We start from the raw sequence: 70297 nt of genomic DNA, 5'->3' as shown, positions 1-70297 counted from the left end.
TAATTTTTGTATTTTTAGTAGAGATGGGGTTTCACCATGTTGGCCAGGATGGTCTTGAACTCCTGACCTCAAGTGATCCACCTGCCTCAGCCTCCCAAAGTGCTGGGATTACAGATGTGAGCCACCGCACCTGGCCTATGGAGAGGTATTTAAAACCTGGGTCCTTTAACTTCTAGTCCACCTTTCTTTTCTGTGCCATCATGATGCCACCCACATTTCACAGTAGAGGAAATGGAGATCCAGAGAGGTCAGGTAATTTACCTAAGGTCATGCAGCAGTTAGAAGCAGAGCCTGGCCATTTCATCTACACTCCTAGGTCTCAGCAGCCTTCTCATCACCAAGGGCTGGGGGTATTACTGAGAAGGCTAGAAGGACTACCAGTGCATTGCGGAGGCTCACAGCCACAACAGAGGCCCAGAGCCAGACCTCCTCAGGTCCCTGGGACAGGCTCTGGATCTGCTGTCCTCCTGCCCCTGAACACTGTCAACTCCAATCTCCCCTCCAGCCTCAGAGTGAGAGTGACAGACAGGCTGGCCCTGGCCAGCCCATTAAACCTGACACCTTCTCTTCCAGATCTGGCTCTGGGCCTCCCTTAGCCTGAGCACCATGCTGCAGCAGCTCTGACTGGCACTGAGGTGGGGTGGCGGGGCTGGCATTCCTCTACTATCTCCTCCCCATCTGAGCTCTGAGGTGGTGAGCTTGGGGATCCAGTCATCTTGCTCTCCTTGTCCTTTTCCGGTCTCAGACCTTAGTTTCCTGCGGTGGGGGGGAGAAAAAAGTAGCTCTACCTTGACCCCACTAACAGTTAGTGAAAAAAGGAAGAGAGAGTAAAAATTGTGCCCAGGCTCCACATTGTCCACAAGCCCCTCCCCCAGGAAGCCTTCTTGGACTCATCCCACCCATTTCCGCTCCCTCTGAACCCTCTGCACCATTTCTCCTATCTCAAAGCTATGTGTCTGGCTCTAATCTGAGTCACGATGATGATAATTGTGGTGATGGTGGTTATGGCAGTGGTGATGGTGGTAATGGCAGTGGTGATGGAACTGGTGGTATTGGTTGTGGTAATGGTGGTGGTATTGGTTGTGGTGATGGAGGTGGTGGTATTGGTTGTGGTGATGGTGGTGGTGGTATTGGTTGTGGTGATGGTGGTAGTGGTGGTATTGGTTATGGTGATGGTGGTAATATTGGTTGTAGTGATGGTGGTGGTGGTGATAGTAGTAATGGTAGAGGTGGTAGTGGTACTGATACGGAAAGAAAATGCTGGGAAGGGAAGAGGGTGGTCCCTTTAAATGATACAGAGGCAGTTAAGGAAAGTGCTGGGTAGAGAAGGGCGTAGTTTCTGGCTAGGGCTCCCCCTCCATGGATCTAGGTGAGGACAGATATTCCTGTCCAAATGTTGCATTTCCCAAGACCACCCTGGCCTGCCATGCTCCCACCCTGTGCCTATAAAAACCCCAAAATCCTAGCAGGCACACACATAGGTGGCTGGACATCAAGAGGAGCATGTCAGAGGAGGAGCACACGGGTGGCTGGATGTTGAGAGGAATGCACTGACAGGCCCTGGCACGATGGCAGGTCATAGACCATCGGCCAGATGAACTAGGCAGAGTTTGGCTGAGGCAAAGTTTGGCTGGGAAATCAGAGGGAAGTGGCCCAACTGCAGGGGAAAACCATTTCCCTTCTGGCTCCCCCATCTGCTGAGGGCTACTTCCACTCAATGAAACCTTGCACTCCTTCTCCAAGCCCATGTGTGATCTGATTCTTCCAGTACACCAAGGAAAGAACCCTGGGATACACAAAGCCCTCTGTCCTTGCGACAAGGTAGAGGGTCTAATTGAGCTGGTTAACACAAGTCATCTATAGACGGCAAAACTAAAAGAGCACATGGTAACACACGCCCACTAGGGCTTCAGGAACTGTAAGCATTCATCCCTAGACACTGCCATGGGGTCGAAGCCCGTCTGTATGTTCCCCTAGAGGTTTGAGTAGCGGGGCAGGGCACTGCCAATCCCCCTGTCACTCCCTGTGAGGGAGACAAGGGAACTTTTCCCGTTTCAGTACTCTGGGATGGTCAGAGTTGGATAGGAACTCCTGGATGGAGGGGAGTTTGACGGGTTACTACCTTCCTGTATGTCTCCCCACCAACTCTTTGTTTTTGTTTTGTTTTGCTTTGTTTTGAGACAGGGTCTCGCTCTGTCACCCAGGCTGGAGTGCAGTGGCATGATGATAACTCACTGTAGCCTTGAACTCTTGGGCTCAGGTGATCATCCCACCTCAACATCCCAAGTAGCTAGGACTGTAGGCACACACCACCATGCCTGGCTAATGTTTTAATTTTTTGTAGAGATAGGGTCTTGCTGGTTACTCAGGCTGGTATCAAACTCCTGGGCTCAAGTGATCTTCCCACCTCAGCCTCCCAAATTGCTGGGATTACAGGTGTGAGTCACCATGCCTGTCTCCTGACCCCAACTCTTTAATAAAAGCTATTTATTGAGCATCACCCATAAAATAGGTACATGCTAAGCACCTTCCATGTAATAACTCATTTAATCCTTCCAACAATCATGAGATAGGTACTAATATTTTAGAGATGAGATAGCAGAGCCACAGAGAGGTTGAATAATGTGCCCAAGGTCATACAGCTCACAAAATAGCAGAGCCTTGGCCAGGCACCGTGGCTCACACCTGTAATCCCAGCACTTTGGGAGGCTGAGGTGGGAAGATTGCTTGAGCCCTGGAGTTTGAGACCATCCTGGGCAACATAGCAAGAACACATCTCTATTTTAAAAAAATTAAAAACTGGCTGGGCACAGTGGCTCAGCCTATAATCCCAGCACTTTGGGAGGCTGGGGCGGGTGGATCACGAGGTCAGGAGATCAAGACTGTCCTGGCCAACATGGTGAAACCCCATCTCTACTAAAAATACAAAAGTTAGCTGGGTGTGGTGGCACATGCCTATAATCCCAGTTACTCAGGAGGCTAAGGCAGGAGAATCGCTTGAATCTGGGAGGCAGAGATTGCAGTGAGCCAAGATCGCGCCACTGTACTCCAGCCTGGTGACAGAGCAAGACTCCCTCTCCAAAAAAAAAAAAAAAAAAAAAAAAAAAAAAAAAAAAAAAAAAAAAAAATTAAAAATTAGGAGAGCCTAGACTCAGCCACAGCCCAACATCAGAGTCTCAGCTCCATCCCTGCTCTCTCTTCCTGTCTCCTGAGCAGAGCTCCCTCCATGGGGCAGAGCTGGTGGGTAAGTTGGGTGGGAGACTTTCAGGGGCTCCACTGTCTTGGGGTTTCCAGGGCTTGGCAGAGCCATTCTATCTTCCTGCCTCCATACAGGCCTCCATCCCTTAGCAGCTCTGACCAGGGGAGGTGGGATGGTGGATTGAGGGGGATGTTAGGCTCCTAGTGGCGCTAGTAGCAGTGGGGCGGGGCTCCGCCTGGCCCAGTGGGGCATCTCACTCCAGCTCCTCGCTGGGGCTCCCGCCCTTGGGAGCTCCATCCTGCCGGCCTCCCTCCCTCCCAGGATCTCATTATATCCCTAAGAGAAACTGACAGCCTCAATATCTTACTTTGCAAATATAGTTTATTCCTTCAATAAAGCCGCCTTCGCAGGGGAATGTTTAAGACCCGCTCTCCCCCGAGAGCCTCATTTGAATTTCTAAAGTCTTCAGTCGGCTTCTCCAATGGGGCAGCTGGGTGAGGAGAACGCAGCAGCCGCTTAGAGGGGATTCATTTCCTGTCTGGGTCTCCGCCGCCGCCGCCAATGGGGGAGCTGAACTGACAGGGAGGGCTGCTGGCTGCCTGGATGCTGGTGGGCAGAGGACAGGGAGGCCTTGGCCTGAGTTTGTCCCCTGGTTGGGGCGAGGGGGTGCAGGCCTGGCTCATGCTCACGTGGGTGAATCTGTGCATTCACTTGGGGGCCTCCAGCCTCCATTCCTGTAGCCCAGGTTCTTCCTCGAGGGCTCAGATCAGCGGCTCCTCCACGGGACCTCTCAGCCCAGGAGCTACTCTATGGGGTCCCCCTGCCCAGGGACCCCTCCGCTGTGTCTCTATACCGAGGGGCCCCCAGACAGTATCTCTCAGAGGCCCAGGCCACCGATCCCTGGGGATGGGGCCTCCTCCCTGACTGAACCCCCTCACTCCAGGGCAGCCCCCATCCCAGGCCCCCGTGGAAGTCTCTAATTAAAGGGCCGGCACGCCCCTTGGGGACTCATTAGGCCCGCTGTGCAGAGAACATTTAATCATTGCTCAGAGCATCGATTGGAAAATCAATTTCTTTGTCTCTCCGCACGCGGCGCTGGAGAAGTGGGGGGAGCGCTGACCTCCTTCTGCTGCCATGTAAAGTGCTGCACATTTAATCAGGGAACAGAAATCAATTAGCCACTTACGAGGCTGGCTTTAGTTACCGAGTCGGCAGGGCCTGCGCTGCAGTTTGACGCTGACAGAAGCGAATCTCAACGCGCTGGGCTGGTCAGCACCGGTCCGTCCCCACAGCTATCCAGGGCCCTCGGCTTCTCTTTCTCACGCACCAGCACCTGCCATCTAGACAGGCCCCCTAGACCCGCCCCACAGAACCCCTGGGAAGGCTCCCAACCCTCCAGCCTCCCTCACTAACCTCCTTTCCGGTGCTCAGTTCTGTCAACCCTGAGAAGCCACCTGGAAACTCAGATGCAAATCTCAGCTGTGCTGCAGAACGCCGAGACGGGTGCCTGTAATCCCAGCACTTTGGGAGGCCAAGCCTGGGGGATTGCTTGAGGTTAGGAGTTCGAGACCAGCCTTGCCAACATGGTGGAACCCCTCTACAAAAAAAAAAAATACAAAAATTAGTCGAGTGTGGTGATGCACACTTGTAATCTCAGCGACTTGGGAAGCTGAGGCACAAGAATCGCTTGAGCCCAGGAGGTGAGGTTGCGGTGGGCCGGGATCGCGCCATTGCATTCCAGCCTGGGTGACAGAGCAGGACTCTGTCTCAAAAAAAAAAAAAAAAAAAAAAATTGTATGGACATGGTGTTGCATACCTGTTGTCCCAGATACTGGGGGAGGGGAGATTGCTGAGCCCAGGAGGTCCAGACCGCAATGAGCCATTATTGAGCCACTGCACTCCAGTCTAGGCACCAAAGCAAAACCCTGTCTCAAAAATAAATAAATAAATAAATTAAATTAAATTAATTGTACAAAATAAACACAAACCTCAGCTTTTCTTCCTACTGACTTCCATGATATCAGTGAAGTTTTGAACTGGACTCTCAAGCACACTTTGCTCATCAGATGGGAATAGTAATATTTACCTACCTCACCAGCGTGTTCTGGAAATTCAATGTGATCATCTTTATTAAGCTCCTACCAAATCAAGCTCAATTGAAGAGAACTTTGAACTCACATCAGCAGGATCATGCCCTTCCCACCCCACAGTCAGCCAGGGCAGACGAGGGGACGGTGTGCATGTGAGTGGGAAGGGGGACCTCTGGCTACTGTTCCCCTTCAGCACAAGGACAGGTGGGCCCAGTGTCCCCATTTGCCCACTTTCATTTCCCCACTGCCTCCTGGGGGTTGAGCCGGAAGCCCCTTTGCACCTACTCTCCACCTCCTATTTGTGCACCTCCTATAGCCACACATGCTGGCTGCTCCCTCACCTGTGACTGTGCCCCACTTCAGGCTTTCCAGTGATGTCTCACGCACCCAGAGTTACATACACCCAATTACACAGAGTTGGACGCGGTCTGCACGGCCCATTACACACAGTTTCGCAGTTTCTCCCACAGTTGCAGTCCCAGCCTCCTGGTGCTCACATGCAGCTGCGCACACAAGCACCCTCACCCAGTGCCACCCGCATGGGCTCACCTGTGGGCCCCCACCCCAGAGTTGCACACTGGTGGCACACACGCATGCACACACACACACTCACACTGGTTCTGTAATAATATTAGACATGCCATTTCTTTTTCATGACAGTTCCAGTGGAGATGCTCAGAGCTGTCACTTGGATGAAAAATAATGCATAATCCTCGTCTTCCTTCCTTCCCTTCCTTTTCTTTCTTCCCTGTTTAATGAGCTCCTAAAAATATTCCTTGCCGTCTCGCTGAGGCTGTGGGCTAAGTATGAGTCGGGCCTCCCCCCCTCAACTGTCACCATCCTTGTTGTTTCCCTCAGCCCCCTGAGTGGGATGGGGGATGAAGGGGTACAGTGAGTCCTGGTAGTTGGCCCAGTGGAGGTCAGGCCAAGAGGCTCTCATCCAGGCCTCCCGAAGATCTCGGAGTCCCACTTGTCCCCTCGCCTGGCTAGCCCACTTGAGGTGGGGATGAGAGAAACAGAGACATGGGGGAAGAAAGATAGGCAGGAACCTCCTTTCGGTACCTGACCACCGTCGGCCACTCCCTCTGCAGCGCCTGACCAACTGCACAAGACCAACCTTACCTATCACCCCCTCTACCTCAAGAGGAAAAAGTCCCTCTCCACCCCCTTGCACACCTGGTTCATCCTCCCTCCCAGAACCCGAAGTGAAGGGGAATGGGAGGGACAGTCAGAGCCCCTCTGAACCCCCAGCTTCTCCCAGCACCTTATCGTGGCTCTGTTGGGAAAATTGCAATGCTCAGTTTCCTCCAGTTCATCCTTTAAGCCCTAGATCAAAGTCACCTCCTCCCTGAAGCCTTCCTGATTCACATAGGAGATATTTGTTCACTGCAGGTATCAACACACTTTAATAATAATAAAATTTATCAGCCAGGCATGGTGGCTTATGCCTGTAATCCCAGCACTTTGGGAGGCCAAGAGGGGGGATCATCTGAGGTCAGGAGTTCAAGACCAGCCTGGCCAAGATGGTGAAACCCCCGTCTCTACTAAAAATACAAGAGTAACCGGGAGTGGTGGTACATGCCTGCAGTCTCAGCTACTCGGGAGTTGGAGATAGAGGCAGGAGAGTTGCTTGAACCCGGGAGGCAGAGGTTGCAGTGAGCCAAGATAGTGCCACTGCACTCCAGCCTGGGTGACAGAGCAAGACTCCATCTCTAAATAAATAAACAAATTAATTAATTAATTTACCAAGGAAAGCTATTGTGTGTGGTACCTGGTGGGAACTCTCTTTATGGGACTCTCACCCCTGTGTGTCATTTCCTTATTTACGTGGGTCACTCTCACTGGATCTGAGTCCCTCCAGGCTGGGGACCTTACTAGCCCACCCAGCTCTGGCTGAGTGAGAACTTGTATGCCCCGAGCTGTTGAAGGGACAGAGTCAGGGGCCTGAATGTTCATCCAGTTCCTGCCAACATTCACTGAGTCTTGGGAAAGGCAAAGCTCTCTCTAGGCCTTGGTTTCTCCATCTGTAATATGAGAGAGCTGGGTCAGGTGGTGCCTAAGAGCTCGGAGGTCTCTTGCAGCTCGGGTAATCTTCATTCTATGATTCTCTACAGTGTCAAGCACAGTAAGGCTTTCTAATGCTTTTCACATCCCACCTTACTGGGTGCAAGGGGCTGGGTGGTATGACAAACAGGACAAGAAGCTCTCTGCACAGCTATCTGGAGCTTTGTTTTCCCAGCCTTTCCTCTGTCTCTCACTTCTTCCATGCCTATTTTTTTTGTTCTAGTCTCCTTAATTCCACTTGTATGACTTCCTTTCATTCTGTTCCTTTTCTTGCTTTTTCTGGGCCCACATCCTACCCATTAGAGGCTCATAGCGAGCAACCCCCTCCACCTCCTTTCCTCTGCCTCCCTCCACCAGCTCCACCTGCTTCAGAAGCCCCTCCCCGTGGCCTCCCCATCTCATCCCAGCAGCTCCAGTCCCGAAAGGTTAAGCTAATAGCAACTCCTTCCCCATCAGCTGCTCTTGTTTGCTCTACATAATTGCAGGAGATGGGGGCTGAGATGGGAGGGCCCTCTCAGTGGTTACGAGGTATAGGGAGGGGACTGTGCAGCTTTGTCCCTGGGAAGCGGGGCTGGGGGAAGGTGGTACTTACAGAAATGGGGTAGTGGGCTGTGTGGGAGCTGATCCAATGGGACAAGAATTGGGCAGGAGGCATAGATGCCTACAGAAGGGGGAGTGGAGTCCAGAGAGGGGCTACAAAAGAGGAAAATAATCATAACAGTGGCCATAGGTGGCATTTATCAAGCACGTACTATTTACCAGGCACTGTGTCAAGCACTTTACTGGCTTTTGTCTCACTGAATCTTCCCAACAGTCCCAGGAGGCAGTTTCAGCTTTTGGGAACATTATTTTTTTTTCTTGTGCCCATTTTACAGGAAACTGAAGCTCCAGGAGGCTAAATCATTGCCAGAAGTCATGTGTTGCTAAATGGCAGAGCCTCAAGCAGAGACTGCTGTTAATCGCTCCTGCTCAGAAGGGCTCAGTGCTTGCAGGGACCTGGGAGGCCATTGGGCCTAACCCATTCATTGTCCAGAGGGACAGAGGGAAATAGACTTCTCTAAATCCACACAGCAAGTTGTTGGCACAACTACGCAGAGAATTCAAGCCTGATACAGAAGGAGCTTGGATCATCTTCTGAGCCTAAGTCCCCCTGGAGACTTCCTGTGGATGGGTGCTTGGGTGAAGGGTGGCAATGTAGATAAGGCCAGCCCCAACTGGAGGAGGCCATGGTGTGTGTGGTGTGTGTGTTATGTGCACAGTAGAGGGGAGGCCCACCTGGAGAGCTCCACCTGTCTGCCAGGGAGCAGCAGCCCTGGCCTTCTGCTGGTTTGAGTATCTCCAGTAATTCATCAAGAGCCTAGGGGAGCCCAGAGCAGCACACATAGAAGGTGGGGCAGGCTGTGTCACAGCCAGTGGGAGTGAATTTAGATCAACCCTGAGAATTTGGATCTGGAAGTCAGCATGCCTGGGTCTCAGTCCATCTCAGCTGCAGACTTGGGGCTGTGTTGGCCTCCACATTCCTGCCTCCCATCTCAGGTCCTGTCTCACTGGCACATCTGCTTCAATCAGGACAGCCTGCCTCTTGTTTTCCTCCAAGCAATGGACACACTCTCAAGGCAAGTACTGCCTCCCACTTTAGATTTGAGGGCTTCCCAAAGCAAGAACTCTTATCACATTAGAGCTTCCAGGACAGTGATTGAGTCTCCTCCATCAGAGTAAACATTCACCTAAGGCTGAGATTGTGTCTCCCCCATCGGAGGCCCCCTCCAGCCTCTACCCCTGTGATCTGATGGTCACAGCAGCTCCAGCATTGGCTCCATCCTGAAACATCCCCCCAACCCCCACTCCATCCCCATCTCACAGCAATGAGTTATCCTCACGGCTCCTGCCTGGGGACCCATGAGACTTCCCTTGCAGTGATGTGCTATTGGATGGGTTCAGCTCTGCCCAAGTGGCCCCCTTCCCTCTGCCTGGCCCCTTAGCAATGGTTGTCAGAGCAGCTACCCTCTGTCCTTTCGTAGTGAGCATCCATAGGCCCCTGGCTGGGTATGACCCTTTCCCACCACTCACACCACCAATGGGACCCTCATGACAATATAGTGGCAGGGCTGGGGGAGAGGGGTGCCTCAAAGGCGATCTTTCTTGAGAGGGGGTCTTCTAGGCTCTGCTGGGACACACTGCCTCTTGAAGTAGGGAAGCTCTCTCTTGTGGAGAACGACCTGCTCCTGGAGAAACTGTCCTCAGAGGAAGCCAAAATCCATCTCCCTGTGACTGTCCCATGGAAACCCAATGCTCCCGCTCATCTGTCTGCAACTCTGCTACTTGCCCAGTGCTGGGGTACTCCCACATCTGCAGCTCACCGCATGCCCGGGTGCAGGCCCCCAGCTCCGACCAGCCCTACAGGGGGCAGCTGTGAAGGGCCTGGCAGACGAGCAGGCGATCTCATTTGTATTCTGAGTGGCCAGGCTGGGCCATGGCTTTCTCCAAGATAACCCTATCCTCTCCCTCAGCTCCGTCTTTCAAAACTTCTCCAAGCAGCATCAATAATGGGAATCGATTCATCAATGAGCATCCTGGCCTCGCAGGCCGCATCCCCGCTGCGGAGCTTTGCTGCATCCCTAAGTACTTCAGCTTCTTGCCCACTCCATCCCCCATGTCCCATGCAGCACTTCTAGGGACCTGGCCCTGCCTTCCAGCCTGCCAGGATCCCAGGAGACCAAGCCTCCACCTCTGCCTCCGGACAGCTTTACTTTAGCTGAGCAAGGAGGATAGCCTGAGCCTGGAGGAAGACATGAGGGCAGGGAACCTGGGGCTGAGCTCAGAGCTGCTTGAGCCCTTCAGGCCCCATTCAGAGTGGGAGAGGGGGTGTCATGCCTTAGAGATGTGGGGACTGACCCCCTTATCCCAGCCTCCAAACACTGACGACCCAACATCAACCTCTTAACACTGCCTAGCCAAGACTGATCATCTGCCAAAGTACTGACTACACACTGACCCAACCCAACCTCCTAACAATGATGTCCCAGGCCCAGCCAACAGTGTAATGTCTCCCCAACCATCCACTGATCAGCTTGATAGCCCAACAGTAGTACGGAAGGACAACCAGAACCAACTGCCTGGCATGACCACCCATCACCGAGGTCGCTACAACCAACATCCAATAATGACCTTCCCAACAGACCTCCCCTAATGGACCACCCCAGATTACCTGTCCCTAACCATTCTCCACTGCCCATCTATCCAACAAGGATCCCCCAATCACTGATCATCATGTCACTTCCTGCTGGACCCTTGTGTGTCACCAGCAGCTCTTCAGTTGGCTGCTGGCTACAGCTAGATTTCCTTGGCACTGGATGGAACTAATCTGAACCTCCTCCAGCTCCTAGGACTTGTCCAGTTGGCCAGTGGTTGAGCTGTTGGGTGTCTAGACCTGTCCCTCTCCTTCTCACCAGACCCTATCGACTCCTACCAGCCAGTACTGCCCAGCTGCACTAGAGTTGGGATGGGAAGAATTTTCTTCACTTCAGAGGAAGAAGGAGAGAGGGGAGGCAGAGGAAGCCTGGAAGGGCAGAGACGAGGCAGAGGCTGGGAGCAAGAGGAGGAGGAAAGAAGGAGTTAAGAAATGGCCAGGGCAGGTCAGGCACGGTGGCTCATGCCTGTAATCCCAGCACTTTGGGAGGCCGAGGTGGGAGGATCACTTGAGGTCGGAGTTCGAGACCACCCTGGCCAACCTGGTAAAACCCTGTCTCTACTAAAAACACAAAAATTAGCTGGGCGTGGTGGCAGATGCCTGTAATTCCAGCTACTCGGGAAGCTGAGGCTGGAGAATTGCTGGAACCTGGGAGGTGGAGGTTGCAGTGATCCGAGATCACGGCATTGCGCTCCAGCCTGGGCGACAAGAGCAAAACTCCATCTCAAAAAAAAAAAAAAAAAAAGAGAGAGAGAGAGAAAGAAAGAAATGGCCAGGGCAGAAAGGAGGCTGAGAGGTGGGAAGGGGGTGCAATTCTCAGCATGTTGGCCCTGCGTGCTGCCTCGGCCCCTCCTGACCCCTCCTGGCTGCCCCTACTTAATGGAAAGCTCCACAGAGACTCAGAGACTCAAGCAGAGCAACGGCTCCTGATCCCCCTTCATCAAGGACCGAGGACCAGGGCCATTTATTAGACGAGGGAGCAGCTGCTCTGAGCCCAGGGGCCGAGTGGCAGGAAATCACTCCGTCTCTGGAAGCTGTGGCTTGGCCCCGGCCTCCTGGGTTGGGAGGCTGTCTGTCCACCCTTGTGCTCTGTGGGGTCCACCTGGGGATCTGCATGTGCTAACTGTAATCCCTGCCTGCTGCCAACCTTGGAGCCAGGCCCAGGAGATTCCACATGCTCAGGGAGAAACCGGCTCCTGGACTGACTCTGACTTGCCATGGTCAAGTCATGTCCCTTCCCCAGGCCTCAGCTTCCCCATCATTCAATGAGGAGGCTCAGTTTTTTCTCTGAGGAAGGACGCTGTTTCCGGCTGCCCTGAGGGGTGATCTCTGGGCTCTCTTTGTCCTCTGTCCATAGGCCCCCTGGACTTGTCTGGAGTTGAAACAAGGCTGAGCCCAGTGGCAATGACTTCTGGATTCTGGGTCCTTTATCTGCTCTCTAGCCCTGCTTTGGGAACCCAGGGAGAGTCACCATCTGTTCGGGTGCTGGACTCACATCACTGGCTGCAGCCAGGGGGCTCAGAAGCTGGAAGGCTGCTCAGGGCTGCTGGCTCAAGACAGAGGGCGAATGTGGGAAGCACGAAGGGCTTGGGGAGCTGAGTAAATTGGAGATGGGGCAGATGGAAGGCAGGCCAGATGTCAAGACGCTCACCCCACTTCCACCGGCCACCTCCAGACGATAGGGCAGAAACTCATAGAGTGATGCAAGGACTGTCCTCTTTCATGAGAACGTTCCGAGTTGGTGGGAAGGAGATGAGATGTCCCAGTGGTTCCTCCCAGCTGCCGGAGTCTCTGAGACTTGGAGTCTAATGCTGACCAGGCAGCAGCTGCCTGCTCTGCTGTTTCCTGCAGGGGTGGGGACAAGGGAGATGGATAAGATGTGGCTCCTGATGGATGGGTCCTTTCTCTCCAGTGGAGGAGATGGGACTGTTGTCCAAGAAATCACAAGAGTACAGCATTCATTGAGCCTCTATGTGTAGATACATACACACAGACACAGACACACACACACACACAAACACAAACACACACACACTCAAAGACGGCAGGAGTGAGGTTGCTTGGTATAGACCACAGGAGTTTAAGGAAGGAAGAACTCAGGAGGCTTCAGACAGCTCGGAAGTCTTCAGCAGGAGTCAGGAGTTAGTCTGGGTCTTCAGGACTCCCGGGACATGGCTTCATGGAGAGGAGGGAAGGCATTCCAGGCAGAGGGAACAGCCCGTGTGAAGGCACAGAAAGGGGATGGTGGGAACATAGGCAATAGAACCAGCTCCAGGAGCCAAGGGTGCAGGCAGGATATGGAAGAAGTTGAGGAGGAGTGGTGGCTAGGGGACTTCTCAAATGCCCTTTTATTTTATTTTTATGTTTTAATTTTTTGAGACAGAGTCTCCCTTTGTCACCCAGGCTGGAGTGCAGTGGCGCAATCTTGGCTCACTGCAGCCTCCACCTCCTGGGTTCAGGCGATTCTCCTGACTCAGCCTCCCGAGTAGCTGGGACTACCAGCGTGCACCACTATGCCTGGCTAATTTTTGTATTTTTGGTAGAGACGGGGTTTCACCATGTTACTCAGGCTGATCTCGAACTCCTGACCTCAAATGATCCACCCGCCTTGGCCTCCCAAAGTGCTGGGATTACAGGCATGAGTCACTGCGCCTGGCCTCAAATGCCCTTTTAAGGCACAAAGATTATTTTCTGATCCCCACATATGAGCATATGGTATGATTGGTTGTGTGTGCTTAAGGGAGAAATGGGCAAGATGTTTGAAATGTGGGCCATTTTGGAAAAGCGGGCAATTTTGGCAGTGGAACCTTTTTCTTTTGCATTTTCCCAGCCCTTCCTAACTTGCAGGTCATACCGGGTGGAGCTGGGGGCCATCTTCCAGGAACCTGCATCCCCAGAGGTGGATAGAGGAAGGGTACCATTTCCAGAGGACACAGTCAAGGACCTCGTACCTACATGAGGTGCAGGGCCCTGGGTGTCCTGCTTCCTGACTTTGCCTGCCTGCCCTAAACTAAGCTGCCCTTCCCACTTTAGTTCAAAACCAGTCCTGTTCCTGCTGGTCCCAGGCCTCTGAACAGGATGGAAATCAATGAACAATTTGCTGCTGTTTGTAGATCTCATTTCCCTGCTGGTCCCTCAACCCTAGCTGGTCCTGACCAAGTTCAGCCCTGCCCACCCTACTCAGTCAGATGCACTGGCACTGTGCCCATCCACTCGGAGCCTAGTGCTCAGTACTGAGGCTCAGTACCAGGGGAGCCGCAGCCCAGAGGCCCCTGCAGGGGGCAGGGCTTATCCTTTAGCTGGGACTAGAGGGTATGGATCCCTGAGAGCCTAGAGGAGATAAAGACAAAGCACAGACTCAGGAATCTGAATTGTTTTTTTTTTAAAAAAAAAAAAAAAAAAAACCCTCCAAGGGATTCAAGGGAAGCTGGTGCAAGAATTGCTGGGAAATGAACAGCATTCCCACCTGCCAGCTGTGTGACTTTACTTACCTTCTCTGTGCCTCAGCATCCTCATCTGTGAAATGACGGCACCAAGAGCTCTGGCCTCAAGCCTCTGCCTGGAGGGTTAACAGAGGAAAAGTAGGCATAGGTCTTAACTGAAAGCCGAGCACTTAACAGGCATTCGTCAATGATTGATAGCAGCAAGTGAGACCAAGGGCCAGGAGCACCAGCACACTGGCCTTCTGCCTGGCCAGCCAGCCCCTCCTGGACATGCTTGGGGTCCCTGGGTGGGTAACCTGTCCCAGAGCAGTGTGCCCATGCTGCACTCGAGGTCCACATTAGTCTCCTGGGTGATGAGTGGGAGAGGCTCCCAGGAGGACGAGCAGGGGTAGGCTGGGCCTGGTGGAGGGAAACAAAACTTTGACTCCCTAGGAGCTCCTGATCTGCCAGTCAGGATGATGCTGTTTGAGGAAGCTGTAAGGTGTCGCCTTTAGGAGGGGTAAGGGAGGAGTCCCAGCAGGAGGCTAGACACTTCCAGGGGTGGTCAGTCCCTCAGGTCAAAGGGAAAGCCATAGAGAGCCTGGGGCAGTGGGGCCAGTAAGGCAGAGGAGAGCTGGATGCTTCCTTCCCACCTGGGGCAGGTAGTTAATTCCAAATAACCACAATCTTTTCTATTCTTTGGTATATCTCTCTCTGTGTTTCCTTGCCTGTATGCATGGTAAAGCTTTCTCTTCTTCAAAGGGGCCCCAGGTGCCCAAGACTCCCTTCCCACTACCTTGAGACACACAGGGCATAACAGTTACAGATGTGATCGAGTTCAGCTCAGCTTGCTTGGTTTCTTTTTTCAACTTTATTGAAGTATAATTTACATACAATACAATGTACACGTTGTAAGTGTTCAGTTTGATGAGTTTTGACAAATTTATAGACACATAACTACCACTACAATGAAGATATACAGCATTTGCATCATCCCAAAAAGCTCCCCTGTGCCTCTTCCCAGTAGTTCCCCACCCTTCCCCCAGCCCCCGGCAACCACTGATCTGCTTTCTGTCACTATAGATTAGATTTGTCTTTTCTGGATTTTCATATAAATGGAATTATGTAATATGCACGCTTGGTTTCTGGCTGCTTTAACTGAGCAGGATGTTGATGAGATTCATCCTTGTTTTTATGGCGGTAGTTTACTCTTTTGTTGCTCATAAGTATCCCATTGTTTGCACTAACAATCTGGCCACTTGCTGATGGACATTTGTCTTATTTCCAGGGTTTCAGTTGTTGTGAATAAAGCTACCATGAGCATGTGTGCACATACAAGTCTGAGTAAACATATATTTTCATTTTTCTTGGTTAAATACTTAAAAGTGGGATAACCAAATCTTGTGGTTATTGTATGCTTAACTTTTCAAGAAACTGACAAACTGTTTTCTGAAGTAGTTGCACCACTGTACACTTCTATTATCAGCGTGTGAGAGTTCCAGTTGCTCCACAGCCTCATCGACACTTACCATAGTCAGTCTTCCAATGGCTGTGCAGTGTATCTAATTGTGGTTTTAATTTGCATTTCCCTGATAATGAATAATATTGAATATTTTTTCATGCACACACTGGCCATTCTATCTCTTCTTTTGACCCTTTTACAATGGGATTGTTTGTCTCCTTCCTATTGAATTGTAAGAGTTTGCTGGATACAAGTTCTTTGTCAGATATATGTATTGCAAATATTTTCTCCCAGGATAGGGCTTGCCTTATTTTCTTAGTTGTTTAAATCTTGATTCTAGGCTGGGCACAGTGGCTCATGTCTGTAAACCCAGCACTTATGGAGGCCAAGGCTGGTGGATCACCTGAGGTCAGGAGGTTGAGACCAGCCTGGCCAACATGGCGAAACCCCATCTCTACTAAAAATACAAAAATTAGCTGACTGTGGTGGCACATGCCTGTAATCCCAGCTACTCAGGAGGCTGAGGAGTAGAACCACTTGAGCCCGGGAGGCAGAGTTAGCAGTGAGCCAAGATTGCGCCACTGCACTCCAGCCTGGGCAACAAGAGTGAGACTCTGTCTCAAAAAAAAAAAAAAGAAAAAAAGAAAAAAAGAATCTTGATTATATTAGTTCCATGTTGTGCATTCTTCAGCAAGTTACTTAGTCTTTCTGACCCTTCGTTTCCTTATCAATAAAATGGGGCTAAAAGTACCTAGCATATAGAAGTGCTATGACATTTAACTCAATTAATATATGTAAAATACCTAAGCCCAGAGGAGGTCCTCAACTCGTAGTGGTTATTACTGCTATTATTAGGCTGGTGCAAAAGTAATTTGCTATTAGTTTCAATGACAAAAACTGCAATAACTTTTGCAACAACCTAATATTTTCAGGCAGTTAATGGCCTCTCTTTCCTGTCTCCTGGATCTGGCCCTGATGGGGTGATATCTCTTTTCTGTCCATCTAGCTCCTGAGGATCCCATGGGCAGGCAAGGCAGGGGCAAGATGGGAATAGGATGATGACCTAAGTCATCCTGTGCCCATTCTGCCCAGACACACAAATTTGGGAACCACAGAGTACTGAGCCCAGGGGCCCACCAACCTGGAGCCTCAGAGAGAAGGAAAATGTCTCTGGGACCCCATACCTTCTACTTGTGGACCCATGCACATTCACAATTCCTTAGTCACAAAATCTACACAAACATATGTATGCCACCCCATCACACTCTGCCTGGCACCTGCACAAACTCAGACACTTACATGGGAAGAGAAATGCAGTGATCACTCTACTCCCCAACCCCCACTGCCACTGGTCCGGAAGAGCCGGCTTACTGGCCAGACCATGTATAATTCAGAGGTTTGGCCCAAAATAGTTCTAGTCAGGCCCAGCTTCTCCAGTGGGGGTTAGGGAAGAAGCAGGAGCAGCAAAGGGAGTGGGGAGAGGCATCTCAACTTGGAGAAGATCCTAGAGTCTGCCTCCCGCCCTGGGTTCCTGGGCAGAGCCTAGGGGCCAGGGGGCTTCAGAGCAGCCTAAAGCACTCACTTCCCAAATTCCCTCTCCCCCACACACATCCCCAAATCCTCCCACCCTGGGGAGACAGGGTCACCTGCAGGCAGCTGGGAGTACCAACAGCTGGCCATTCACATCTGCTGGGGCCTGGAGTCCCCACCTGTGTGTGTCAGGCTCCCCAACACCTCCCTAGAGCCCAGGCTGAGAGGGACACTGCTGAGTTCTCAGGCATCTTCGTCCCGGGTTTCCTGTCTTCACTTCACCAATCAATCAGTTGATAAGTCCACAAATATTTACTGAGCACACGTCCGGGCAAAGCTGGGTCCTAGGACATCAGAGGGCACCTGGCTGTGCATGGAGAGGCTCAGAACTTGCTGAGGAGGCAGGAAATTCACAGAAAGGACAAAGACTGGGTCAGAGAGGGACAGGCCATGGAGCTAGGGATGAGGGCAGGGAAAGGCTTCCAGCTGAAAGCCTGACTTGAGCTGGGCCTGCCCAGGTGAAGGCCTGGATTCAGGGAGATGGAAAGGCATGTGGGAGGGACAGGGTTGGCTGGATGGGGGCGGAGGGTCTGAGGCTATCTGGATGTTAGTAAGAAGATTGGCTGATGGAACTGGAGTCACGTGAGGAAGACATGGGGCAGGCCTGGCATGGCCTACAACCTTTGGTAGTTCAACGAGGATGGGGACTACACCCTATACAACCCCCAGGGGTTTCCCAAGATTCTCCAACATGGTGTTAAGTGCTTTGCTTTGGAGTCAGCCTACTGGGATTCAAATCCCAAAATCACTATGTCATTGCCCCATGACTTTGGGCAAGTGACTTAAGGTGTGTTTCCTCATGTGTTAAATGGGGGTAATAACAGTCTGTACCAGCTGGGTGCTGTGGCTCACATCTGTAATCCCAGCACTTTGGGAGGCTAAGGCGGGTAGATCACTTGAGGTCAGAAGTTCAAGACCACCCTGGTCAACATGGTGAAACCCCTTCTCTATTAAAAATACAAAAATTAGCCAGGTGTCACTGCACACCAACCTGGGTGACAAAGCTAGACTCCATCTCAAAAAAAAAAAAAAAAAAGGGTCTGTATCTCTTGCCTTGTTGAAGAGATTAAGTAAGAAGTGAACATATGCTGGGAGACCGAGGTGGGCAGATTACCAGAGATCAAGAGTTCGAGCCAACATGGAGAAACCCTGTCTCTACTAAAAATATAAAAGCATTTGCTGGGCGTGGTGGCAGATGCTTGTAATCTCAGCTACTCCTGTCTCTACTAAAAATATAAAAGCATTTGCTGGGCGTGGTGGCAGATGCTTGTAATCTCAGCTACTCAGGAGGCTGAGGCAGGAGAATCGCTTGAACCCCGGAGGTGGAGGTTGCGGTGAGTCGAGATCTTGCCACTGCACTTTGGCCTAGGCGAAAGAGTGACAATCCGTCTCAAAAAATATACAAAAAGAAGTGCACAAATGGTGCTCAGCCTAGCCTCCCACGTTCTTCCCACCTGCGTGGAGAGAGACACAGCAGCACAGAGTGTCTTCAGGACCTGGGTGACTGACCAGGAAAGAGTGTTACTGCCCAACAGTGAAGAGATGGTGTTGGTGAGCCGGGCGCAGTGGCTCACGCCTGTAATCCCAGCACTTTGGGAGGCTGAGGGTGGATCATTTGAGATCAAGAGTTTGAGATTAGCCTGGCCAACATGGCAAAACCCTGTCTTTACCTAAAAATACAAAAATTAGCCAGGTTTGGTGGCACGCACCTGTAGTCCCAGCTACTCAGGAGGCTGAGGCACAGGAATTGCTTGATCCCATGAGGCAGAGGTTGCAGTGAGCTGAGATCACGCCACTGCCCTCCAGCCTGGGTGACAGAATGAGACTCCATCTTAAAAAAAAAAAAAAAAAAAGGCTGGGCGCGGTGGCTCACACCTGTAATCCCAGCACTTTGGGAGGCCAAGACAGGCAGATCACGAGGTCAGGAGATCGAGACCATCCTGGCTAACACGGTGAAACCCTGTCTCTACTAAAAATACAAAAAAATTAGCTGGGCGCGGTGGCGGGCGCCTGTAGTCCTAGCTACTCGGGAGGCTGAGGCAGGAGAATGGCGTGAACCTGGGAGGTGGAGCTTGCAGTAAGCCGAGATTGAGCCACTGCACTCCAACCTGGGCGACACAGCAAAACTCCATCTCAAATAAATAAATAAATAAATAAATAAATAAATAAATAAATAAATAAAATAAATAAGAGAGATGGTGCTGGTGGACAGAAAGCAAGAGGGCTTCCTGACAGAGGAGGTCTTTGAGCTGTGATTTCAGACAAGGTGCCTGATCCAGAACTCCTAGAGACAATGTGAACTGGTGGGCCCAGGGATAGGGGGGCCATGTTATCCATGGAGCACCACACTTCCCATGACACCCTGGGAGTCACAGGAGGGTTTTGGTTTTGCTTTCCTGTGTTTTTTCCCTGCAGAGTCTGCACGAGGGTTGCTTTGACTCTAAGTTCTGAAAGGCTCCTTTCCTCCTCTCCAGTTCGGGCTCCATCCATCTCTTTGGGCCTCTGGCTCAGTCTCTCCATCACTCTGCCTCCACCTCTTTTGGTCTCCCTAATTTTGTCTTTCCCTGAGCCCCTTTCTCCCTCTCTTCCTTGTTCCAAGCCTCTACAGGCTCTGATTCCATCTTCCCCACCTCTCCTTTGCTCTCTCTGTCTCTCTCTCTCTCTCTCTCGCTTTCTCTCATCTCTCCAGGGACCTTTGTAAAACTCTGCACTCTCTTCCTGGAGACTGGGGGCAGCTGGGGAGTGGGGACCAGAGTCCCCACCTCTAGGGGACCCACGCCCCAGGCCCAGCTCTGTTGATTAGGGCTTTTCTTCAGAGGGCTAGAGACATCAATGACTGTTACAAGCCTCACCAATGCTGCTAATATTAGCCCAGGAAGGCAGCTCACTGATGGATTAGGAGAAATTAAGAATTCAAATTCTGTAATTTGAATTGGAGGGCTGCTGCTTGCTGACAGCTAATACTTCCCCAGAAATTAATGAGTGAAGGAGGGATGGCAGCACTGGTTTTCTTCTTTGACAATACAATTTCCCCCCCACCCCGCCCCCGTGATCCACGCCTTTGAAACCCCCATCTCCAGGCAGGCACCTGCCTGAAGGACTGGGGTCCTGTTTGTCTCAGATCTTATGTGTGGATCCCAGAAACTCTTGGGAACTGGCCTCTCATTCCCAGCTGAGCCCTCTGCATCTGCCTGCTGGTGCCTCAGCATGAGGCCAGCTGGCTCTGGGAGAGGCGAGGTGAAGCTGGAGAAAGGATGGGGTCAGGGCACCGGCAGAGCTTGCTTTCAGTTCCCTCCTGGCTGCGTGTGACCCTGACAAAGGTCTGAACCTGTCTGTAAAATGGAAATTGTAATTCCCCGCGTTAGGGGAGGTTGGAGGCTCAGAGGCAAGCATCTCATGGCCACCTTCCTCTCTCGCTGCTTCCCTTTCTCCCTGGGCATTTCTGCTGTTTGGTCCTTCAGAATTCCCACCAACCTCCTCTCAGCCAAACCACACTGAGACCTCCTTGGAACTGCCTCCTCCAGGAAGTCTCCCTGGGCTTTGTTCTATTGGGATTGACTGACTGCTGAGTGCTCACGGCCTCGTTTCTGAACCATCTCTCCTGCTGTCCCAGAGTTTTAGATGATTTCTAAGAAGAGGGTGTCCTGTCTCCCAAACCAGATTGTTATTCTCCTGGAGGTGGCATTGGCCCTGTGCCTCAAACCCAACAGGTGCTCAATACCTGGCAAAGAAATTGAACCAACACCTTCTGTCCTCTTTGCGCCTGCCTCACTGTCCTTCCACTCGTGCCCAGTGATGCTTGTTGATGGCGGGTGAGTGCTGGTGCTGGGGTCTGGCCAGTCTTCCCTGCAGTCCCAGTGCCCATGTCTTGGGTGTGTGGAGGGGAGGGGCGGTGGGGAAGACACATTCCTGCTGTGAGTAGCACATTCTCCAAAATGGTACCTTCAAGGCATTATGTATATGTATGTGTGTGTGTATATATATACACATACACACACACATACATATATACACATTTATATATATTTGCCCAGGCTGGAGTATAGTGGTGCCATCACAGCTCATTGCAGCCTTGACCTCCCAGGCTCAAGTGATCCTCCTACTTTAGCCTCTAGCTGAGACTATAGGCATGGCTGTACCCAACTAAATTTTTTTTTTTTTTGAGATGGAGTCTTGCTCTGTCACCCAGGATGGAGTGCAATGGTGAGATCTCGGCTCATTGCAACCTCTGCCTCCCAGGTTCGAGAGATTCTTCTGCCTCAGCCTCATGAGTAGCTGGGACTACAGGCACGCACCACCACACCCAGCTAATTTTTGTATTTTTAGTAGAGATGGGGTTTCACCATATTAGCCAGGCTGGTCTCGAACTCCTGACCTTGTGATCTGCCCACCTCGGCCTCCCAAAGTGCTGGGATTGCAGGCATGAGCCACCGTGCCCGGCCACCCAGCTAAATTTTTAAATTTTTTAACTTTTTGTAGAGACTAGGTCTCCTAACATTGCCCAGGCTGATCTCAAACTCCTGGGCTCAAGTGATCCATCAGCCTCAGCCCCCCAAAGTGCTGAGATTACAGGCATAAGCCACCTAAGTGATTTTTTTAAAAAAGTGTTGACTGAGGCAGGAGGATCACTTAAGCCCAGGAGTTCGAAGTTACAGTGAGCAATGACTGGGCTACTGCACTCCAGCCTGGGTGACAGAGCAAGACTCTATCTCTAAAAAAATAAGAAATATTTAAAAAGTGTTGACTGGGCACTGTGGCTTATACTTGTAATCTCAGCATTTTGGAAGGTTAAGGTGGGAGGATTGCTTGAGCTCAGGAGGTTGAGACTAGCCTGACCAACATAGTAAGACCCCATTTCTTTTTCTTTCCTTTTTTTTTTTTTGTGAGATGGAGTCTCCCTCTTTCATCCAGGCTGTAGTGCAGTGGCGAGATCTCGGCTCACTGCAAGCTCTGACTCCTGTGTTCACACCATTCTCCTGCCTCAGCCTCCCGAGTAGCTGGGACTACAGGCGCCTGCCACCACACCTGGCTAATTTTTTTGTATTTTTAGTAGAGACGGGGTTTCAGCGTGTTAGCCAGGATGGTCTCAAACTCCTGGCCTCGTGATCCGCCCGTCTTGGCCTTCCAAAGTGCTGGGATTGCAGGCGTGAGCCACCGCGCCCGGCCAGTAAGTCCCCATTTCTACAAAAAATTTAAAAATATTAACCAGGAACGGTGGTGTGCACCTGTAGTCTCAGCTTCTCATGAGGCTGAAGCAGGAGAATTGCTTGAGCCTGGGAGGTAGAGGCTGCAGTGAACTGTGATGGAGCCAATGCACTCCAGCCTGGGTAACAGAGCAAGACCTCATTTCTAAACAAAATAAACAATATTTTAAAAAGTGTTGACATGCTGTCTGTTAAGGTGTTGAGAAAAGGAGTTATAGAGAGCCCTGAGAAAGCCAGACCTCAAGACAATGAAGATGCGTCCTTCCTCCTGGCCCCTCAACCTTTCAGGCATACCTCACCCCTCCCCTCCTGCCCCAATCCCAGGCCCACTCTCACTCCTGGCACCTGGCTGAGCTCTGGCTCGGGGTGGTGAGGGACATCCTTAGCTGCCAGGCAGATGGGCTCTACAAGGCTCGGTGCCTACAAGCCCTTGCAGAATTGGCCACCAAAAAGTTGGTGCTGGACTTCTCTAGCCTCATGGAGAGCCAGGGCACAAGGAGAACCAGCGCAAATGGCTTCCTTTGTTCCTGGGAGGGGTCTTGGGGGTCACCTAGGACCCTCTCTTTGACAGATGGGTAAACTAAAGCTCAGAAAGGTTAGCATATGTTCAAACAAACACCAGTCATCTGTCTAGCAGGGAGAAAGGGTGATCCCAGGAGCAGATAAATCCAAATCCCTTTCGAAGGCCCTCCTGGATCCTGGAAAATCAAATGTTCTTTCCAACTCTGCTTCCTCAGGCTAGCGTTTGAGCAAAAGTCTACTCCGGGTGGGCTGGGGGTGGGGTCAGAGAAGGGAAGGAGATTGGCAGAAAAGTAGTTTTCTACGTGGCTGAGGGGTGCTTTGGGCAGGAGACAGGCTTCTAGGAACCTGTCCCCTCCAACCGCCTCCACAACCCACTTGCCTGGGAAGCCTTTCCCCCCACACCCATTTTCTCTTTCCGACTGAGGCTTACCCTGGATGTAGGATGAACGTGGGGGGCCTGGGGAGAGGCAGGGGGCTGGGAAGCAGTCCTGTCTGCCTTTCGAACCTCAGGGGCGGGTGGGGGTCCTGCCTGACATTCCCATGCTGCTCCCGCCCCCGCGTGGCTCCTCTGATGCCCAAATCGCCTTTTCCCAGATCCAATTAAAACAGCATTTGGAGCAAGGTTGAAATAATCACATAATCATTTTCTCCAGTAAAGTTACTGGCTGGAGCCCGATTTGAAAGCTGAGCTGGTAATTGAATCTGAGGGGCAGCGACAGAAGAGGAGCTGGCGGGGAGCGATGAGGACTCTGTGGGGCCCAGAGGCTCCTGGCTATGATTACCCCTCCCACCGCTGGTAATAGAAGGTGTTGAAACTCCCTCCTACTGTCCATTCCCACCTCACTCCCTCCATCTAGCCACAGACGTCTCCTGGGGCTATAGAACTCCCAGACTTCAACAGGACAACAGGCCCAGAGCCCATGCCATCACACTTTTTCAGTTCACAGGCCAGACTGGGGAGGCCACCTGCCCATAGTCACCCAGAGAGGTCAAGCAAAGCCAGGAATCCAACCCAGGTCTCGGATTCTCCAGCCACTGCTTTTTTTTTTTTTTTTTTCTACAGAATTTTGCTCTGTCCTCCAGGCTGGAATGCAATGGCACGATCTTGGCTCACTGCAACCTCTGCCTCCCGGGTTCAAGCGATTCTCCTGCCTCAGCTTCCCGAGTAGTTGGAATTACAGGCGTGTGCCACCATACCTGGCTAATTTTTGTATTTTAGTAGAGACGGGGTTCCACCATGTTGGCCAGGCTGGTTTCGAACTCCTGATCTCAGGTGATCCACCCGCCTCAGCCTCCCAAAGTGCTGGGATTACAGGAGTGAGCCACCGTGCCCGGCCCAGCCACTGCTCTGATCTCCACTTCAGGTTTCCTGACTCCTGGGCCCTCCACACCCTCTCCTGCTCTGCCCATCTTCCTCCACCATCTCCCAGGATTTCCTGGTCCCACCCTATCCTCTCTGTAGCGGGGAGGGGAAGGGACTATCTGCATGATATCTGGGCCAGCGGGCTGTGCAGCAGAGGCTCCCTGCACATCAACAGCTGACATGCCCAAACTGCGAAGCCCTGCTTGATCCTCCACCATGTCCTTCCTCTCAGCATTCGACTCGGGGCTCAGACTATGCCATGTGTGGCTCATTCATTTCTTCCCTCCTTCCTTTCTTTCCTCCACTCTAAATACTCTTTATGTCCCTACTGCCTGTGAGGCCCTGAGCAGGGTCCTCCCACAATCGGGAGGTATAGATGGAGCGGCCGCTGCGCTCACAGGCCCCTGGCAGATATGAGCAAGTTAACACAACAAGAGGGGGCTGTCACCTGCAGCTGGGGGATGGGGCATCCTGGCTGAAGTGACCTCTAAGTTGACATTTCAAAGCTGAAGAGGCGTGCATGACTCAAGACAAATGCAAAGGCTTGAAGCAGGAAATGCCCGGGTGTGATCCTGGGCAAGTTGAGGTCTCAGTTTCCTCATCTCTAGAATGAACTCCTGGCTCAGTTTGCCTTGTGAGATTCTGGGGAAGAACAAACATGGAGGTGTCTGTAAGATGGAAAATCCCACTTAACAGATGATTGTTTTTTGTTTTTTTTTTGAGACAAGATTCCACCTTTGTTGAGGCTGGAGTGCAGTGGTATAATCACAGCTCACTGCAGCCTCAAACTCCTGGGCTCAAGCAATCCTCCTGCCTCAGCTTCCCCAGTAGCTGGGATTACAGACGTGAGCAACCTTGCCTGGCTAATTTTCTTTCTTAAAATTTTGTGTAGAGACAGGGGTCCTGCTGTGTTGCCTGGGCTGGTCTCGAACTGGCCTCAAGTGATCCTCCCACCTCAGCCTCCCAAGGTCGAGGATTAAGGCGTGACTAGGTGCTGGAATTACAGGCGTGACCCATTGTGCCCAGCCAATGATTGTTGCTAATGGAGGGCATCTGTCCCCTATCCCAGACAAGGGACAGGGTCTGGGGGTGGGGCGGGTCAGTGGTCAGGGTGGTGAGGGAGGCTGGAGGTGGGAGGAATGAGAATTGAGGACTTGCTCTGCAGAGTCCTTGCGGCTATTCAAGATTGGAAGCCAGCAGCTGGATGGGGGTATTGTCTCACCATATGGCTGGGAGTTGTGGGAATGGAAGAAACCATAGGGTTTGGCCGGGTGCGGTGGTTCACACCTGTAATCCTAGCAATTTGGGAGGCCGAGGCAGGCGGATCACCTGAGGTCAGGAGTTCAAGACCAGCCTGGCCAACATGGTGAAACCCTGTCTCTACTAAAAGTAAAAACTAGCTGGGGGTGGTGGTGCGTGCCTGTAATCCCAGCTACTCAGGAGGCTGAGGCAGGAGGATCACTTGAACCTGGGAGATAGAGGTTGCAGTGAGCCGAGATCGCACCATTGCACTCCAGGGTGGGTGGCAGAGCAAAGAAACCACAGGGTTAGTGGCTGCTGGCAGGGCTAAATCTGGTTCCTCTGGCCAGTGCCCAGCTTCCCCACACTCACTACCCTCTGGGCCTGGGGCACTCTAAGTCCCAGGAGTCAATGTGGGACTCTGAAGGAATCTAGTCCCCTCCCTGCACCTCTCAGCCAATCAATATCTACTCTGCCCTCCCTGCCTTCAGCAGGGTCCGTGCCAGATGTGCCATCCTGGAACTGCCTGATTAGTTGAGGGAGCAACCCCTCTGCCCCCCTCACCATGGAGGGTCTTGGAGAGACCTAGACATGGGCAAGCTTTGTGCCCTGCAAATGGCTCAGTGGCACCAACCACTGAGCTACGTGCCCTTGGGCCCTCATAAGACCATGCCTGCAGCCCCAGAGGCCTTCTGGGCACAGCTGGCCTCCTGGTCAGCAGCTGTAGGGGTGAACCACGGTTCTCATTAGAGCTTAATTAATCAATTGAGTTAATCAGACAGCTGTGATGTGCTGTGGTTGCAGATGGGGGTGGGAGAGGGAGAGAGTTGGAGTGCGAGGGACTGGTAAGGTGAGCTGGGGCTGGCAGGGCCTGGGGTGGCAGCAGAGCCTGGTGGATTGGCAAGGGAAGAGGGCACTGGAAAGGAGGATGAATGATCCTGACAAAGGCCTGTGACGGGTTGCTCTGAAAGGTGACCTTGGCAAGGTGCCAGTGACCGAGCCTTGGGGAGGAGGAAGTAGGACCTCTCCCACCTCCAGCTTCCTCTCTCATTTTTTATCTTGTCACGTGTGTCTCCAAAGCTTTTTGAAATCCTCCACTGAATGGAATGGGAAAAGGAGACAAAGACAAAAAAAAGGTAGGTCCTCACATTCCCAGTGATCCCAGTCTGAGCAGGGAGGCCAGAGGTCTACTGGCAGCACAGATAGAGACTCAGACTAAGAGATGGAGACAGAGACACAGTGTCTCTCCAGGTGAGCTGCTCAGGCTTGGACATCTGGACTGGGTGGATGATGGGCAGGAGCCAGAGGGACCAGAGCCAAGGGTGGGCGGGAGTCCAGTAAGAATATTCGGAGGAGGGGAGCGCCTGAGTGGGGTTTACAATATGATGTGCAAAATCTTGTTTCATCTATTTTTTTCTCACGTCCGACCTTGGTGTTACCTTGGGGTGGGGAGTGAGCAGGACCGGAAGTACAATGGTGGGAAGTGGATTCTGAGAGGACTCACAGAGGCCCGGATAGCTCTGCCCTCCAGGGGCTTCCATTTCCAGAGGCTTACCGGGAGGCTGAGGCTGTGAGAGAGAAAGATCCAGGGCCTGGGACATGCAAGGGGCTACGGGAGATGGATCAGAGGAGGGCAGGCATTTCTGATGAGGCTACCTGGCAAGGGTTCCCAGAAGCGGTGGCATTTGAGCCAGGCCTTGCAGAATGGATGGATTTCAATCAGCAGAATTGGGTGTGGAGAGGAAGAAGGATGTTGCAGGAGAAACGGCCCAGGCAAAGGCAGGGAGGCTGGACAGCCTTAGGCAGGGCCAGTTGGCACAGTAAGTTGGGTTGGAAACAAGGTTGCTTCTTGTGTCAGGTGGAAAGAGTTTGATGGTGAAGGGCTCCTAGAATGCCAAACCAAGAAGTTTGAAAGGGAATTTGGTAGACACTAGGAATCACTGTAAGTCTCTAACTGGGAAGAATAGGCTGAAAGTAGTTGTAAAGAGAGGATGTCTACGGAAATAGTTCTTTGTAGAATGGAAACAAGAAGGAAGAAACCTGAAACAAGAGGAGAGAAAGGCCAGGTGTGGTGGCTCATGCCTGTCATCCCAGCACTTTGGGAGGCCGAGGCAGGCAGATCACAACGTCAGGAGTTCAAGACCAACCTGGCCAACATAGTGAAACCCCCTCTCTACTAAAAATACAAAAATTAGCCGGGCATGGCGGTGCATGCCTGTAGTCCCAGCTACTGAAGAGGCCGAGGCAGGAGAATTGCTTGAACCCAGGAAGCAGAGGTTGTGGTGAGCCGAGATTATGCCACTGCACTCTAGCCTGCGTAACACAGCGAGACTCCATCTCAAAAAAAAAAAAAAAAAAAAAAATCCGGGCGCGGTGGTTCAAGCCTGTAATCCCAGCACTTTGGGAAGCTGAGATGGGCGGATCACGAGATCAGGAGATCGAGACCATCCTGGCTAACACGGTGAAACCCTGTCTCTACTATAAAACACACACACAAAAAAAAAAAAAAAAGAAGAAGAAGAAGAAGAAAGAAGAAAGAAAGGCCGGCCGGGCACGGTGGCTCACGTCTGTAATCCCAGCATTTTGGGAGGCCGAGGCGGGTGGATCACTCAAGGTCGGGAGTTCGAGACCACCCTGACCAACATGGAGAAATGCTCTCTCTACTAAAAAATACAAAATTAGCAGACCATGGTGCTGCATGTCTATAATACCTGCTACTTGGGGGGTTGAGATAGGAGAATCGCTTGAACCTGGGATGGGGAGGTTGCAGTGAGCTGAGATTGTGCCATTGCACTGTAGCCTAGGCAACAAGAGCAAAACTTAGTCTCAAAAAAAAAAAAAAAAAAAGAAAAGAAAAGAAAAGAAAGGCCAAGTGCAGAGGCTCATGCCTGTCATCCCAACACCTCGGGAGGCAGGGGTGGGAGAACTACTTGAGGCCAGGAGTCCGAGTCAGCCTGGGCAACATTGCAAGGCCCCATCTGCACAAAAAAAGAAAAAAAATTAGCTGGGTGTGGTGGCATGCAGCTGTAGTCCTAGTTACCTTCGAGGCTGAGGAGGGAGGATCACTTGAGCCCAGCAGTTATAGACTGCAGTGAGCTATGATCATGCCACCACACTCCAACCTGGGTGACAGAGCAAGATGCGGGGTAAAAATAAATAAATAAACAAACAAATAAATAAATAAATAAGAGGCTGGGCCAGGTGGCTTACACCTATAATCCCAGCACTTTGGGAGGCCAAGGCAGGTAGATCATCTGAGCCCAGGAATTTGAGACCAGCCTGGGTAATGTGGCGAAATCTGGTCGCTACCAAAAATACAAAAAATTAGCTGGATGTGGTGTTGCATGCCTAGGGTCCCAGCTACTTGGAAGGCTGAGGTGGAAGGATCTCTTGAGCCCAGGAGGTTGAGGCTGCAGTGAGCCATGTTTGTGCCGCTGCACTCCAGCATTGGTGACTGAGGGAGATCCCGTAAAAAAAAAAAAAAAAAAAAAAAAAAAAGTTAAATCCCAGATCTATTCCTTAGTTGCAGAGTCTGCAGAAGAAATAACTGAGGGGCTGGGCACCTCAAAGTGTAATCCCAGCACTTTTGGAGGCTGAGGCAGGTGGATCACCTGAGGTCAGGAGTTCAAGACCACCCTGGCCAACACGGTGAAACCCCGTCTCTACTAAAAATACAAAAATTAGCCGGGTATGGTGGCAGTGCCTATAATCCAACTACTCGGAGACTGAAGCAGGAGAATCACTTGAACTTGGGGGGTGGAGGTTGCAGTGAGCCGAGATTGCGCCACTTCACTCCAGCCTGGAAAGAGTGAAACTCAAAAAACAAAACAAAAAAAGATATAACTGAGGGCTCACTGTGGCTCTCGGGACCTGGCAGGTGGGCTGGGGGCTTGGTCCTGGGGTAGCCTGGTGCTTCTCTCCACATTCCTTCCCAGGCAGGGCAATTGTGCAGCTCGGACAGGGAAGACCAGTGGGAAGTAGGGGCTGTGACCACTTGGGCACAAGATCAGCTGGCCCAGGTGTGAGAGATTCAGGTTTCCAGGTCCCCTTCTCTGGCTCCCAGCATCAGTAGAAAATGTCAGACTAGACCCACAAGGGCCTCCCTGCCAGCACTTGGCTGCCTTCGCATTGCCCCGAAATAGCCCTGTCCACTCCTTCCCACAAACTCTCACGCCTAGAGCAGCTGAGAAGGAGGGCCTGGGTATCCTGGCCCCAACCCAGCGTGTCCAGTGCACTCACTGCTGGATGTGCTGTGTGGCTCTCAGAAAATCACACCCTTTCTGGGCGTCCCATCCTACCCTCTTTCTCCAGCCTCCCCCTGAAGTTGGAGGGCCCCTGCAGACTGGGAGCACAGCCAGCAATAGCCAACCAAGGGAGAGGCGGCTTTGAAAGGGGCTCCCTCCCTCTCTCTCTCCCTCCTCACTTTCTCTTTTCCTCTCGCACGCACGTTTGTGGCTTATAAGCATGCTGTCTTTGTGCAGGAAACCTTTTTACAGCCTTAAAGCAGGGTTGATCACAGCTATTCCCATTTGAGTGATGGTGCAGCTCCGAGAGGGGACTTACCTTAGATGCTACAGCCAGACTAGACACTGACTGGGAATGAGAAGTTCCCAAGCCCAGCTGTCAGGCTCTTCCCTGCAAACCAGCTGCTCTAGTTGCCAGGGAACTCCGGAAAGGGGAGCTCAGTGTCTGCCCCAGTGCAGCCCCTATCCTGGCGAACTGGCCATTAGTCAGTCGGCGGCCTCCCCCAGAGAGTCCCTGCTGGGGCACTGTAATGCCTCAGAAGCCAGAAAGTTGCTCCCACCCCCAGCAAAAGGGGGGCTCTGCTTGTATTTCTCAGGGATTCACTTCACCTTCTGCCTCCAGAGGTCCCTCCTCACTATCATGGGGGGCAGGGGTCGGGGCAGAAGCTCCTATCCTGCGGGCTTCTCATTCCAGATCTGTGCTGGCCCATTGTGATAGCTCCCGCCACATGTGGCTTCAGGGCACCTGGAATGTGGCTAGTGCTACGTGCTGAAATGATATTTTAGATATATTGGGTTAAGTTAAAAAATATTAAATTGAGGCCGGGTACAGTGGCTCACACCTGTAATCTCAGCACTTTGGGAGGCCGAGGTGGGTGGATCACCTGAGGTCAGAAGTTTGAGACCAGCCTGACTAACACGAAGAAACTCCATCTCTACTAAAAATACAAAATTAGCCGGGTGTGGTGGTGCATGCCAGCAATCCCAGCTACTCAGGAAGCTGAGGCAGTAGAATCGCTTGAACCTGGGAGGTGGAGGTTGCAGTGAGCCGAAGTTGCGCCACTGCACTCCAGACTGGGCAACAAGAATGAAACTCCGTCTCAAAAAAAAAAAAAAAGAATTATATATAATATATATATATTTAATTTGAAGTGTTTCTTTTTACTTTTTACTTTTTTTTTTTTTTTTTTTTTAGACAGGGTCTCACTCTGTTGCCCAGAGTGCAGTGGTGCAGTCACAGCTCACTGCAGCTTCAACCTCCTGGGCTCAAGTGATCCTCTCAGCTCAGCCTCTCATGTAGCTGAGACTACAGCTATGTGCCACCACTCCTGGCTAATATTTCTATAGATGCGACGTATCCCTCTGTTGCCCAGGCTGGTCTTGAACTGATCCTCCTGCCTCAGCCTCCCAAAGTGTTGGGATTACAGGCATGAACACCATACCTGGCCTGTTTTTACCTTTTAAAATGTGACTATTAGAACATTTAACAGTACATTGGCCAGGCGCGGTGGCTCATGCCCGTATCCCAGCACTTTGGGAGGCCAAGGCAGGCAGATCACCTGAGGTTGGGAGTTCGAGACCAGCCTGACCAATATGGGGAAACTCCATCTCTACAAAAATTACAAAATTAGCCGGGCATGGTGGCACATGCCTGTGATCCCAGCTACCCGGGAGGCTGACGCAGAACAATTACTTGAACCCAGGAGGCGGAGGTTGTAGTGAGCAGAGATTGCGCCATTGCACTCCAGCCTGGGCAACAAGAGCGAAACTCCATCTCCAAAAAAAAAAAAAGAACATTTAACAGTACATATATGGGCTGGGTGCAGTGGCTCATTCCTGTAATCTCACTTTGGGAGACTGAGGTGGGAGGATCACCTGAGGCCAGGAATTTGAAACCAGTTCAGGCAACATAGCGAGACTCCCATCTCTACAAAAAATACAAACAAATAAACTAACAAAAAATCCCCCAAAACTAGCCAGGTGCTCAGGAGGCTAAGGTGAGAGGATCACTTGAGCCCAGGAGGTTGAGGCCGTAATGAGCCGTGATTGTGCCACTGCACTGCAGCCTGGGCCACAGAGGGAGACCTTGTCTCTAAAACAAATTAATTAAAAAAATTTTTTGTTAAGTGCATAGGTGGCTCTCAGTATATTTCTACTGGGCAGGGCTCCCCAGATAGCAACAGCCCCTTAGCCCTGTCCAGTGTTTTGTATAATCTCATTTTAAAACTCTGAGACCAGTGGGATGGGGGACACCTGCCTCTATTTTACAGACAAGGAAGGTGATACTCTATGAGGTCAGATGACTTGGTCAAGGTCATATAGCCAGGAAGGGGTGGAGGCCCAGGTTTTCCTGACTCTAGATCTGAGACAATCCAGAGAGATGTACCTGCTTCCCATGGGCATTGACCCACACTGGATCACTCACTACCCCCAGCCCCTGCTGCAGCCACTGCCCCCTCCCCACACTCTAGGAATCTTCCACTAGAAACAGCCCCCTGACAAATTCCATTAAGACGAATGCCTCTTGGGCCTCTGTTGAAGCTGGAGTCTTGATTTGAGTTAGACTCTGTGGCTTACGATTCCCCGTCAAAGCTGGTGCCTTTGCCCTGCAACTAAAGGCACGGCTCCTTTGTACCTGCTGCCACTCACACACATCAGGGTAGAAGAAGCAATGGCCACTGCTCCCTGGAACATGCCCATTTCTCTCCCACCCATGCTCCTCCACCTGGGTTCCGCCTTATCTAGCTACTCCTTGAAGATGGGCATATTCAGTGATGCTAGGGGACTGTTTCTTTAATTTCCCCCCGTCTGTCCCTGGAACGTGATAAAAATACCCAGCATTGATCTTTTTTTCTTCCCTTTCTGCCAGGGTAATGTTTACCCAGGTGTCAATCAGGAGAAGAATTTGGCTTCCTAATTTCTCTTCTCCTCCCTGGGGGCCGCACATCTCCCCGCCTCGCATGGACACTGAGCTGGAATCAAGGTTACTAATAATCCCCTAGCACACACAGACACCGAGAGCACATATATTAAAGTCACATATTGATTTATATTTTCGGGTCCCTCTGCCTTTCTGCCCAGCCTCAGCCTTTCTCTCTGCCAAGGAGAAAAAAGAATTACACAGCTATATTTATCGCCAAGATGTTTAGTGTAAAGAGCATTGTGTCCGAAGGTAATTCCCGTCCCCCCACCCTCTTTGGGGGTATTTTAAAAAAATAGTGTGACATTGCCTTTCCATAAATATTTATCTTTTTGCTGTTTGTTCTTTCAATTTTCCCTGAGGGAACCAATGAGAGATTTAAGGTAGACTGTCAGAAGGACTTCCTGGCTTGACAAATGGTGGGCTGCCATCCCCAAAGAGGCTGGTGGGGTTGTTTTGCCAGCAGAGATAATCATGTTGCAGGTAGGGGTGGGGTGGGTAAGAGTGAGTGTAGAAGGCAGGGCAATGGATTCAGCAGTCTCTAGAGTTCACCCCAGGCTGGGTGTGGTGGCTCATGCCTATAATCCCAGCATTTTGAGAGGCTGAGGCGGGAGCATCACTTGAGGCCAGGAGTTTGAAACCAGCCTGGGCAACATGGTAAGACCCTAAAAGAAAAAGAAAAAATTAGCCATGCATTATGATGGTGCACATCTGTAGTCTTAGCTATTCAGGAGGGTCACTTGGGCCTAGAAGTTCAAGGTTACAGTGAGCTATGATGGCTCTGCTGCACTCTCATTTGGGCGACAGAATGCGATCCTGTCTCTAAAAAAATAAAAATAATAATAAAAGTTCGGACACCATGGCTCACACCTGTAATCCCAGCATTTTCGGAGGTCGAGGCAGGCAGATCACGAGGTCAGGAGCTCAAGACCATCTTGGCCAACATGGTGAAACCCTGTCTCTACTAAAATACAAAAAATTAGCCGGGCATGGTGGCACGCGCCTGTAGTCCCAGCTACTCTGGAGGCTGAGGCAGGGGAATTGCTTGAACCCGGGAGGCAGAGGTTACAGTGAGCCGAGATCATGCCACTGCACTCCAGTCTGGCGACAGGGCAAGACTCCACCTCAAAATAACTAACTAACTAAATAAATAATAAAAGAGATTACACAACAGTTCAAATAGCACCTCATAATTACTGGCTGTGGTCCCATTTCACAGGTGGGAAAATCAAGGAGTGAGTTTGCTTCCCATTGGCAGGGAGCTCGGGCTCTGGGTTCCATGTCAACCTTGCCTTTCCACCTGGACTCAGGATTTGATGGGAAAATAACTTTCCTCCAGGTGGGGCTGACTCCTGCACTGAGAGCCTGGGGGAGGGATAGCTGGGGGGTAGTGCTGGCGGGGGAGGAGCCTCATTCTTTTAAAATGGCTCTCAAAGAACTAAGCCTGAGGCTCACAGTCTTCCCCTAACCTCTCCTCCCACCCAGAGGCCCTGTCACTCTGGCAGAGCAGACATTTAAAAATGCCAGGCTAGGCATTTGACTCCAGTTCCCCCGGGGGCTCTTGGGATGGGAGCAGTATTGAGTATGGGAAAGGAGACTCCCCCGACAAACTTGGCCCCATCTTCTTCATGCCGGTTGTGCGTTTCCTCCCCTCTCCCATACTTCACTGACTCCTCACAAATGCTCTGGGAGGTAGAGGGTGTCAGCCGCATTTTATACATGGAAAACTGAGGTTAAGTACTTGACTAGCAACATGCAGCCAGGAGAAGGCAAAACCTCAACTACAGCCCAGCTGTCCTGATTCCCCCCTGCCACAGGGCTGGCCTCCTGGTACTTAGCTTGGCAAGGGTCAGGAGCCCTTGGTGACCTTCTTCAGATCCCTCCCGCCTGCTTGCCTGGCTGCGGCCTTGGGATCATGGTTCTCTCACTCTCCACCCCTGGTACTGGAAAAGCCGCTTCTCTTTTGGTTGTGCCCAGATGCACTCAGGCTGGAGGTCAGGACTTTCCCTGATGGAGCTTGACCAGGGTCCTGGGGCATGTCCAGCCCGTCAGGCACTCTGGGGATGCTGACTGCTGCTTTTCCTTTGGTATTTTTCAGTGGCTTGGTTGAGTCACCTGGAACTCACTGTCCCTCACTTCATTCTAGAGCCTATTTTACCCCATAGCGGGTGAGAACTAATATCTGTGGAAAGTCACTGTGTGCCAGCCCTGGGCAGGGTGCTGTCCCTCCATGCTGTTGACCCCACAAGGTGAAGTTTGAGCCCGCATGTTATGGGGGGACTCCGAGGATCAGGGAGCATAAGTAACTTCCCCAAGGTCACCCAGCGGGTAAGGGGAGTTCCTAGGATAGGGCCTGGTCTTCCTGACCCTAAGTCCTTGCTTTGGAGCTCACTCCACCCATCTGCTGTCTCCATCAGACAAGCCAGGTGGGGACAGGGGCCAGACAGCACAGGGCGCGGCGGGAATCAGCAACGAGGACCCTCCTGGGGAACTTTTCCCATTGAAAATCTGTTCCCTCGCGGCCACGGGTGATATATGGCTGGAGCTGATGAAAAACGTGCAGCGGAATGGAGGAGGGCGGCGCGGGCGGCCCAGGCGGGGGCAGAGTGGCATTGAGATTCCGCGGGGTGCGGGGGGCGGCGCGGGCCCTGACACCGGCCGGGTAATTGATCTGGAGGTGCCAATTTGCAGCAACTAAATATTTAGTTTCTGCCTTTGCCCGCTCCGCGCTCTGCTCAAACAAACTTCAATTAAAAGCGAAAAGCGAGGGGTGGGAAGGCGACTCGCCCGGGTCCCTGCGGTCCGATCGATGGCGCGGAGCCCGCGGGCTGGCGAGCGCGGCGCTCCGGGCGGGGACACGGCGGACGTGGGCCGGGCGGGCGCCCTCTTCCGGATCGCTGAGCACCGGGCGCCCGGCCCGCGGGAGGCAGCGCCCGAGGGAGGGATGGCGGAGGCTGCGCCAGGAGCCCGGGAGCCGCGGCTTCAGCTCAGTTCATCTGAGTGGAGGGGCGGCCATCGTGTTCCAAGCGGGGGTCACACACAGGGCCGACCCCAACACCTCCACCGCGGAGTGTGAGCCTGTGTACTAGGCTAAAGAACCTGGGGAAGGAGGGGTCACTGGGCCCTGACCCTGCTCTCCCCAAGCACCTCTCTAAATAAACTTTGAAGATTGCCTTGCTGTTCCGTGCAATCACTCAGGTCTTTCCTGAGCGCCACTGGATGCTGGGTGCACTGGGCTCCAAAGCCCGTCTGCTCTCCCACATCTGTCCACCCTTCTGCTCTTGGGTTGGCCAAAGAGCTGCCAGTGAATCCATCCCAGGACCCACTTGGAGGGGTCTGAAGGGGAGGGCTGGGAATTGGGAGAAGCGCAGTGAGATCCTGAGGGGTTGGAGAAGGCCCGGGAGGTGGCCACAGCTTGAAGCAGAGGAGGAGATTATTGGGTCACAGTTGCCTTTTTGGGGGTTCAAAACAAACAGCAACAATAGTCATTCACTGGGTGAAGTTAGCCCACGGGGAAGTTTCTCTTCCTCAAGGATCTTCCAGTCCTTTGAGGGTAGAGGGGAAGGGCTGGGAAGAAAAGCTCACCATTGTGCGCAAGGCAGAGCATCTCTGGTCAGCGGGGTAGGGCAGCCTGGGGCACAGGAACAGTTCTGGTAGAGATGTGATGGGAGGAGGTGGGGCTGGCAAAGAGGCATCCAGGTCAGCATAGAGGGCAGAGGTAGATTCAGACCCAAGGAAAGAGGAAGGGAGCTGGGGTCCTTTCGTCTGAGTGAAATTTTCTTGAGAGTCAGAGGCGGGAGCTGAGGCGGAGGAGCTGGGACAGTGAGGGCGGGGGCCCTTGGCCTCTCCCACATTTCTGTACCCTACCTTCTGGGGTGGAAGACTTACTTCTTCACCAGATGAGGCTGCTGCTAGTTCACTCAGCTGCGGGCTGTAGCCCCTTTCCTCCCCCCTCCCTGTCAACCCCTTCCCCTGTCCTCCTAGGTACCCCCTTGGCCCACAGCAGGCTGTGAGAGCACAGGTCTTACTTGTGTGGACCCCAGCCTCCAGGCCATCAGACGCCCACTCCTCGGTGCACAGGGCTCTGGGAGAGGGTGGTCCCGCTATTTCAGCTTCTATCCCTTTTGACACTAAGATGTCTCGCTTTCCGGACCCTCATCCACACTCAGCTCCCAGCTCAGTCTCTCTTAGTGGCTAGGGCCACCAATCTCCCCATCACACAGAAGTTGGATCCAGAGCTCCACATAAGGCTGAGGATGAGCCTAGGGCTGGACTGCCCCCCAGGAGCCTCTCCACCCTCCACCCCTCAGGGGTAGGGGGCTGCAGTACTCCCAGCTTTCTGCCTGAAGCCCGTTCCCAGCCTGCAAACTGGGCGCCTGCTCCCTTGAAATCCCTCCCTCTCTCTCCCTCCCTGAGCACTGAGCTGTGGAGCAGAATGATTTCCTGTAATTGGCCAGCAATCCGGCCGCCTGACTTGTTCTATCGACATGCTGGTTAGCTGGAAATTGTATTGGAATCTGAGTGACTGGGAGGGGAAGGGAAGGTGGGGAGCAAAGAGAGGTGGTTTGAGTCCCAGCTGGGTGCAGCCTCAGCTCTGCAGGTGGGATGAGGAACCACCAGCCACGTCTCTCCTGGAGGGAGCAGGAAAGCAACCTATAGCACCACATCACCTCTTTCCTTTTGCTCCTTCTCTTCCACCATGTCCGGAGGTCTCCCTGCCCACTCCTGTATGCCCCCATGGCCTGAAGTCATCACTGCCATCGCATTCCCCCTTCTGCTCTGAGACTGTTTCCTTCTGACCTAAAGTGCCTTTGCAAGAACTAGGGGTGCTCCGCAGCACGCCTATCCTGCTCCCATTCAATTTCTAGCCATGGAATCTCATCATGGAATGCTCCAAACCTTCCCCTGCCTCTGCCCTGCCCCCTATGAGGAGAGAGAGAGAATGAACATTTGAAGAGTTGCCAATTACTAAATAGCCAAAGTGTATAACGGGGGCAGTGCAGATAGCCAGACGAGCACTGTACTGGGAGTCCAGAAGCTTGGTGGTTATACCTGTTGGCTACTTGGGCCCCTTGGCTCAACCTCTGAGCCTCTGTAAAATTCTGGACCTGTCTCCCTCACACAGCTGGGAGATTTCAAGGGGATAACCGGAACGTGCTTTGTAAACTGTGAAACTGCGAATGACCCTCGGACCAGCTGGGCCTGAGGGTGGGGGTGTTTTAGAGGACTGCCTGTGCCCTTTGTCCCCCGCCAGAAGGTGTGTGCGTCTGCACCCTCGCTGGTGTCCTGATTGCTCCGCGCCAGGTGCTAAGGCCCAAAGTGAGGGAACGGAACGCGGAGGCTGCAGCGTCCCGTGGCCTTCGCGGTGGGTGGGCAGAGGGGACACATTCTTTGGTACCCGGGGCCCGCGGCCCAGGCTCAGAGGACTTGGGGGAACAACTCAGCTTTTAAGTTAGCGCCTGCAGTCAGGCAGAGCCTCCGCGCCCACCCGGCCCGCGCTCCCGCGGCAGCAGCTCGGCAGGAGTCTGAGGCCGCCCGCGGCCCGGGAGGACGACAGTTAGGTGGTTCGGCGAGGGCCCGCCGCGGAGGCCCGGCCCAGCCTGGGAGCGTGCTGCCACCTGCCGGCCGAACGGCAGGCCGCCGACTCGGGCGCGGGCCTGGGTACCGGTGGCCCGACCTCTGAGGTTGCTGAGCCGCTTCAACCTCAAGTCCCCTTCGCAGAAAGTAGGCCTTCTTTTAAGGCCGCCTTGGACCCCCAAGGCCAGCAAGGGGAGCCCGAGGCAGGGAGGCAAGAGGAGCTGGAGAGGGAGCTGTGGTGAGGCCCGGACAGGGCAGGGTCGAATCAGAGGTTTCTCCACACCTGCCATGCTCTGACATTCCTGCTTCAAGCTCAGCTCACTGGGTCAGGGAAGAAGTTAATTCTCTGGAACTTTACAGTTTGCTAAGGGTTTTCAGTGTCCTCCACTATGAAGCCTTATGATGTATGAGTAGAAACTAAAGGCGGGGCCGGGTGCGGTGGCTCACGCCTGTAATCCCAGCAGTTTGTGAGGCCAAGGCGGGCGCATTACGAGATCAGGAGATCAAGACCATCCTGGCTAACAAGGTGAAACCCCTCTCTACTAAAAAAATACACACACACACACACAAAATTGGCCGGGCGTGGTGGCAGGCGCCTATAGTCCCAGCTACTCGGGAGGCTGAGGCAGGAGAACGGCATGAACCCGGGAGGCAGAGCTTGCAGTGAGCAGAGATGGCGCCACTGCACTCCAGCCTGGGCGACAGGGCGAGACTCCATCTCAACAACAAAAAAAAACCTAAAGGCAGGAGGTCACATGGCAAGCAGAGCCAGAACCCCAGCCCGAGCCCCAACCCCAGGCTCCAGCTCCTCCTGACAAGAGGCTCAGGGCACAGAAGAGAGTTCAGAAGCCTGGCTCTGCAACCTGGACCAAATCCAGCTTTCTGAACCTGGGATGGAAATAATCAGTGTTATGTTAACCATAGGGCCTTACACATCCAGCAGTGCCTGGCATACTGTGGATACAAGGAAGTGCCATTTCCTCAATTATTGGGGTGACAGGGCACTGTGGGGGTCCATACCTTCCCTCTCCTTTCCCCCTCCTGTAGGATCGCACCAAACCGAGGGAGCGGCAGGCTCCTGCCACCCGCATCCTGCCTGGCCACCCATCCGGCAGCCCACCACTGCCTTACCTGGCCCTTCTTTGCCCCTTAGGGGTTTGCAGTAAGTTAATGAGCTAGACTCAGCACAAGCAGCTCTGGGAAAGGGGGCACTAAGTATGGCCACCACAGCATTCGCATCCGTCACACTCATTTCTAGACTTAATAGGCTTCTGGCTGCAGGATCAACACGTCAGCAGGTCTGCAGGCCCTGGCAGGGAAGGCTGATGTCTGCGCTGGTCTAATTGGGTTGGGGAAGGCAGATGGGAAGGCAGGGCAAGAAGGTGTGAAGCTGCCCCAGCCCCTCTATCCACCTCTCACAAAGGTACCTTGGGCCTGGCTGCAGTCCTACTGGGACCCAGGGAGAAGCCTGATGGTGAGTGTACCTCCTGGGGCCCTCCCTCCTGCTGGGCTCTGGGAGGACTCCAGTCCGGTGTGGGAAGAAGCCAAGTCTGGGAACCTTAGTTGGTCTGGGGCATTTCAGATCAACACACTTTATTAAACACCAACAGCGGGCCAGGCTCTGCACTAAGAACACAGAGATGAGTAAGACACTGTCCCTGTCCCCTGAGGGCTTACAGCCTAGTAGGAAAAACCAGGCAAGTTTTAGCTAATTACTGTACTGTTGGATTAAGGTGAAACGTTGAGGGGGAGTTGGTATCCTAGACCACCTAACCCAGCCTGGGGCTTCAAACAGTGCCTGAACTGAGAGTTAGTTGTATGTTTAAAAAAAAAAAAAAAAAAAAAAAAAGAGAGAGAGAAAAAAAAATAAAGAAAATAAAAGGTATCCCAGACCAGGAGCAGCAGGTTGAAGGCACAGAGGCAAGAAATAGCAAGCATGGTGCACATGGAATACCAAGAGGTCCAGGTGAGGAGTAGGGGTGGGAGGCAATGAGCAGGATGAGAGAGCACTGCACAAACCCTACATGGGGAGAGGGGTCTCCCAGAAGAGGCTGGCCCTGCCTGCTACAGCGTTACCCACGAGAGAATCCTTGCTGCGTGCTGGCCGGGAGCTCAACCTAGGGGAGGGCCTTGTTGACTCTGTTTGAACATGGAAACCCTTGGTCCAACATGATTTTCCGTGGTCCACTGAGGAGGTTTAAGCCATAATGGGGTAGGTGCTGAGAGAGGGTTCCAGCCCAGTGAACCCTTTGCCTCCCAGCTCTGAGGAGGGCCACAGAGCCAGTACTCCCTACCCCCGCCTACAGAAATGTATAGCAGTCTCTGACTGCTGCTTTCACATACCATCACAGCTGCTGTTCTGTAGGTGGTGCTTGGGGAAGGTGGAAAGGAGAGCAGGCTGTTTCTTGACCTCAAACAGGATACACTGCAGAGAAGGGATGGCCTGGTGCAGAGGCCCAGCCCCAATTCAGAGAGTCCGTCCGTGTGTGTGTGTGTGTGTGTGTGTGTGTGTGTGGGTGTGGGTGTGGAGGGGGCTGGGAGGAAACAGGATGTGTTACCTGGCTTCAGCCTCCAAGGAGACAGAGAGAGGCCTGGGGCTCCCTGCCTTGAGTGCCTTGCTAGGCGTAAGGCAGAAGGTAGCGGGTGAGCAGGTAGAGGAGGCTGGCAATGGCAGCGAGCCCTGTGAGGACCCCGAGCCTCAGAGGCAGGTATTCCAGGGAGCGTTCCAACTCAGCGTGCAAGAGGATGACCTGGCGTTTGGTGACGCTCCACTCGCCCGAGTTGTCTAGGACATGGCGGGCCATGCGGGCCTTGTCTGTCAGGGGCAGCTGGGCATTGATGCGGGCCTCTGCGTCCTTGCGGTTCAGGCTGTTCCGCCGCATCAGCCGCGCCAGCTGTGTGTCCCGGTCACTAAGGACAGGGCAAAAGGGCACTGTAGGTCCTGCCTCCCTCTCACCCCAAGTTACAGGGGTAGGCAGCCCTGCCAGGCCCAGCCTGGAGAAGAGAGTATGGGGACGGGATCTTCCCTCCAGCCCTACCCTGCTCTGGGCTACTCAGGGTCCCACAGCCAGGGAGGGAGGCCTGGAAGCTCACTGGCTGCCACCCACCCCACTCCACTGACAGCGAGGACTCCAGAGCTCTATGGGCTACCAAAACCCCTTAATACAAACCAGGAGGGGAACTCTGGCCCCAGGTTGTTTTGTTTTTGTTTTTGTTTTGCCATCTGCGGTCTCTTTGCTTTGCTACTAGACCTGAGATTCCCCAGTCATAAAGTGGGAAGATTTCATCATCTGGAACCGGCTACATCCTGGATCCCTGGATGGGTGACCTTTACTGAAAGGCCTATGCCTGTGAGCTAGACGCTTCCTGCGGTTCCCCTGGGGGCCTGGGCCTGCAGTATCAAAAATATCTCCTTGGGCCATCACAAAGACCCCTCTCCTTGCTGCTACACCCCTCCCTGAACATTTAGAGTAAAAGGACTGTGCTGAGATGGTATCTGTTGTGCTTAATGCCACTGATCATATGGGACAGACAAGCCCAAGGTGCTTCAAAGAGGATCAAGGACATGAGAATTAGTCCCCTTAGTTGTGGGACAGGATTCAGCACTGCAGATTAGGTTGAACAATACCAAGTCTCCCAACTCCAAGAGAAATTTAAAGAATACGTCCTTCACCCACCCTGAGGTCACCATCTGGGTCCTTCCTCAGGAAACTCCCTCTCTTGCCTTGGGCTACAGTCAGTCCTCCCAGCGGGGTTATCTCTAACACCCCTCTAGCTCTAAGAGCTACTTAAGCCCCTCAATGAGGACAAGAGCAGAAAGGGTTGCAGCAGCTGTTTTCTACCATTTGGGGTCTTTCTGCCGTGTCACTAGGCCTGAGTTTTCCCAGTTATAAAATGGAAGGGTTTGATCACTACAGTTTGGTTCCTTCTTTTTTTTTTTTTTTTTTCCTGAGACAGAATCTCACTCTGTCACCCACGCTGGAGTGTAGTGGCATGATCTTGGCTCACTGCAACCTCTACCCTCTGGGTTCAAATGATTCTCCTGCCTCAGCCTCCTGAGTAGCAGGGATTACCAGCATGTGCCACCACGCCCAGCTAATTTTTGTATTTTGTTTTTTTGTTTTTGAGATGGAGTCTCGCTTGCCCAGGCTGGAGTGCAGTGGCACAGTCTCTGCTCACTGAAGCCTCTGCCTCCTGGGTTCAAGAGATCTTCCTGGCTCAGCCTCCCAAGTAGCTGGGATTACATGCATACAATACCATGCCTGGCTAATTTTTGCATTTTTAGTAGAGATGGGGTTTCACCATGTTGGCCATCCTGACCTCAGGTGATCCGCCTGCATCGGCCTCCCAAAGTGCTGGGATTACAGGCGTGAGCCACTGCGCGTGGTGTTTGTTTGTTTGTTTGTTTGTTTTTTAAATAAATATAGAGACAACGTCTTGCTGTGTTGCCTACACTGGTCTCAAACTCCTGGGCTCAAGCGATCCTCCCACCTCAGCAGTTTGGTCCCTTCTTAGGGATTCTGGGAAGCAGACCAAGTGAGGCCAGAAACAAGTGCAGCCACTCGCCATGAAAATGAACTACACAAGCTATAGATTTCCTCTGTTATGGGTTCAGTGTACTGTTGCCATTGTGGTGCCAATACCTGCCTGGCTGAGAACAACTAAATCCAGCCTTCATCAGGGAGACCACGTATCTGTGGGTTGGAGAATCTAGTGTGAGAATGGAGATGGCCTGGGGCTCCCAGTAGGTGTACATCCTCCTGAAGGTGTGGCCCAGACCACAGAGCCTCCTGGATGTGGGGCAGCACCTCCAACAGCCCTTCCTGGGGCTCAGAAATGGTCCCATCCTAGTTAGTCTAAGGCTTGGTACAATTTGTGGTAATAGGATTTTTACCCACTTATTCCACAATCGACAAATTTTTCAAAAACATGAAATTGGCTGGGCACAGTGGCTCATGCCTATAATCTCAGCACTTTGGGAGGCCAAGGAGGAGGATCACTGAACCCAGGAGCTTGAGACCAGCCTGGGTCACACAGCAAGACCCAATCTCTACAAAAAATAAAAAATTAGTCAAGTGTGATGATGCATGCTTGCAATCCCAGCTACTCAAGAGGCTGAGGTGGGAGGACTTCTTGAGCCCAGGAGGTTGAGGCTGTAGTAAGCTGTGGTCATGCCACTGCACTCCAGCCTGAGTGACAAAGTGACACTCTGTCTTAAAAAAAAAGAAAACAGCATGAAATAATGTTTTGGTACAATCACACTTTGGGAGATGTCCTAAGTAACTTCAAATGCATCAGGGGTAGTCTTTCAGTTGAAGAAATCCACAAGGGAGTCCTTATTTTTGTAAAGCCTAGATCCCTCTGGTGAAAAGCATCACCACCTCTCTGGCATCTCTCGAGTTATACACCCATACCCACTGAAAGCAGGGCATGAGTGGCACCCAGGACCCTGGCAAAGGCTCCTCTGGCTGGTGAGTGGGGCTGAAGGTTTCCTGGAGAGCACACATGATCAACAAAGCCCCACTCACCCACCAAAACTGATGGCCACCTCTGCTCTTGGCAAATAGACCAACCTCAAAGAAAAGCACAGGAAGGGCCGGGCACAGTGGCTTATGCCTGTAATCCCAGCACTTTGGGAGGCTGAGGCAGGAGGATCACGAGGACAGGAGTTCAAGACCAGCCTGACCAACATGGTGAAACCCCGTCTCTACTAAAAATACAAAACTTAGCCAGGCATGGTGGCGTGTGCCTGTAGTCCCAGCTACTCAGGAGGCTGAGGCAGGAGAATCACTTGAACCTGGGAGGCAGAGATTGCAGTGAGCTGAGATCACGCCACTGCACTCCAGCCTGGGTGACAGAGTGAGACTCCAACTCAAAAAAAAAAAAAAGCAAAGCACAGGAAGGACAAACAGCCAGAGGTGGGCGCAGGGTCATCTGGCAACTGCACATGCAGGTGTCGGCCCCTGCTCTGTATGTCTTCTCCTCTACACTCTAAGATCCTTTTTCTTTTATTTTTTTGAGATGGAGTCTCGCTCTGTCGCCCAGACTGGAGTGCAGTGGTGCAATCTCAGCTCACTGCAAGCTCTGCCTCCAGGGTTCACGTCATTCTCCTGCCTCATCCTCCCGAATAGCTGGGACTACAGGCACCCGCCACCATGCTCAGCTAATTTTTTTTTGTATTTTTAGTAGAGATGGGGTTTCACTGTGTTAGCCAGGATGGTCATGATCTCCTGACCTCATGATCCACCTACCTTGGCCTCCCAAAGTGCTGGGATTACAGGTGTGAGCCACCGCCTTTGTGTTTTTTTCCTTTTTTTTTTTTTTGAGACAGGGTTTCATTCTTGTTGCCCAGGCTGGAGTGCAATGGCGCGATCTTGGCTCACTGCAACCTCCATCTCCTGGGTTCAAGCGATTCTCCTACCTCAGCCTCCCGAATAGCTGGGATTACAGGCACGCACCACCATGCCTGGCTAATTTTTGTATTTTTAGTAGAGACGGGGTTTCTCCATGTTGGTCAGGCTGGTCTTGAACTCCTGACCTCAGGTGATCCACCCGCCTTGGCCTCCCAAAGTGCTGGGATTACAGGTGTGAGCCACTGCACCCAGCCTTTTTTTTGAGATGGAGTTTTGCTTGCTTTTGTCGTGCAGGCTGGAGTGTAATGGTGCAATCTCTGTTCACTGCAACCTCCGCCTCCTGGGTTCAAGCGATTCTCTGGCCTCAGCCTCCTAAGCAGCTGGGATTACAGGTACCTGCCACAACGTCTGGCTAGTTTTTGTATTTTTAGTAGAGACGGGGTTTCACCATGTTGGCCAGGCTGGTCTCGAACTCTTGACCTCAGGTGATTCACCCACATCGGCCTCCCAAAGTGGTGGGATTACAGTCGTGAGCCACTGCACCCGGCCTCTAAGATCCTTTAAAAAAAAATGTTTTTATCCCTAGGTACAAAGTTCCAGTTGTGCTACTAAGGCGAAGAGAATTTCAGGTCTTCGTGGGGTCTGCCTGACCTTAGTTGACAGCCTCACAAACAGGGAATGAAGAACCCAAAGAGGCTGCGGGTTTACTCACGTGAGGCAGCACGGCCCGGTAGGGGAGCTGAGAGGATGCCTGCGTCCCTGCATTGGGCTCAAGGGATTCAGACTGGGCTTTCAATGAGAGCCCATGGGGACCCAGGGGGAATGGCAAGGGAATTTTCAGGGCACTGAGTACTCCAGGCTACGCCTCCAGTGTGCTGGGAGCCTCCTATGCCTTAAGCTCTTGAGAGTCAACCTATGCCCAAAATACCGCCAGAGCCAAGTGCCCACCTGTGTGTCTCCTGTCCTTGTGGGTGGCATCCGGAAGTTTCTGGGTGGCAGAGATAACCTGCGGACTCATCTCCTCTCTCACCCCACTGGGACAGGGACTTATTTTCCCCCACAGGTTGATCCTCCTCTGTTTGTCAAACCTGGATTCTGGTTGGCTCCATGTCCTGGGGAATTCTGAGAACAAAGCTCCTTCCTTAGCTGGGCTGTGACAGTCCCTTCCACGAAACCTTCTGCTCATAACAGGTGTTGCCAAAGGGTAACCCTGGACACATTCCGTAACTACCCCCTCTCTAATTTTATCTTCAGTAACTCAGGAATATCAACACCTGTCCTGACCACCTCCCACTGACAGGCAAACTGTGCAAAGTAATAAAAGTGCTACAGGAGGAAGAAGGAGCCACTGAGTAACAGTGGCCCAGGGCGAGGCGAGGCATCTGGGCTGAAGTACCTGCAATGGCCAGCAGGAGGAGCGCTCCCCAAACACTAGAGAAGCCCAGGGGCCATCCCTTTCCATACCTGCCCCCAGGATTATCTGCATGAGGCACAAAGATTGGTTTCTACAGACCCTGGGCACTGCTGCCCAAACCCCCATGCCTCCTGGTCGCCCCAGGGGGAAAGGGCAAAGTGCAAAATGATGTGGGCTGTTTCCCAGATACCCCAGTGGTCACTCACCAGTATACTACCACGGTGTGCTTCATGTACTTGAGCAACTTCTTGGTCTCAAACAGCAGGGGGATATCCAGAATCACGTAGCGATATCCTGGGGAGAGGTTGGAAAACCCCCAAGTTCAATTCTGCAAGCACATGCTGGGTATTGATGATATGCTGGGCCCTACCATCCAAGAGGCCTTCCAAGGACACACATACCCTGCACACTAGCCGGTTCCAATGCCCTGCAGAGCAGAAGGCTGCAAAAAATCATTTCTGGATGGCTGATCAGGGAAGACCTTGTAGAAGGGCTGTCATTTGTGCTGGCCTTGAAAAGAGGGGGGCAGGTCTTTTGACACTTGAAAATGAGAAGGTGAAGATGAGGATTCCACGAATGAGGACCAGCACAGCACAAGAAGACGGAGATTCTACTGTGCGGGCTGAAGCAGAGGCCTCAGGCCGTGTGAGGCAAGGAGGCGATCAGGGAAGGCACTAAGGGTTTAGTTCACCTTGATCTTAAATCTCAAGTTGTTATTTCTCAGAAAAAACAAACAAACAAACAAAACACCCAAAAGATAGGTTCTCCCCCAAAAAGCCGGTTGCAGGCCCAGCTCTGCTGACAAGAGCCAAGGTGGGCTGTCTCTACCAACTCTCCATGAGAGGCTCACATGGGGGCAGCACCAGCAGAAGGAAGCTGCTTCTCCCATCAGAGGCAGACCTACAGCCAGGGTAAGGCCTGGATCTGGAGGCAGAGGGGGCAGTTATGACTAATACTGTATAACACTCCTGCAGGGTAAAAGGCACTGGCTGGACCTCCTACCATAAGCCAAGGCCAGTCAAGGGAGGCACCCTCACCCACTGTGAATGAGCACATCCCTAGGCTGCTGTGGGCTACACGCTCCTCGTTCTTTTTAGGTCAGTGACCCCTGTGCATGGGTACAAAGCTGGGAGGGCTCCAGGATAGCAAGGAGGGTAATGGACAGGGAAATGCTTCTCTGCCCAGAGACCCCTGGCCTGGCTGGGGCAGGAGACTGCACCCTTGGAGCATCCCACTCCAAACACTTCCAAGCACAGAACCAGACACACATCACACCAATTCCAGGGGTGTCACAAAGTGATGCAAGGACAATAGGGGTAGGGGGTGGCAATCTCAGCTGCTTGGTTTCCTGTTCCCCAGGACCTGCTGCTCAGTAAGCCCAAGAGAAACCCACAGTTGAACAAGGGGCTTAAAACCATGGGCTCTGATGATACACCCTGGTTGGTAGTCCCCCGCTTCCCCACCATGTGACCTTGGGCCCCCTTCTATATAAACCTCATCTGTGTAAATGAGTAAAAAGAATACTTACTTCACAGGATGATAGTAAAGATGAAATGAGCCTTGAATACATGTGAACCACGCAGCACCCTTCACCAGTTCCTCGCTAGGTGCCCCAAAATGATAGTTACTGCTGCAGGGGGAGGCCAGCAGTGCGGTGCGCCCCCCAACTTGGAGCAGAAGCCAAGACCAGATCCTCTCTGGGCCTCTTATCTCCCTCTCCTGCTTAGCTCCCATCACTTCCTCTCCCCTCACCGTCCTTTCTCCGGCCCCTCTGGGGAGTACATGGTCAGCTCTTTGGTTCACCAGCAAAGGGCTATTCAGCTGTCACATCCCTCCTGCTTGATAAGCTCTGCAAACCATCCTGACTCTATTAAGACATCCGTCTGCCTACACAGAGAAGTCCCCAACAGCTGGTGATCTTATCTGACGTTTGATTATACCAACTTTGACAGTTGTATTTGTTATACTCATCAGGGAAAAACTGGGACTGTGGAAGCCACAGCTGTCGTCCCCATTTTTCACCTTATCGAGCTGAAAAGGGCTCTCTGGCTTTTATTTAAGTGGTGGTGGCTGGGGAGGCGGGAGGCTGGGTGGATGACACAGTGAAAGAGCTTTGGAGCGGGTGACATTATCCGATGTTTAATTTCAGAAGGGGAGAGCCAGTGCTGCCCGGAAGCCCTGCAGATGCACCGGTAACTGGCCTGGGAGAGAATGCAGAAAGGGCAGGAATGAAAGGCAGACGACTTCACTCTGGGTGGGGGACAGGAAGGATACTGGTGCAGCATAGGAGGCAGCACAAAGAGTCCAGAGGGAGGACTCTCCTTGAGGGAGGCAGGGAGGAGGCCTGTGGCGCAGTGCTGAGAAGGAGCATACACATTGGTTCAGCAGGCAAGATGTGGGAGCCAGCTCCAGCCCGGCCGGGAGGGGGTTGGGGTCAGCATCATGGATGTCTGTTGAGTCATCCCGCATTTGGAGGCAGGTATTGGCCAGAGGGCGATGAGGGTGGGGGAGGTTGCCCACTCAAGGCATGACAGAATAAGGGGCTTGGCCATGGTCACAGTGTAAAAAGCTCCCCCAGCCAGGAACAGTGGCTCAAGCTTATAATCCCAGAACTTTGGGAGGGCGAGGCAGGTAGATCATGAGGTCAGGAGTTTGAGACCAGCCTGGCCAATAGAGTGAAATCCCATCTCTACTAAAAATACAAAAATTAACCAGGTGTGGCAGTATGTGCCTGTAGTCCCAGCCACTCGGGAGGCTGGGGGCAGAAGAATCGCTTGAACCTGGGAAGGGAGGTTGCAGTGAGCTGAGATCGCGCCACTGCACTCCAGCCTGAGTGACAAAGCGAGACTCCATCTCAAAAAATAAAAATTAAAAAAAAAACCTCCCCCTTCCTCTTGTGGAAGTAAAGTCTCAGTGTAATGACTGAGAGTGGGGAGACAGGCAGCCAGGCCTTCAACTCGGAGGACCAGGCTGGAGGCCACATGTGCCAAAGGCTGGCAGGCAAATCTCCAGCAGCCCTAGGCCAGCCTTTTGCCAGTTTCCAAGCCACCACCCTCTGTCCTCCCTCCCACTTCTCCTGGTGATTGACCCCATCCTGGAAAGTAAGCATCAGGCCACCCCTGTGCAATGCTGTCCTGAAGAACACGGCTTAGGCCAGGTGCTGTGGCTCATGCCCGTAATCCCAGCACTTTGGGAGGACAAGGTGGGAAGATTGCTTGAGGCCAGGAGTTTGAGACCACTCTGGCCAGCATAGTGAGACCCCATCTCTAAAAATAAAATAAAATAAAATAAAAAAGAACAGGGCTTGAACCGTGGCATAGAGCTTGGAAGAAGGTTCTTGCCAACTGGCCCCAGGCCCCTCCTTTTCAAATACTCCCCTCTTTTCCATCTGGGCACTGCCTGGCTGTCCCCACACCTGCACCTAACTCTCCATGGAGCCCAAGCTGCAGAGGATAGTCCCCACTTAGCACCCTTTCCCCACCCGCCCTGGCCATCTTGGTCCCTCCCCAATTTCCAGTCTACAAACTTGCTTTCCCAGATGGCTCAGCCAGACCCAAACCTGCCCCTGACTGCAGTTTACACGTGTGATAACTGACAGTTACTGACCTGGACCCTCAGTCTTCCTAACATGCTCATGTTGGAATTTTTCTTTTTCTTTTCTTTTTTTTTTTTTTTTTTTGAGATGGAGTCTTGCTATGTTGCCCAGACAGTCTGAGTACAGGGTGCAATCTCGGTTCACTGCAACCTCCACCTCTCAGGTTAAAGCGCTTCTCCTGCCTCAACCTCCCAAGTAGCTGGGATTACAGGTGCACACCACCATGCCCAGCTAATTTTTGTATTTTTAGTAGAGACAGGGTTTCACCACGTTGGCCAGGCTGGTCTTGAACTCCTGACTGCAAGTGATCTGCCTACCTCAGCCTCCCAAAGTGCTGGGATTACAGGCACGAGCCACTGTGCCCAGCCTCATGTTAGATTATTATCCCCGCTGCATGGATGAAAAAGTGAGCTGAGGGCTAGATCACTCAATGAGGTTACACAGCTAGAAACTGTCAGGGTTGGGATTTGAACTCAGATCTATGGCTCCATTATTCACCAGCTCTTATTACTCCCATCCCTACTGGAAAAACCAACTTACTTCCTGGGCTCATGGCTCGAAAGCCTCATGTGTCTCTTCTCTTTAAACTGTCAGCCTCCTTAAGAGCTGAGGGCACGTGCTTCTTTCCTCTGGGGCTGGTACGGGGCTCTGCGTGGAGGGGGTGCCAGTAAGCAGTATGAACTCATCAGCTGGGATAACCAGCTCCCCTACCCTGGCCAAACTTTCTGCAGAGGAGAAGGGCCCTGGCCCTGGAAGGAGAAGGTGTTGCCCCCAACCCTGCCCCAGGCCCCGGCACTCACCCCGGAGGAAGTACTTGAAGGTCTCCTTCATCATCTCCTTGCGGATCTCAGGGTGGGTGATGGCGTTGAGCAGCTGCCGCCGGTCAGGTTGGTTAAAGATCAGATCCCCCAGGACCTTGCGATTTATGTCGCCGTTCTCCAGCAAGACTTCAGTGCCGAAGGCCTCTACGATGCGCCGGTGGGCAGGGTATCCTGGCTGCACAACTGTGGCAGGAGGAAAAAGCTGGGTCACTCCCTGGAGCCTCAGGGCCAGCCAGAGGACCTCAGTGACCAGGGGCAAAATGATAGGGGAACTGGGGTGCTTCTTTCAGGTGGAGCAAAAGCAAAATGAGGGGAGAGAAAGCAGTGAAGGAAGAGCAGAGTGTACACGATCCCTTGTGCTGGTAATGGGGCAGAGCTGGGGGGTTTCTAAAAAGGGAAAATAGAAGAGCAGAGATGGCAAGCATGGGGCAGGGACAGAAGTCAGACCAGGGTCGACAGGAGCCTTCCCCTCCTCTGAGACTTATAAAAAGGGAGGTGTGGCAGAAGGCCGGAAGCACAGGGAGCTGCTGTGCATGGACCCCCAACCTGCCCCTTCAACTCACCATGCCGGGCCATGACGTCCACGTCAATCACTGCACAGCCCAGCTGCTGGAACACCTGGATCACTGAGCTCTTGCCTGAGGCAATGCCCCCTGTCAGGCCCACCAGGAACATCTTCCCAGGAAAGATAGCTGTCCGCGAGACTACAGAGCCAGGAGCCACAGAATCACTGGAGAGCAGGGCAAGCGTGGCCGATGGGGGCGGTCCACCAGAGGAGTGCCAGAAGAACCTGCCTGGAAGAGGCCAGTGGCCCTGATCAGTTTGGGCCAAAATAATTGGGAGAGAGGAGGCAAAGGAAGTAAAGGGAGACAGCTTGGCTGGGCAGGGACATGCCCTGAGCGTGGGGTGCTCTGGAGCCATCTGGAGAGGAGAAACTCTCCAGGAAAGGTCTCCAGTATTCTTTAAAAAACACTCACAAAGAAGGCAAATCCCAGCACTTTGGGAGGCCGAGGTGGGTGGATCGCCTGAGGTCAGGAGTTTGAGACCAGCCTGGCCAACATGGTGAAACCCCATCTCTACTAAAAATACAAAAATTTACAAAAAAAATTAGCGGCCTGGCGTGGCGACTCAAGCCTGTAATCCCAGCACTTTGGGAGGCTAAGACGGGTGGATCACGAGGTCAGGAGATCAAGACCATCCTGGCTAACATGGTGAAACCCGGTCTCTACTAAAAAACACAAAAAACTGGCCGGGCGAGGTGGCGGGCGCCTGTAGTCCCAGCTACTCAGGAGGCTGAGGCAGGAGAATGGTGTAAACCCAGGAGGCAGAGCTTGCAGTGAGCTGAGATCGGGCCACTGCACTCCAGACTGGGCAACAGAGCGAGACTCTGTCTCAAAAAAAATTATTTTTATTAATAAATTAGCTGGGCATAGTGGCAGGCACCTGTAGTCCCAGCTACTTGGGAGGCTGAGTCAGGAGAATGGTGTGAACCCAGGAGGCGGAGCTTGCAGTGAGCTGAGATTGAGCCACTGCACTCCAGCCTGGGCGACTGAGCGAGACTCCACCTCAAAAAACCCAAAAAATACAAAAATACAAAACTTAGCTGGGTGTGGTGGCATGCACCTAAAATTCATTACTCAGAAGGCTGAGGCAAGAGGATCGCTTGAACCTCGGAGGTGGAGGTTGCAGTAAGCTGAGTTCCTGCCACTGCACTCCAGCCTGGATGACAGAGCCAGATTCCTTATCAAAAAAAAAAAAAAAAAAAGGGCCGGGCACGGTGGCTCAAGCCTGTAATCCCAGCACTTTGGGAGGCCGAGACGAGCGGATCACGAGGTCAGGAGATCGAGACCATCCTGGCTAACACGGTGAAACCCCGTCTCTACTAAAAAATACAAAAAATTAGCCGGGCGAGGTGGCGGTCGCCTGTAGTCCTAGCTACTCGGGAGGCTGAGGCAGGAGAATGGCGTAAACCCAGGAGGCGGAGCTTGCAGTGAGCTGAGATCCGGCCACAGCACTCCAGCCTGGGCGACAGAGCGAGACTCCGTCTCAAAAAAAAAAAAAAAAAAAAAAAAAAAAGGCAAACGAACAGTATAAATTCAGCAATCAAAATGCTGAACAGGCAGGGCAAGTTCGGATGCTGTTAGGCAGCATACTTTCTGGACAAGGCAGGAACTCGTTGGAGGCCAACTTCCTAGAGGAAGGAGACACCTGTCTCTCTCTGCGATGGACCCATGGCACTCTTCAGATACCCACAGGTCCCCCTGACCTTTACTTTCTAGTCTACGAGACTGAGGCTCAAAGGGAAGAAATGGCCTGCCTGCAGCCATCCACAGAAGTTGCAGGAGAGACCACAAAAGAGTCCAGGTGCTTGGGCCCTCTTTTGCTCCAAAGCCTCCTCCCCACAGAAGGTCCCATGGATCACTTCCCCTTCAATGCCAGCACAAGGACTGCCTGGGTGGCTGGTCTAGGTGGAGATGCACAATCCTCTTCTTCAACCAAGAAGTGGCCCAGATGGGGAACTGAGCCGCAAGTAGTGGCTCGGCAGCCACTAAGACTGAGGTTTAGAAAAGTACCAGTCTTGCCAAGAAGGAATGTGAGGGAAAGTCCAGGAGGCTGGGTGATGCTGGGGGTGTGACTTTGAGCTGGCGTCGTGGTTTGTGGCTCCCTCAAACCAAGAAGCAGCAGCACAGCACAAAGGTTGGGGCATGGCTTCTTCTTTATACCCAGCTCCTCCACTCACATGTGCTGCAACCCCAGGCAAGCCGCTTGCCTCCCTGAACCTCAGTTTTCTCATCCATAAAATGAGGTTTTATGGATCATAAGACTGCCTTGGCTGGGCGCGGTGGCTCACGCCTGTAATCCCAGCACTTCAGGAGGCTGAGGCAGGCAGATCACGAGGTCAGGAGATGGAGACCATCCTGGCTAACATGGTGAAATCCCGTCTCTACTAAAAATACAAAAAGTCAACCGGGCATGGTGGCACGCGCCTGTAGTCCCAGCTACTCGGGAGGCTGACACAGGAGAATCGCTTGAACCCAGGAGGTGGAAGTTGCAGTAAGCCGAGATTGCGCCATTGCACTCCAGCCTGGGCAACAGAGCAAGACTCCATCTCAAAAAAAAAAAAAAAAAAAAGAAACATAGAAAAAAAACCAGGCACAGTGGCTCAAGCCTGTAATCCCAACACTTTGGGAGGCCGAGATGGGCGATTGCTTGAGCTCAGGAGTTTGAGACCAGGCTGGGTAACGTGGTGAAACCTCATCTCTACTAAACATAGAAAAATTAGCTGGGTGTAGTGGCAGGTGCCTGTAATCCCAGCTACTCGAGAGGCTGAGGCAGGAGAACTGCTTGAACCCAGGAGGCAGAGGTTGCAGTAAGCGGAGATCTCGCCCTTGCACTCAAGCCTGGGTGACAGAGCGAGACTCTGTCAAAAAAAAAAAAAAAAAAAAAAATGGCTCGGAGTAGTAGCTCAGTCTATAATCCCAGCACTTTGGGAGGCCAAGGCGGGCAGATTACCTGAGGTCAGGAGTTTGAGACCAGCCTGGCCAACATGGCGAAACCCCATCTCTACTAAAAATACAAAAATTAGCTGACTGTGGTGGCACGCACCTGTAATCCCAGCTACTTGGGAGGCTGAGGCAGGAGAATCACTTGAACCTGGGAGGCGGAGGTTGCAGTGAGCCGACATCACTCCCCTGCACCCCAGCCTGGGTGACAGAGACTCTGTCTCAAAAAAAATAAAGACTGCCTCATAGGGTTGTTGTGCAGACTGAATGAGAAAATGCATATGCAGGCCGGGCACGGTGGCTCACGCCTGTAATCTCAGCACTTTGGGAGGCCACAGTGGGTGGATCACCTGAGATCAGGAGTTTAAGACCAGCCTGGCCAAGATGGTGAAACCCCATCTCTACTAAAAATACAAAAATTAGCTGGGCATGGTAGCGGGTGCCTGGAATCCCAGCTACTCAAGAGCCTGAGGCACGAGAATCGCTTGAACCTGGGAGGTGGAGGTTGCAGTGAGCCGAGATCACGCCCCTGCGCTCCAGCCTGGGTGACATTGCGAGACTCTGTCTCAGAGAAAAAAAAAAGAAAAAGAAAATGCATCTGCAGTCCATGGAATGTTGCTTGATAAATGCTAAATGTTCCAAAAATGGAAGTGAGGATAGTGATACAGGGTGAAAAGTAGGAGTTACAGTTCCATTGCAAGGCATAGAAAGAAAAAAAAAAAGACTTTCATGAAATCATGTCCCTATTCCTCCAGCCTCAGACTACCACACCGTAGACTTTTAAAAAGTCATGGTGCATTTTCTGGAGTAAATGAGGTTACCATGTTGTGGACTTTGTTCCCAGGCTGGAAGCAATTAAATCAAAGGGCAGGTCTCTCCCACCCTTCCTTCAGCCTCAAGTCACTTCTCCAGGACTGTGAAATCTGTCTTAGGACTTTTTTTGTTGCTGTTAAGCAGCAGATTTACTGTCCTAATTACACTTTGCTTGAGCTTACACTAAAATGAGTTTGCCTCCCGTGAGGACGCACCAAATGACAGGGGAGGCAGCTGCTTGGATGTGGCTGAGTTGGTGCTTGGCTTGGGGCAGCAGGGGACCAACCTAGAAATTGAAATCTGCCACTGCTCATTCTCACCCCGGAAAGCCAGAGGTGGAAAGAGGAAACTATCCACCACAGAGTCATCATCCAAATGGACAGACCTAGCTACATTATTCAACTATTTAACAATCATTTCTAGGCCACGCACGGTGCTCACGCCTGTAATCCCAGTGCTTTGGGAGGCTGAGGCAGGAGGATTGCTTGAGACCAGGAGTTCGAGGCCAGCCTGGGCAACATAGCAAGGCACGCTCTCTCTATTAAAAACAATAATTTCTCCTCAATCTCTCTGGTGATGTCCCTCCAGGTCACAAAAAGGACAGGGTTCAGTTGTAAAAACAAACAAACAAAACAAACAAACAAAATATCAGCCACTCAGCTGAAGTTTTCAAACAGAAAATCTAGAAAGAACTATTTTTTTTTTGAGATGGAATTTCACTCTTGCTGTTGCCCACGTTGGAGTGCAATGGTGCATCTCAGCTCACTGCAACCTCTGCCTCCCGGGTACAAGCGATTCTCCTGCCTCAGACTCCCAAGTAGTTGGGATTACAGGCAGCCGCCACCATGCCCAGTTAGTTTTTCTATTTTTAGTAGAGATGGGGTTTCACCATGTTGGCCATGGCTGGTCTCGAACTCCTGACCTCAGGTGATCCACCCACCTCAGCCTCCCAAAGTACTGGGATTACAAGCATGAACCACTACATCCAGCCTCAAGAGCCTTTTTTTTTTTTTTTTTTTGAGACGGAGTCTTGCTCTGTCGCCCAGCTTGGAGCACAACGGCGCAATCTCAGTTCATTGTAAGCTCCGCCTCCCGGGTTCACACCATTCTCCTGCCTCAACCTCCCAACTAGCTGGGACTACAGGCACCGCCACCATGCTCGGCAATTTTTTTTTTTGTATTTTTAGTAGAGACAGGGTTTCACCGGGTTAGCCAGGATGGTCTTGATCTCCTGACCTTGTGATCCACCCGCCTCGGCCTCCCAAAGTGCTGGGATTACAGGCGTGAGCCACCGTGCCCGGTCCACAAAAGCTTTTTTAATTCCCACCCTACTGTTGTTCCTAAAGTAATGACAGTCTGTTTCTCTCCACCAAAGCCCAGTCTGGAGGAATGGGAATGGGACTTCAGACTAGGCCAGGACTAGTGAACAGGCAAGGGCCAGGTTTCCACAGGGCCCTGATCTCTCGTCTCTGCAAGCAAGCGACAGTTACTAGGTCATCCAACCTTGCCAGGTTCAGCTGAAGGAGCTGGAAGACCATCCATCCCCCTGTACACAGATGCCCAGGTCCCTCCTGATACCTATTAAATCTGAATCTCTGGGGATGGAGCTGCCTGGACAGTTTTTTTTTTTTTCTTTTCTTGAGACAAGAGTCTCTCTCTGGTCCCCAGATTGGCGGTGCAATCTGGACTCACTGCAACCTCTGCCTCTTGGGTTCAAGAGATTGTCCTGCCTCAGCCTCCCGAGTAGCTAGGATTACAGGCATGCGCCACTATGCCTGGCTGACTTTTTTGTATTTTTAATAGAGACGAGGTTTCACCATGTTGGCCTGGCTGGCTCGAACTCCTGACCTCAGGTGATCCGTCTGCCCAGGCAGTTCTGATGTGTAACAGGGCTCAGGATAAATTCTAACTCTTCCTTTACAGCAGTGGAGACTGAGGACCAGAGAAGGGAGGGAACTTCCCACCAACAGCTATTAGCAAAGGCAGGATGGAATTCAGGGCTCCTAACCCCTAGTCTAGACCCCTGCCTTTAAAGTACTCAAGGAATGAAAAATTAATTTACCTTTAGACTAATTAGACAAAGTAAGGAAGATAAATCTGTTTGTAGGCAAATCAATTCAGAGCCAAAGATAAAGAATTTCTTGATTATCATACTGTTTTCTTCCTACAGAATGGGGGGTGAGGGGATGTGTGGACAATGGCCAGAGCACAGATGTAAATTCCAGCCTCCTGGGTTACCTAATGAGTATCTTCCCTTCTCAGTGCCTTGACCGAGCATCTGTGGAAACAGACCAACAGCTGTTTGGCCTCTGTCAGGAAGGCCAGGGGGATGAAGGAGCACACGCCCGGGGAGGCTCCGGGTCCCCAACTTCAAGGGCCTCGACAAGTAACAGCTGTTCCTGTCCAACAAGCCCCTCTGTAGCTCATTCCTTCACTAACCATCCACTGAGCTCCTCTGTGCTCTGCAGGAACGGTGCCAGGGACCTCTTGGATAACCAGAGGAAAATACAAGTCTTGCCCCTTGGGAAAACTGGAGCGCTAGATAGTACCAGATGAAAACATCTAAGAACAGAGCGCTGACAGGTGAGCAGGAATGGTCACGTGGTGCTGGCCCTGGGCCTGCTGTATGAGTGCCTTTCCACTCACTTGGCTGCGCACAGATCTGCTGGGATCTGCCAGGGAGGAAGCTGCAGCCCACAGTCCTCCCAAAGCTCAGCAAGGAGAAAATGGAGGCTTAGGTACCCAGCGGCCTCCAAGTCCCACCTAGACCTGCTGGCAGCTCCCTTGTCAAGCCCACATGAACAAACGACCACCTTTGATCACCTGTGCTCATGACCCTCTTCCTGCTCTGGTCAAATCATCATTCTCCAGAATCCGATCTGGCTTCCCACATTCCACTGCCGCTTACACAGAGGCAGTCCATTCCTCACAGCAAGTGCTAAACCTGGCTATAATCTGAATTTAATGTGAAACTTACAAAAGATACAGACACCCAGGTTCCATCTACCCCAGCCCACTGAATCTGAATTAGTTAGGCCTAGAACCACGGCTAAAATGAAAGGCTGTGGACTGGAAGTGGAAAGTCCTGGGTCCTCATCTCTGAATTCTGTGACTGCAGGAAGTCTTCTCTCCAGCCTGGCCCAGAGTGGTAAGGACTCCATACAAGAAACAGGTGAGCCCCGGGTGCCTTCCCTTCTCTGAGCCTCAGTCCCCACACTTGTGAGTGAGAGGGGCTGGACTTTCAGCGCCAAGAACGGCGCGGCTCCCCGGGGAGGCTGGGAGTCACACTGGTGACTTCTTCCTCCTCTTCAGTGGTTCAGAGCTCTCCTGGGAGCGGTTAATAAATGTTCCCCTGGGGCCGGGCGCGGTGGCCTGTAATCTCAGCACTTTGGGAGGCCAGGGTGGGTGGATCACTTGAGACCAGGAGTTTGAGACCAGCCTGGCCAACATGGCGAAACCCTGTCTCTACTAAAAATACAAAAATTAGCTAGGTGTGGTGGCACACGCCTGTAATCCCAGCTATTAGGGAGGCTGAAGCAGGAGAATTGCTTGAACCCAGGAAGCGGAGGTTGCAGTGAGCCAAGATCATGCTACTCTGGACTCCAGCCTGGGCAACAGAGTGAGACTCCATCCCCCCCCCCAAAAAAAAAAAAAGAAAAGGCCGGGTGCAGCGGCTCACGCCTGTAATCCCAGCACTTTGGGAGGCCGAGGTGGGCGGATCACCTGAGGTCGGGAGTTCGAGACCAGCCTGACCAATATGGTGAAACCCCATCTCTACTAAAAATACAAAATTAGCCAGGCATGGTGGTGCATGCCTGTAATCCCAGCTATTCAGGAGGCTGAGGCAGGGGAATCGCTTGAACCCAGGAGGTGGAGGTTGCGGTCAGCTGAGATTGCACCACTGCACTCCAGCCTGGGCAACAAGAGTGAAACTCCGTCTCAAAAAAAAAAAAAAAAAAGGCTCCCCTGGCAAACCAAGGGATGACATTACTGTTGGCGGCTGGGAATCTTCCTCCTCAACACCAAAAGCTGTTCACAGAGCTGGCTTGGCTGGAAGAGGAAGGACAACATCAAGCCACAGTAACAGAGAAGGAGCCAATGCCCTGTGCAGGAGAAATGGAAGCTGGATTCTGGAACCACTCCCAGGTACGGGATTCATCAGCCAAGGAGGAGCCAGAAGGAAAAGCAGGCCTGGGATCCCAGGGAAGCCACACCCTATCCTTTCTTTTCCTCATTCTCCATGTCAGTGAAAGGCAGCAGGGTGCAAAGAAAAGGGCAAGGAGTTTGGGTTAGAGCTGGTGCCTGTGCCCCAAATCTGCAGTGAAGCTCTAAGGCCTGTGAAATGACGATCAGATTCTATTGTGCTCCATAAATGGTGGGCTCTTCTGCATCAGGTGTCTCCAGATTGCCTCTCAGTTTTTACTTCTTGGGCCCAGTAGCCCCGAGAAGAGTAAGTACATTCAGAGAATGATCTGTCTTAGAATCTCCCCTGGCAGTGTTTCTCTTAGGGAAAAATTAATGGGCTAAATAAAGCTCTACTGCTCTGGGAGGTCTGGCCAAGTTCTAATCCCACTAGGCCCATTCTGTTAGCCTAAGCCACCAGCACCTGTGCCCGGACCACTCCAGTAGCCTCATGACCTGGTCCCTGCCTGGCTTCTCCCCAAGGTAGCCAGGGTCATGGTTTAAAGGAGTCATCTGATCATGTCACTCCCATCTAAAACCTTCACTGCCTTCTCCCGCCTCCTCCTGGCCCTTTACAGGGGTCTCCAGGCCCTGTATGACTCCCTCATTCACTCCCTGTCCATGCCTGGTGCCTGTCACACTGATCTTCCTTCTGTCCCTGAACATGCGGGCTCTTTTTGACCCCAAAGGCTCTATGGCTGTGTTACCTCTGCCAGACTCACCTCAGGGCTACTCCTCTTCAGTCACCCTGTACTGACTGTGTCAACCAATCAGACACCAGGCACGGGAAGGAGTGGGGGGAGGTGGGAGAGAGCGGGGGGAACGGGTAAAACAATAAACTCACAGTACCAGTAAGTGTGGTGGTGGTAAGTGGGTAAGGGCATCAAGAGCAGTGGTGGGCCATGCATGGTGGCTCACGCCTGCAATCACAGCACTTTGGGAGGCCAAGGTGGGAGGATCACTGGAGCCCAGAAGTTAGAGGCCAGCCTGGGCAACAAAGCAAGATCTTGTCTCTTAAAATAAAGAAAAAAATTAGCTGGGCATGATGGCATGTGTCTGTAGTCCCTGCTACTCGAGAGGCTGAGGTGGGAGAATTGCTTGAGCCCAGGAGTTGGAGGCTGCAGTAAGCCATGACTGTACCATTGCACTCCAGCCTGGGTGCAGAACAAGACCCTGACTTCAAAAAAAAAAGAAAAAAAGAAAAAAAAAGAGTGACAGGCACATCATTGTCTGAGCCAGGACCCGAAGCAGCATGGGAGCAAGTCACATCCCCTCGGAGCAGCCTCATCCAATCCCCCAACCGAAATGAGGCCCCTGCCATCTCTCGTCACTCCATTTACTTTCCCTCCTTTGGACTCGTCATGCTTTGGACTTTTATTTCTGTTCATGTGACTTTTTTTTTCTCTTCTTTGAGACAGGGTCTCGCTCTGTCACCTTCTTCCTTTGCGAGAGCTCAGGAGTTATGTTGGAGGCAAATTCTGTTGCTTCTCATCTCCCATTCAACAGTCCCACCCCTGCATGTGCCGGGCCAGGACCTGGCTCCCTTGGTTTGCAGCCCCGGTCCTCCTCCCCTTGCCACCTCTCAGGATTTCACACTGGGCCTGCCTGACCAGCCAGAGAGAACTGCTTTCCTAAGGGGGTGTATCTGTTTTGCACCAATGATCAATATAATCATTCATGAAAATGAGTCATTCCCTGCCTTGGGACCCAATTATTTCTCGAGGAACCAGTAGTTGCAAAAATAAATTGTTTGCCAGTTAACTATTAAGTGCTATTTTTATATACGGCTTCCCCACTCCTAATCTTTCATTATTGGTGAGAGGTTGTTGTTTAAACCTTCAAGTCCAAGTTCTCTTCATGGGCTAGGCCCATTAAGCCACCACCTCCTCCAGGCTGCCAGTTACCTGGAGAGAGCCACAAAGAAAGGAGCTGGCATCTGCCTCCCTCTGCCTCCTCCCTGCTCCCTTTGCCAACACCAAGGGCAGGGAGGGGACAGGTCTCTCTTCTCTACTTGAGCACTCTCCAGGCACAAACCGGCACTCCAGCTTTCATGAATGGGCAGGGAGGCTGTTTGGACTGGACTACTTTGTTGCCATTTATGCAAAAAAAGGATCACAGCAACTGCACATTCTCAGAGGGTTCAGAATCAAAGGGACCTTGGTTGGGATTAGCTCTGTCCCTTAACTAGCTGTATGGCTGTAGGCAATTTATTTCCTCATTCTGAGCTTCTCTTTCCTTGAGTATAAAATAGGATTTGCGCTTGAACCTGGGAGGCAGAGGTTGCAGTGAGCTGAGATTGTGCCACTGCACTCCAGCCTGGGTGACAGAGTGAGACTCTGTCTCAAAAAAAAAAAAAAAAAAAAAAAGATTTGTAATAACTACTCATGGGGTCGTGTCAGGATTAAATGAGGTGACATAGGTCACAGTCACCTCATCTTCCCCAACTCACTGTGTGACATGTCACAGCCACTGCAGTCTACTCCATTTGTAGTGTGATGGGTTACTTACGGGTGTATGTGCGCTGTTTGAACCCTCAAGCTGGGCGGTAAGCCAAGGCCATGGTGCCCAGCCGAGAAGCAGGTGTCCCTGAGAACCCAAACATCCTAGGGCATAGCTGGGCACATACCAAGGAAAACAGTCTCATCACACACACAGGAGGCAAAGAGCCAGAAAATTAGCTTAAAGGCAGCCTGGAGATGGGAGGTGGCACAGATGCCCAGAGCTGTCCTGCTGCCACCGAGGAGTGCCGTGCATTTAAGTCCTAATCCGCTCACCTACTCGCCACCCTGGACTTGTTCGAATCATTCTTTGGTCTCTCGGCTCCCTCCCGATTTGGGGGAATGTTTTTCTGTACTATTCTGGGTTTTTCTCATAACACTATTTCCCTAAAGAGCACCTCCCTCCTTCCACTTGTATAGGCCAAAAGCCTTGGAGTACTCCTGGCCTCTCATACCCTTCATCCAACCCACAGTGCCCAGCCAGCGCTACTTCCCACCTGCACAGCCCATCCAGAAGCCCTCTGGTGCATGAGTGCCACCACCTCGCTGCTGAATCCCTGCAGCAGCCTCTGAGCCATTGCCTGCTGCACCTTTGCTCCCCAATAGTCTGTTCCTAACAAAGCAGCTAGTGTGACCCTTTGAAATGCAAGTCGTGGCCGGGCGCGGTGGCTCAAGCCTGTAATCCCAGCACTTTGGGAGGCCGAGACGGGCGGATCACGAGGTCAGAAGATCGAGACCATCCTGGCTAACACGGTGAAACCCCGTCTCTACTAAAACTACAAAAAAACTAGCCGGGCGAGGTGGCGGGCGCCTGTAGTCCCAGCTACTCGGGAGGCTGAGGCAGGAGAATGGCATGAACCCGGGAGGCGGAGCTTGCAGTGAGCTGGGATCCGGCCACTGCACTCCAGCCTGGGCGACAGAGCGAGGCTCCGTCTCAAAAAAAAAAAAAAAAAAAAGAAATGCAAGTCACATCATGTCAGGCCTCTGCTCACAGCCCTCTAACAGTTCCCATCTCAGTGGCTACAAGCCAAGTCCATGGAGAGTCCTACAGGAGCCTCAAGAAAGACGCAGCTATGTCCTCCCAGCATCTCCAACCACTCCCCTCTAGGTCACTGCCCTCAGGCCTGTGTCTCAATGTCCCCACAGTCCCAGACAAGGCTCTTCCCCAGAGGACTGCCCCATTCACTCCCCTCTCTGCCCAATCGTCCCCCATCAGAGACTGTCAGGTCCTGTCCCGCTGAACCCAACCCCTGTCTGGAACTGGCTGGAATCCGCTTAAAAGCTGTGGCAAGTGGCCGGGTGCAGTGGCTCATACCTGTAATCCCAGCACTTTGGGAGGCTGAGGCAGGCGGATCACCTGAGGTCAGGAGTTTGGGACCAGCCTGGCCAACATAGTGAAATCCTGTCTCTACTAAAAATACAAAAATTAGCCAGGTGTGGCATGTGCCTGTAGTCCCAGCTACTCAGGAGGCTGAGGCAGGAGAATCACTTAAACCCAGGAAGGGGAGGCTGCAGTGACCAAAGATTGTACCACGGCACTCCAGCCTGGGCAACAGAGCAAGACTCCGTCTCAAAAAAAAAAAAAAAGATACTTGTTGAATTAATACATAAACCATGCAGCAAAATATTCAGCTCACGGGCAAGCTGGAACTCAACGGTAACTTTTGTTTTGTTTTGTTTTTTTAGACGGAGTCTCACTCTGTTACCCAGGCTGGAAGGCAGTGGCGCGATTTCAGCTCACTGTAACCTCTACCTCTGGGTTCAACCTCTACCTGCCTTAGCCTCCCGAGTAGCTGGGATTACAGGCACCTGACACCACACCCGGCTAATTTGTTTTTGTGTTTTTAGTAGAGACGGGGTTTCACCATGTTGGCCAGGCTGGTTTTGAACTCCTGACCTCAAGTGATCCACTCGCCTCAGGCTCCCAAAGTGCTAGGATTACAGGCGTGAGCCATTGTGCCAGGCAACATCAACTATTTTAAACAAAACCTTTCCACATTACTTCCCACCTCCACATTCCTGGACTGACAATATATTGAGCTAAAAGATGAGGAAACTGTGAGAGAGAATGCCTAGGAAGCTGAGCTTCCCAGCAGGCAGGAACTAGAGTGTAAGAGCAGCACTTTCTCAAAGTGAGGAAATGAAAGTTATAAGAAGTTCTGGCCCGGCGCGGTGGCTCACGCCTGTAATCCCAGCACTTTGGGAGGCCGAGGAGGATGGATCACAAGGTCAGGAGTTCAAGACCAGCCTGGCCAATATAGTGAAACCCTATCTCTACCAAAAATACAAAAATTAGCCAGGTGTGGTGGTGCGTGCCTGTAGTCCCAGCTACTTGGCAGGCTGAGGCAGGAGAATTGCTTGAACCCAGGAGGTGGAGGTTGCAGTGAGCCGAGGTTGTGCCATTGCATTCCAGCCTGTGTGACAGAGCAAGATTCGGTCTCAAAAAAAAAAAAAAAAAAAGAAAAAGAAGCTCTATGGTTGCCCACAGTAGTGCCAGGTGGCCTACACACAGGAGAATGGGAACACCTAGGGGAAGCATGAAGATTTTCCAAGGGGCACAAAGGCAGAGTTTCAGGGTCATAAATTTCCAACTCAATTCCCACTGGCTCTCCTACCCAGCTCCTCCTTCACACTCACCCATCTCCCATGTTTCAGAGAAAGGCATAACCACCCACCCATGCTAAATCATACTGAGGTGCATGGTCCCACACAGTGAAAATCCCCTAGGCACCAGAAAGGGCAATTCAAAAGATCAGTATTCATGCTAAGAAAGTGACTGCCTACAGTGACTAAGGAAAAATCCTTGCATGAGTCAGGTGGTTTCTAAACCTTGGCCTTCAAGAAAGTTAAAGGAGGACCTAAAAGAACTGGGGACTGACAGATTATTAATAATCGGATGTGATTTTTCAGCCCACAATTCAGAAGGTGTTCAAAGAACTGAGTGATATTGCTGAAACAAAATGCCTTCAACTCCTGTGTATTTAATTTACATGAAGAAACTTTTTCGATGGTTACAGCCAAAGAAAAAAAAAGCACTCTGCTCACTCTAGTAAATATACAAATAAACATGGATAGACACGTGAGTTTAAAAAAGCTCCACCCAGCTTATTTTTTTTTGAGACAGAGTCTCACTCCATTGTCTAGGCTGGAATGCAGTGGTGTGATCACAGCTCAGTGAAGTTTCAACCCTCCTGGGCTCAGGTGATTCTCCCACTTCAGCCTCCCAAGTAGCTGGGACTACAGGCATGCACCAACACGCCCAGCTAATTTTTAAAAATTTTTTGTAGAGATGAGGTTTTGCTGTGTTGCCCTGGCTAGTCTCTCTCTTTATTTTTCTTTCTTTTTTTTTTTGAGACGGAGTCTCACCCTGTCGCCCAGGCTGGAATGCAGTGGCGCAATCTCGGCTCACTGCAACCTCCACCTCCCGGGTTCAAATGATTCTCCTGCCTCAGCCTCCCCAGTAGCTGGGATTACAGGCACACGCCACCAAACCCACCTAACTTTTGTATCTTTAGTAGAGACGGGGCTTCACCATGTTGGTCAGGCCGGTCTTGAACTCCTAAACTTGTGATCCACCCACCTTGGCCTCCCAAAGTGCTGGGATTACAGGTGTGAGCCACCGCGCCTGGCCCCTGGCTAGTCTCAAACACCTGAGCTCAAGCAATCTGCCTGCCCTGGCCTCCCAAAGTGTTGAGATTACAAGCATGAGCCACCATGCCTGGCCCACTTAGCTTATTAAGAGAAATACTCAAAACTTTGTTTACGTTGTTTTTATCAATTGTTATTTTATAATTGTGACAACTCAATCAAAAAGAAACATTTAATACTCATAACACAATTTTTTAAAAGTTTAATTTTGTATGCATTTTTGTTGCAGAGAAATAGGATGATAAACCAAAGGCTTTCAGACATAAAATGTATTATTACATGGTCAGGCACAGTGTCTCATGCATATAATCCCAGTACTTCGGGAAGTCAAGGCAGGAGGATCACTTGAGCCCAGGAGTTCAAGACCAGCCTGGGCAACATAGTGAGACTGTCTCTACAAAAAAACTGAAAAAAAAAAAAAAATTAGCTGGAATCCCAGCACTCTGGGAGGCTGATGTGGGCAGATCACTTGAGGCCAGGAGTTTGAGACCAGCCTGCCTGGCCAATATGGCAAAAGCCCATCTCTACTAAAAATACAAAAATTAGGCCAGGCGCGGTGGCTCACGCCTGTAATCTCAGCACTTTGGCAGTCCAAGGCGGGCGGATCACGAGGTCGGGAGTTTGAGACCTGCCTGGTCAATATGATGAAACCCCCTCTCTACTAAAAATACAAAAATTAGCCGGGCATGGTGGTGCATGCCTGTAGTCCCAGCTACTCGGGAGGCTGAGGCAGAAGAATTGCTTGAACCCGGGAGGCGGAGGTTGTAGTGAGCCAAGATCGTGCCACTGCACTCCAGCCTGGGTGACAGAGCAAGACTCTGTCTCAAAGAAAAACAAAACAAAAATTAGCCAGGCGTGGTGGCGTGCACCTGTAATCCCAGCTACTCAGGAGGCTGAGGCTTGAGAAGCATTTGAACCTGGGAGGTAGAGGCTGCAGTGAGCCAAGACTGTACCACTGCACTCCAGCCTGGTGACACCGTGAGACAGACTCTGTCTCAGAAAGAAAGAAAGAACCATAAAAATAGCCAGCCAGCAGCCCTCAGGGGTGTTCTGCCTATGGTGTAGCCATTCTTTATTCCATTACTTATCTAATAATCTTGCTTTCATTTGAAAAAAAAAAAATTGGCCGAGCATGGTGGTGAAAACTTGCAGTCCCAGCTACTGGGGAAGCTAAGGTGGGAGTATTGCTTGAGCCCAAGAGGTCAAGACTGCAGTGAGCTGTGATCCCGCCACTGCACTCCAGCCTGGGTGACAGACGGAGACCCTGTCTCAAAAAAAACCAAAAACTATTACATTAGAAAAAACTTCTGTGAGGAAACAAAGTGGAAATACGAGTTCAAGAAGGAAAAAGGGCCAAGCATGGTGGCTCACACCTCTAATCCCAGCACTTTTGGAGGATGAGATGGGATGATCACTTGAGACCAGGAGTCAGCCTGTGCAACATAGCAAGACCTCATCTCTACTAAAAATAAAAAGAATAATCAGCCATATGTGGTGACAGACACCTGTAGTCTTAGCTACTTTGGCAGCTGAGGTGGGAGGATTGAGCTCAGCAGGTCAAGGTTGCAGTAACTGGTGACTGCCAGTGCACTCCAGCTTGAACAACACAGCAAGATCTCATCTCAGAAAAAAAAAAAAAAAAAAAAAAGGAAAAAAGAAAGATTTGAAATTTCAATGGTTAAATAAAAAGTGGTTCTTTTTTTTTCAAAAGATGAGGGGAAATCAAATCAAATGGTACATAGACTTCCCTGCAAGTTTAAATGAGGATTTTAACAGCTTTATTTTAAAATACTAACATTCACAATTAACGAGAAATTTTATCCTCTGTAACCTTCAAAATAAACATTTGAAAGTTTCAATCTAAAGCTGTCAATTTAAAACTGTGCCAGCAGGTAATTTTCTTTCTCTTTTCGGTTTTTTGTTTGTTTGTTTTTGAAACAGAGTCTTGTTCTTGTCACCCAGGCTGGAGTGCAGTGGCATGATCTTGGCTCACTGCAACCTCTGCTTCCCGAGTTCAAGTAATTCTCCCGCCTCGACCTCCTGAGTAGCTGGGATTGCAGGCACTTGCCAACACGCCCAGCTAATTTTTTTGTATTTTTAGTAGAGACGGAGTTTCACCATGTTGGCCAGGCTGGTCTCAAACTCCTGACATCAGGTGATCTGCCTGCCTCGGCCTCCCAAAGTACTGGGATTACCAGGCATGAGCCACCGCACTCGGCCTCCCAGCAGGTAATTTTCTTTTCTTTCTTTCTTTTTTTTTTTTTGAGACAGAGTCTCGCTCTGTTGCCCAGGTTGGAGTGCAGTGGCACGATCTCAGCTCACTACAACCTCCGCCTCCCGGGTTCAAGTGATTCCTCTGCCTCAGCCTCCCGAGTAGCTGGGACTACAGGCATGCACCACCACGTCCGGCTAATTTTTTTGTATTTTTAGTTAGATGGAGTTTTAGTTAGAACTCCTAACCTCGGGTGATCCACCCTCCTTTGTCTCCCAAAGCGCTGGGATTGCAGGCGTGAGCCACCGTGCCCGGCCCATCGGGTAATTTTCAAAACAAAGCTAAGCTCGTGGCTTGCCTGCCTTCAGCTATGAGCCCTCTTCTTTTCTCCTTAAGGTACAGGCACCAAGAAAGGCTCGGAGACCCTGTAAAGGTTATTTACCAGCGGGACAGATTCAGACCTTGGTGAAGACAGACAGAAGAGGATTTGGTGGGAATTTAGGGCCCTGTTGAGACAAAAACCACCCGAACCCGCCTGTCCACTTTCTATCCATCCACCAGATCTCTAGCATTTCACCCCTTTCCACAGGCTTATGCCAGCACTGCGCCACACCAACTCAATCTTGATTTATTTAGGTAAAATGAGTACTCTCCCTCCCGCAAAAACAAACACGTTTTAGACATAAAACATATTCAAAGGCTTCTATTTCTTCACTTATAGAATTGAGACTTAATGTCAAAGTTCCCTCGGGTAGTTTGAATCATTTTCCCGTAACTCCGGGAGAGAGTGAAAAATCTTTGAAAACTCTGTAAGCAAACACCTGAGATGCCAACACCTCCTTTGCGGAGCTGGGGAAGGAAGAGACGGGTGGCCCGACGGCCTCCCTTACTAGTGGGTGGGCGGGAGATCCACGCCGCCCCAGTCCCTGGGGTCTTCACTAAAACCTTAACTGTCCGGCCTCCCGGGGGAGAGGGAAGCTGAGGAGAGAGGTCTGAAAATTGGAGATGATCACTCAGCTCAACAGCAAAGCACTTTATACCCACCCTCTGAGACAGATACTGTAGCTTTATTCCCATTTTTCAGATGAGCAAACTTGGGGTCGGAAAGATACCCCAAGGTTACACAACTGAAGTGGCAGAAGCTAGATTCAAGAATCAATCGGCCCGCAAAGCTCTAAAGGGCAGTGTCTTTGGTCTGATCCTGAGTTTGAATCTACAATCTCCAGCCCTTTCTAGCTGTAAACCTTCCTGCGCGTCCTCAGCCCTAAAACAGGAAATAACACCTTGCTTGGCAGGGTTACTGTCAAGACAATGGGCCATGGATATAAAAGCGCTTGCTTGCCTTAGTGCTGGCCGCACACGATGCGCTCACTACATCGTAACTCAGGATTTCAAAAGAGGCGCCTACGCCCCACTAGGCAGCGAAACTGGGGCGCCCGGGGCGATGGCAGCCCCACGTAGAAGCCTCGGCCAGGGCCCGCCTCCTCCCCGGGGCCAGGCTGGCTCCCACCGGCCCGCGCGGCGCGCTACGTACCCAGCGCCTCCGACCCGGCCCAGGCCTCCGCCTCTAGCCCAATCTCTGCGGCGCTTACAGGCCAGCTCAGCGGGCGAGGCGGGACCTCGGGGGCGCGGACCGGACGTCCGCCCAGCAGGCGCGGTAGGGAGAGGTTGGGCGCGCAGGCGGGGCCGGGCGAGGGAGGTTGGGAGGGCGGGCGCGCGCGCGGGCGGGCGGGGCCGGGAGAGATTGGGCGGGCGGACGCGGGAGAGGCGGGGCGGGCGGACGCGGGAGAGGCGGGGCGGGCGGACGCGGGAGAGGCGGGGCGGGCGGACGCGGGAGAGGCGGGGCGGGCGGACGCGGGAGGGGCGGGCGGACGCGGGAGGGGCGGGCGGACGCGGGAGGGGCGGGCGGACGCGGGAGGGGCGGGCGGACGCGGGAGGGGCGGGGCGAGCTTGGCGCCGGAACGCAGTACAGAGGTCCCCAACCCCCGACCCGGGGCCATAACTTTTCCTTTCCCCGGAGCGGGGAAGGAGAGAGAGGAGAGGGGCAAAACTGCAGGGTCCTAACTTCAGATATAAAGCTCGGCCACTCAGTACTTATGCAGCCTTGGCAGTGGTGATCATGAGCACTTTGTGGGATTATCTCAGGCTGCACAGCCTGGACAACATGGCCAAATCCCGTCTCTACTAAAAAATACAAAAATTAGCTGGCCATGGTGGCGGGCACCTGTAATCCCAGCTACACGGGAGGCTGAGGCAGGAGAATTGCTTGAACCCGGGGGGTGCAAGTTGCAGTGAGCCAAAGAAACAAAAAATCTATAGTTACCTAGTTATGCTTCACATAGAGCAGGAAGTTGGGGGGTTTTTTTGTTTGTTTTCTGAGACAAAGTTTCGCTCTATCGCCCAGGCTGGGGTGCAGTGGCGGGATCTTGGCTCACTGCAGCCTCTGCCTCCCAGGTTCAAGCGATTCTCCTGCCACAGCTTCCCGAGTAGCTGGGACTACAGGAGTGTGCCACCACACCCGGCTTTTTTCTTTTTTTTGCTTTTGAGATGGAGTTTTGCTCTTGTTGCCCAGGCTGGAGTGCAATGGCACGATCTTGGCCCATCGCAACCTCTACCTCCCGGGTTCAAGCGATTCTCCTGCCTCAGCCTCCCAAGTAGCTGGAATTACAGGCATGCACCACCATGCCTGGCTAATTTTTTGTATTTTTAGTAGAGACGGGGTTTCTCCTTGTTGCTCAGGCTGGTCTCGAACTCCCGACCTCAGGTGATCCGCCCACCTCGGCCTACCAAAGTGCTGGGATTACAGGCGTGAGCCACCACGCCTGGCCCAATTTTGTAATTTTAGTAGAGATAGGGTTTCACCATGTTGGCCAGGCTGGTCTGGAACTCCTGACCTAGGTGATCCACCCACCTCAGCCTCCCAAAGTGCTAGGATTACAGGCGTCAGCCACTATGCCCAGCACATCAGGCTAATTTTTGTATTTTTAGTAGAGATGGGGTTTCACCATGTTAGCCAGGCTGGTCTCGAACTCCTGACCTCAGGTGATCCACCCACCTCAGCCTCCAAAAGTGCTGGGATTACTGGCATGAGCCCCCGCACCTGGCCTGGCTTTATTATTATTCTTATCTCTGACCCCCTCTTCACTGCAGCTGCAAATAGGACAATCATATT

The 70297-nt window shown here is 52.1% G+C and overlaps 1 protein-coding gene across 2 annotated transcripts; it reads right to left on the bottom strand.

Annotated features, from left to right (window-relative positions):
• Positions 1-39649: 39649 nt before the first annotated feature.
• DCAKD (dephospho-CoA kinase domain containing) lies at positions 39650-68793 on the bottom strand. 2 transcript variants are annotated; one of them, XM_008012365.3, is made up of 5 exons: positions 68660-68793; positions 50833-51063; positions 50249-50452; positions 46060-46147; positions 39650-40996 (listed from the first exon to the last, which is right to left on the bottom strand). In XM_008012365.3, exons 2-5 carry the CDS (start codon positions 50942-50944, stop codon positions 40705-40707), a joined length of 696 nt encoding a protein of 231 aa, XP_008010556.1. In that variant the 5' UTR covers positions 50945-51063; positions 68660-68793; the 3' UTR covers positions 39650-40704. The 2 variants fall into 2 exon arrangements, with proteins under 2 accessions (XP_008010556.1, XP_008010558.1); XM_008012367.3 differs by lacking the exon at positions 68660-68793 and adding an exon at positions 68468-68641.
• Between the last annotated feature and the right edge of the window lie 1504 nt (positions 68794-70297).

This window comes from Chlorocebus sabaeus, chromosome 16, assembly GCF_047675955.1.
Source record: "Chlorocebus sabaeus isolate Y175 chromosome 16, mChlSab1.0.hap1, whole genome shotgun sequence".
NCBI lineage: Eukaryota > Metazoa > Chordata > Mammalia > Primates > Cercopithecidae > Chlorocebus > Chlorocebus sabaeus.
The sequence above is the reverse complement of the archived record's forward strand: the minus strand, read 5'-3'. Positions and strand labels throughout refer to the sequence as shown.

Bases quoted from the DNA above. Each gene is read 5' to 3' on its own strand.
- DCAKD (XM_008012365.3), bottom strand. From the start codon at position 50,944: ATGTTCCTGGTGGGCCTGACAGGGGGCATTGCCTCAGGCAAGAGCTCA. The intron at 50,453-50,832 runs GTGAGTTGAAGG...CTCCTGCCACAG, and splicing joins GGACGTCATGGCCCGGCATG to TTGTGCAGCCAGGATACCCT. The intron at 46,148-50,248 runs GTGAGTGCCGGG...ACCTCTCCCCAG, and splicing joins CTTCAAGTACTTCCTCCGGG to GATATCGCTACGTGATTCTG.